Source organism: Amphiura filiformis, chromosome 11, assembly GCF_039555335.1.
Source record: "Amphiura filiformis chromosome 11, Afil_fr2py, whole genome shotgun sequence".
NCBI lineage: Eukaryota > Metazoa > Echinodermata > Ophiuroidea > Amphilepidida > Amphiuridae > Amphiura > Amphiura filiformis.
The window spans coordinates 22,447,596-22,516,602 of NC_092638.1; the positions used below are offsets into that span (position 1 = coordinate 22,447,596).

The 69,007-nt window shown below is 36.0% G+C and overlaps 3 protein-coding genes across 5 annotated transcripts; all 3 read left to right on the forward strand.

The window, feature by feature from the left end:
- Positions 1-2,036: 2,036 nt before the first annotated feature.
- On the forward strand, positions 2,037-10,479 carry LOC140163556 (retinoschisin-like). Its single transcript, XM_072186870.1, has 4 exons — positions 2,037-2,152; positions 7,051-7,382; positions 7,804-8,065; positions 10,349-10,479. Exons 1-4 carry the CDS (start codon positions 2,098-2,100, stop codon positions 10,477-10,479), a joined length of 780 nt encoding a protein of 259 aa, XP_072042971.1. The 5' UTR covers positions 2,037-2,097.
- A 7,378-nt stretch (positions 10,480-17,857) lies between these two features.
- Positions 17,858-34,568, forward strand: LOC140164566 (uncharacterized). Its single transcript, XM_072187873.1, has 5 exons — positions 17,858-17,886; positions 18,040-18,153; positions 18,417-18,527; positions 31,060-31,138; positions 31,366-34,568. The coding sequence occupies exons 2-5, from the start codon at positions 18,069-18,071 to the stop codon at positions 31,817-31,819; spliced, it is 729 nt and encodes a 242-aa protein (XP_072043974.1). The 5' UTR covers positions 17,858-17,886; positions 18,040-18,068; the 3' UTR covers positions 31,820-34,568.
- A 15,744-nt stretch (positions 34,569-50,312) lies between these two features.
- LOC140164564 (NXPE family member 3-like) lies at positions 50,313-57,769 on the forward strand. Of its 3 annotated transcripts, none has more exons than XM_072187869.1 (3): positions 50,313-51,405; positions 51,634-51,696; positions 55,191-57,769. In XM_072187869.1, exons 2-3 carry the CDS (start codon positions 51,692-51,694, stop codon positions 56,932-56,934), a joined length of 1,749 nt encoding a protein of 582 aa, XP_072043970.1. In that variant the 5' UTR covers positions 50,313-51,405; positions 51,634-51,691; the 3' UTR covers positions 56,935-57,769. The 3 variants fall into 3 exon arrangements, with proteins under 3 accessions (XP_072043970.1, XP_072043971.1, XP_072043972.1); XM_072187870.1 differs by having other exon boundaries at positions 50,313-51,268; XM_072187871.1 differs by having other exon boundaries at positions 50,313-51,031.
- The last annotated feature ends 11,238 nt before the right edge of the window (positions 57,770-69,007 follow it).

Sequence of the window (69,007 nt, forward strand, 5' to 3'; positions counted from 1 at the left end):
CTAGTAAATCAAATATGCTTTTGACAGTAAATTAATGTCAATTAAATTACTAATCATCCATCAGCTAATGTGTCAGTCAATTAACTGATATAACCTTTATGTTAAGATATTTGTTGTAAATAAATTATAATATTTGATATAAAAATTATAGGCTGTGTCAGTGATGTGATATCACATTTAGGTACTATAATACATGTATATGCTGATATCATATTAATTTGGTTATAAAGGTGTGTTACAAAAACCAAATCAGAAGGATATTTTTGTACAATATTAAACTACAATTACAATTGTACACTTTCAAGTTTCTTATAGCAAGATAGCACTAGCTCAACTGCCATGACTGCAGAGTTGTATTTCTCCAAAAATTACAATTCAAATAATAAGCTAAATTGCCTAATAAATTTGTGCATACTCATGAATTTGTATTTTTGCATTCCCCAAAAGGTCAACAGGAAGTCTTCAAAGAGGTCACCAGGTATATCGTCACCAAAAGTTATCCGCTAGGTCCCCGAAAAGTTATCGGGTAGTTATCCGCTAGTTCCCCAAAAAAGTCATCGGGTAGTTACCCGCTAGTTTCCCAAAAAAGTCATCGGGTAGTCATCCGGTACCTATTACCTGAAAGGTATCCACTATGGTTTCCCGAAATTTTATCGGGTAGTCACCCGCTACCTATCTAATTTGCATGTGAAATTTGCCGGTGTCTATTCGGTGACTATCGGGATCGGGAAGTTATCCGGAAAGGTCTCATTTTTTGATATGGGCAATGACAACACGATCACGATTTGTTTGCAGTAAAACGTGACCCCAGGAAGGAAAAAAAAAAGGGAGGGGGGTCACAAAATAGGTGAAAGGAAAAGGAGGAAAGCGAATAATATTGAACGAATACATATCAGACCCGAATTGTTTTCCTTTCAGTTATTTACTCCCTGTCGTACATACATTGCTTATTCCCCATGACCAGGGACAAGCCATTTGCGCGGAACTTTTTTTCCGCTCAATTCCGCGCAATTGGCTATTTTTTGCCTATGGGCAGGGATACATGATTTGCACTGAAAAAGAAGTTCCGCGCAATTCAGCGCAATTTGTTATTTTTTTCCGCGCAAATCGCCTGTCCCTGCCCATGACGCATCATTTGTTGCCTTATGTTGCACATTTTACCTGGTTTTTATTTGTAATGTTTGGACGTTAGGTCTTCCCAAAACAAATTACACGTACACATTTTTTGATTGGGGAATTCCAGAATGAAGTCACCTCAATGAATTCTTTGCAAGTTTATGAAAATAATGTCCTTTTGAATTGTGATTGTCTATATTTTTCCTGAGATTGTTTTTATTTGTTTGTTAGAACTTCCGTTTACCTTGTTGTTGTTTACTGCACAAAAAGTGCTGTTACGTGAATAGACAAAGTATTACTGCAAATTAGCGATTCAATTGAGCCCAAGGTGATACAAGCAACATAATTGCTATTAACTCGCTTATTATTTCACATAATTTGTCCTTTTTTACCTGAAATCTGATTTTTGCCAGGTTTTGATTTTCCTGGGAAAACAATTTTTTTTATAAAAGTTCGGGATTTCAAAAATGAAATAAGTTTTTTGCAAGTTGATAGCTTAGAGTATAAGTAACGATAGATTAAAACACGGTGCCTTATTATTTCAAATAATTTATCCTATTTTACCCAATGATTTGTTGCCAAGTTTTTATTTAAAGTGTATGTCTAATAGTTCCTGGTACAAAACAAAATTTTATATAAAGGTTCGGGATTCCCAGACTGAAGTAACTCCTTTGATTTCTTTTGGAAGGTTATGATAGATTAGAATATCTTTTTATATTTTCTTTTTATACTTCCTGAATACCTGCACCCCAAATGCCGATTTGTAAATAGCCAGCTACCAATGCATAAAATACAACGACGTTAAAGTTATTGTTGCGTGGTATTGAACTTGAACTCTTGCACAAGGAAGTAGATAGTAACCATAGCTAGTATCGTGTTAATTGTTGTTCATGATATAGCATAATCGTTGTCAATGCACAGTAACATTGGTTAAAATTCAATAACGAAATTTCGAATGGCAGATATTGAAAGTAAATCATCATGCTTGTCATCATTTTATTCTCTGTATGCTGCTCACTTGCTGTGTCAGTAGAAGGTTAGTAATTACCAAGTTGTATTTTGAAATAAAATTTGGGATTATCTATCAGAAATAAAAATGTAAACACTAAGCTACATGTAGTTAAAACCCCTGGTTAAAGCCGTACTCATTATCATAACGTTGAACCTTGTCGACGTAATTTTTATTCTTTGCACTCGGATCTCGGATTTATTTGACAGCCACTTTGTGGAAACGAAATAAATTATAAGAAGCTTCTCTTATTAACTGACTGACGCAAAGATTTGAACCGAACCACCTTATATTTTAGGCAAATATATATTGAAAATGAACTCTGTAATGAAAATCACATAGAAATCATATGTCACATTTAATTATCATTCTTTAGTGGCCCCCATCTGGCTAGTCTGGATCCGCCACAGGGGGCAATCAGGTCCCCCTCTGGTTACGCCCAGTGGCTTAGCTAGGGGATGGCAATGTAGGGGGAGCCGAATTGACCCCTAAGCATTTTCTCGTGTTTCGCACTCATTGAAGACGATAGTCATTTTAAAGACCGTTTGAAGATTCATTATTACAACGGTATTTGTGCAAATTATCGCGCGTTCCGCTCGTAGTTGTTTCAGAAATTGGGGGAGGGGAATGGGGGTGGTTGTGGTGGATGGGGGGGGTATTAGTTATTCTGTATCCTTGCCCCTGGGTGGCACAACACCTAGCTACTCCACTGATTACGCCACCGGTGAATTCCTTTAGCCAAGCAAATAGTTAGAAATTGATCGAATAGATTTGTTTTAATACTAAGGGACTGTACAACAATTATAAGCCCTGGGGAGGACAAAAATGGGGGGGGCAAGAATTTTGTGGCCAGCCAAAAGCGGGGAGGGGGAAACAATTTTGGCAAGCCGAGAGGAGGCAAGCGAATTTTGGCAAAATGAGGGGGGGGCAAAACTTTTGAGGCCAGCCAAAAGCGGGGAGAGGGTGGGGCAATTTTTGGCAAGCTGAGAGGGAGGCAAGCGATTTTTGGCACACATTCATGGAGCGCCTTTTAAATAAAACGCACTAAAATCTTGGGACAATCTTTTGTAGGCCGATGGTGGGGGCACCATTTTTTTGGCACACCGTGCGGAAATTTTACCCCAGGCTCATAGATATTGCACAGCCCCTAACCGTTGTTTAATCAATGAATTCATAATATTCTTATTTTTACACATCATTAGTTCTCTCTATTTCTAATGCAGATTCATTTAGTATTTAGGTGGTGGGATCATTTCTGCGTAATTATAGAGTACCGGGAGATTCACTCCATCATTATAAAAAATTATTTCAAAAATCAAAAAGCCCTTGGAGTAAAAATTGTAGCGTAATGATTAACAGACACAATTTCGATAATGGCAAACATTTTGTAATCCGTCTATCTCGAAAATCGCAATTGAAAATCTACGTATTAAGGTTACGTAGGGTAAAAATTCCACTCAACTTGTCTTTTGTTTTTTATTTTTTATTTATGAAGTATATGTATATATTAAACATCTCAGAGATGTAGATTGAAAAAATTGTATGAACAAAGTATTTTTAAAAATTATTTTTGTATATCAATATTTGCTCTAGATATCCCACAGCACTAATTCTTTTTTAAAGACAGTTCTTGTTTTAAGGGGACACTACACTAAATCCTTCTGCATTTGGTGTAACTCATGGACGAAAGAGAAGGTGTGAGGGGCTATCATTTTCTTTGGAAGGGGGAAACCCAAATATACATGGGGGCATGTGTTAGATTTTAAAAGGTATGCCAACATTTCCCGTCTCCCTCCTCTGCTCTCTGCCAGCCTAAATTTGCCAATATGCAAACTTTAAATGGCCTAGATATTTATATGATGCAAGCAGTAAATTGCAGATTTGAATGTTTCTGTAGTGTTTCCTAAGCCTTGTAAAGATGCACTGTAAATGTTTGCCAAAAACTGCTTCCCCCCTCCCCCATTCTACCCTCCCCAGGACTCTTGTACTTTCTTGTATTTTCACATGTATTTCAATGGGACATTTATTTAGTGATGTGCCCCCTTATAGTGATTATGTGTTGCCAGTGCATGAACTGGCAACCCTATCATTTTCATTTGATTTCTAAAATCACTTCAACCAGCACTATACCAGACAAAATCTTTAAAATAAGTACTATCACCTTGGCCCTGGTAACACTAACTAGCATTGTAAACAACTTTGCACATGGTTTGAACATGATATCGATAGTGTGGAAGTTTTGGCAGAAATTTGTCAATTTCTGCAAGTTTTGTGAAAATCAATTGATACTTCCCATGCAATAAGGATTATCAGTTGTAATACAGGAGCACTGCACCTAGAATATTTTGGGATTGTATATTGATACTGTGAAATAGCAGAAAATGTGAGTACTTGAAACTAAATTTGTGCATATCTCAAAACTCCATTTTGGACCATTTGGCCTGATATGCTGAGATAAAATAAATTATTTTTAATGTTTCCCTTAGCTGATTCATAAAATTTTGATATGCATGTGTTAGCTGATACTTCAAAAAAATAATGTAGGGAATAATTGTGTCGATACCACGTTTATTTTTGGAAAAACAAAATATTTTAGGTGGCTACGTGCAGCCAGTTTGCCCACACAAAATTTCAAAATCCTGTATAACCTTAAGTTTGCCTTTCTATAATTTAAATAGACTACGGATTTTCATGAAAGTGGTTTAAAATTAAGTGGAATCTTGAATTATATTTACGTATGCAATATTGTTTAAAACTACACTAAAGTTGTAGTTCTGTATGTGAAATAGTTAATTTCCCGATATCGTATTTAAAGTGAAAACCCAATAGACAACATGTTTGATATGATTTTTAATCAAGTTAGGCAAATTGATTAACGATTGTTGATGTGATAATATAAATTGATGTCTTTAGAAACGCTGAAACCCCAGAATGGAGGGCAAAGCCGTAGATTTACATCAGGAACACTGTAATAATTCGCAAACGCATCTCTCTCTAATTGATAACATTTTAAATGATTTCATTCATCAAGTGCATTTCAAAAATGTATCTTTTTTACATCCTTAAAGGGCATATATATTGCTCGGACAACATCATATCATTGGCAAGCTATTATTATGAGGATAATGAAAATGACTCCTTTTTTGAGTAAATAAGTCGTTTAAAATTGTTATTCCGCAAAAACAAACTGTAAGCGGTGAGTTCATTCGAACGAGACAGATTTGACCTATAAACTACAGTGACGTAAAAATATGAACATGGCCAGCTTTGCGAGAACGGACTGCCAACACTGTCAATGCACATAACGTATACTCGTTTTTCTATCAGAAAAAAACCCTCTGAATCAAGTATTAAAAATTTAATGGTTTTACACATAAGGATAAAATCAGGCCGCTTTTTTTAAAATTATATATTAGTAAAATGTGATATTAAAATTCATATGTATTTCAACTTGATGAGCATGAGAAATACTTGGACTAAAAAAAAAAGATCAATTTCACCGTACGATCAGAATTTGCCACGAGCATATTATATGACAAACAATTTACACACAAACGTGCTATAGAAAAGGTTTTAATATTGTATTTATTATGCAAATAACCAATTTCCATGGCACACAGGACTGTGTTCATCAATTGGGAACTAATCTTCCCAATTTTTCGTGGTGAAGGCTGTGCTTTACATACATAAATGAACATCAAAAGAGTTTTCTAGTGCTCATGATGTGCATATATATGTAATGCTGGTGTGTGTTGTCAAGTGAGCGGTGTTTAATATTATGATTTTTTTATTTGCCGTAATTTACCCTAAAAATGCCGTTATTGTAAGGTTAAAAGACCCAAATTGCACTACTTTTATCAAATTCGAAGTAAACCTTGAGAGAGAGCGTGGCACAATGGTTAGGGTACTTGCCTTTAGTGCATGAGGTCCCGTGTTCAATTCCCGGCGGTGGCGATTTGCTGGGATATTGAATTGGAAAAAAAAAGTCTGAAATTAATTGGCAATTTCTGTAGATTAAATTCAGACTTCCGCTCTCCCCATGGTTCATTTAGAATTGGGTAAATGAATCCTGAAAGTACTCCGTCCTTCGGAGGAGACGTTAAGCTGTCGGTCCCGTGTGCAGAGAGCCATACATGTTAGTGTACATGTATTTCGCAGCCAGTTTCGAAAAGAGTAGGGTGTTAACCCCTGACTGTTCCCAACTCGTCCCGGTGTTCAAATGGACCCCAATGGAAATAAGCTTCAATAGAGGCTTTCTTGGGTTATCCAGGGTTGTCAGAACCCGAACAAATCAAATCAAAAACCTGATACACACAAGTCTAGTTGTTGATATTATTTGGGAAATTTGAAAAAATATTAATGTTGGAAATTTAACAACAAAAACTAGCAGTACTGCGATGGTTTGGAAACGTAAACTCCGTCGCAGCCAGTTTGGTTACGCGTAACCAAAGTGGCTGCGCAGGAGACTTCTTTTCATAAATATACGTCATCGGTCTGTTGCATTGGAACTCAATATTTCGATTGAACGCTGAAAAGGGCCCTACGAGGCAGCACTTTACCAAAACCATTTGTCTTTTTTTTCAGGAGAAATACGAATAAAAAAATTGAGACAAGTGTCAACTGTTGATTTGATTTGATTTATTGATATTCCAGGATCGATCGTGCATTATCTCAAATGGAGACTGTGCTAAAAAGTGGCACCAAAAAACTACCTACGTTTTACAACTTATTCTTTTTAATTCTACACGTGTTAAAAACTGAACATCCTATATATGATCATATATATGACAGACACATACTGGTATTGAATGTCATATGCAAAATATGGTTCTTAAGTTTAAACGAGCAAAAGGGATTTATAATGACTCTCTTATGAAGTAAAGATCGAAAGAGGAAATAATAAAATAACATAATTTTCCATATAGAATCGTGTCAACCTAGAGCTCTTGGTATGGAAGACGGTACAATACAGGATGACCAGCTCACAGCCTCCTCAAGACATATATCCGGATATCGCGATTATAACCCTTGGGAAGCCCGTCTAAAAAATGGTGATGGATACTGGCGGCCACATGAAGATACGTTGGATATGTTACAAGACTCATGGATTCAAGTCGACCTTTTGGAAACCGTAATTATCACAGGGTTAGAATTACAAGGAAGTGGTCGGAGAGACAGGTGGATAACAGAGCTGCAAGTTCAAACTAAAAACACTGAAACCACGTGGACGTCTATCATGGACTCTACAGGCAACCGGGTGAGAATTAAAATCACATAAGTAGTTTAAGTAGTTTTAAATCAGTTTACAGAATATGACGCAATCATGTTTCCCCGCTATATAGCTACATTTTCATATCCTCACTGTAGATGCAAAATAAAGACAAGGGAGTTTCAGATATTTTAATATTTTTAAAACAGACTTTCTATTAATAAGCTTTCAACAGTTTTGCCGACTGAACATATTTCTAAAGGAGGCAAAAGCGAAAGTGATCGAACCCATGACCTAAGATAGTCTCTCTTTCGATACATTATTTCATGAATGGCAGGGTGAATGAGGAGTTTTTGGGAGACTCTAGAGATCAGTGTTAGTGTGAACATGAACATTAGGTTTGTGATAAGGTGAATAACGCAAGTTGCTTATTTCGTAATCACCGTTCTTTTTCTATAATTTCCTGTAGATATTTGAAGCAAATACAGAAGACCACGGGATTGTTGCGATAGTATTTCCCCAACCAATTAGCGCACGATATCTACGTATCATTCCAACAGAATGTGAAAACATGTGTGGACTTCGTTTTGAAGTGATGGGCTGTCTATTAGTTGATGAATGTGTGGAGGGCACGGATACATGTGATATCAATGCTGAGTGTCATGATCAAGATGATGGATACGAATGTGCATGTAAACCTGGATTCATGGGGAACGGTTTACAGTGTGAAGGTATGAATGAAGTGCAATGGATTATGAATGTTTTGAAAATAAAGATTCATTGACTAATTACCACTTCTCAATCGATAAATGAATATTGCTTCCTATAACCCATGGGACTTTAACCTCTGGGGTCGGGAACAGTGTAAGTTTGTAGAACTAGCCCTGAAGCTATTGCAGTTTCTAAGCTAGGACTGTTTCAAGCTGTTACTCCCTGAATCACATGAACTTTGACGAGACTACCCCAAGGCAACGCTAGGTACCAAAGGGTCTCGGTCTAAAAAGTTTGGAACATGAACATGATGAGGTTGCTTTAGTTCCTATGAAATGACTGAATAACTGACGTATAATTGACGTACATTTATTATACGTCAATTTTTCACTTAAAAGTACTGTAACGGTAATGTATGATTCCGATCAAATTTTAATTTTGTTATGCTTTGCCAAAATTATTACATGATGTTAGTAGTAACTGCGAAAGAGTTTTAAGCCAAAATAATGGGTAAAATAAAAATAAAAAACCCACACACTTAGCCACTTGACTGTGGAGCTCTATGGGGGAATTGAGGAATAAAACCGGGGATCCACAGCTTTAATCAAACGCTCCTAATTTGATTAATCTTTCACATGTAACCATGTAACATATTTCGGCATAATTATTATGGGGGCCCACTTATTTGACAATTCTGATTTTCAGAATTACACGTTTAGTGACCGCGAAATCTTGCGAAAAGCAGGAACTTTGCTAGGTTACTTTGTCCAATGTTGCTACATTTATCGTCTGATCTGTTATTCATACACAGCATCTGTTTGTGTTCATTCTAATCTAAACTCAACGGAAACTACAATAACCAAATTACCAAGTTTATATAGATAAATATTAAGTTTGACATATCTAGAATGTACTGTGCTTGAGTTAGTAACAACAAAGTCAAAAGTCAAATTTTGTTCAAAAATATTTTTAACCAACAATGTTACCTCTGACTTTCTCACTTTTAATAACTTAATAACGCTACATCCTATATAAGGCAAATTACAAGGTGTCCCAGAAACAATTACTGAGTGAATAAAATTGAACGTAAGTCGAGAACTAGACATCAAAATCAAATAATTTTAAATGTAGCGCATAGCCTATTTTATTGTGCATCACATATTGATACCACGCAACATTAATGTTGAAGTTTTAAAAGATTCAAACTTTGCATTACAGTTTCTTGGAAATATTCCAAAAACATTAATGTGTGTGAGAATTTTTTTATAACCCAGATGGAATTCTTTATGCAACATTTATATCAACATTAACGAAAAAAGATATTTACAAGTACCGAGCATCATCTTCATCTTCTTTATACAAGCTTTCATTTTCAATGCCGTGGAGGTTTTCAAATTTGAGCAAAACCTAACCAAATGTTTGGCAAGAAACAGATGATTTAAAAAGAACGAAAAGGATTTCACGGTACAAAATATGAAACCCATTGACAGTAAACTACTATTGCGCATTGTGTTGAATGATCTTTCTTTCAAACTTGGAATGAAGTGAATTGATGTATGCGTTATGTAATCGCTCATTTCTTCGCAATCAGTCGCCCGATTCCAGTAACATTAGCGTATAAGATGCAGAATAAGATGGGCTACACGCTGATATTTATATTTTTAGATTCTGATGTCTATTTCTCGACTTACGTCCAAATTTCCGGTAATTTTTTCTGGGACACCCTGTGTACATTTTCTGAATCCTTATGACAGAGGAATAAATTCATTGGTATCAATTTGAGCAAGTTTGAAATTTGAGCCTTTTGGTTCAATTGCTTTTCACTCATTTTTTTTTTGTGTAGTTCGCGATGTTAATTACATGTAGCAGTGCAACATTGCCCTCCTAAGTGTTACCTCTTAATTCCCGAGTGCACTTACTATGTATAAATAAGCATTGTTTAGATAAAATCGCTCGTTATTCATTAGTCAACTCCTTCAAAAAATTTGTTCATGTTTTTATGTTGTCGGCGAATGTACTCCATTCTTTGTATGATCGGTGTCACTTGTGAAGATGGAATCGTTTCTTACATTTTGTGGACGTGCTTCTGGATATTCTAATGACATGTGCCAATTATTCACTAACGATTTTACATTGTTATCATTGTTGTTAGTGATCTTAGCGCTTCACATGCGCGATGCGCTGTATAAACCTTCAGATACAATCGCCTTTAGACACAATCACATGCGCAAACTTAATAAGTTAATTGCCATGACACATATTTGCATATGTAAAAGGTTTTATGTTTTGTTTTGTGTTAACAGATATCGACGAATGTACTTCTTCCCCTTGCATGAACGATGGGACTTGTGAAGATGGACAGTTTTCTTACAGTTGTCGATGTGCTCCTGGATATACCGGTGACACGTGCCAAACAGGTAGTATAGATGAGTAAATGGGGAGCGATCACTCAAACGGGAAGAATCACTGAACAGAAAAAATAATATGGAGATTTATACCATACTGAATTACTGTTTTATTGTTCCTCTCACCCCACACACACCAAATAAGCATCTTCTACATGGGCCTATTTTGTCCCCACCCTTGCTGTTTAGTTTAGCGGTCCCTGCTAGATGAGTAGATGGGAGCGTTCACTATAACAGGAAGAATTATTGAACAAGTAGAATCAATTCAAAAGGTACATTTCTATTTATCTAAATCTGTCTCTTCTTACATTTCTCTTTTTTCTTTCTTTTCAGTTTCTTCTACATGGGGCTATTTTGTTCCCATTTTTCAAAAATATTTGCTGCTTAGCTTGTGATTTTCCGTTTCCATGTTATTTATTTAACCCCATTCCCGTTCCATTTTTTATCTCCCCTTTCTTACATTTCGCTTTTAGAATTTTTTTATCTGCTGCTTAGCTTGTGAATTTCCGTTTTCATGTTATTTATTTATTTATTTATTTATTTATTTATTTATTTATTTATTTATTTATTTATTTATTTATTTATTTATTTATTTATTTAACCCCGTTCCCATTATTTAATTCTTTCTTCCTTAATTATTTTTGCTTCCTTCCTCCCTCCCGTACCCTTACGATATTTATAGTCTTCGTAGGCCTAATCCCGTTATCCCATGTCCCGTACCATAAACCATAACCCCGTACACGCCACTTGACTATGCGCACCCGTGCGTGCGCGTCAAGTGGCGTGTACGCCAACTCGCTACCGCCAGACACGAGGACGCGTTTGTTGGCATAGACCGTAAACAATTTTACCCGAAAAACACACTTTTTTTACTGATTTTGAGGCCAATTTTTGACCGTTTTCAACCAAATAAAGTTTAAACACGTTCCCGTATATTCCTTGATCTCCCGTGTAAATTTGGTGATATTTGGATCGAAACTGACAGAGATTTTGCGTAGACCCATCCACCCCCACACCCACCCACGAACATACAACATTCCCCTATGTATAGTAAGATTAACGACGCGCAAACTTGTTCCTCATTTATGGGATAACGCCTTCAAAAAGTTGTTCATATATAATATTGGTTATGATGTCATCTGAATGACAATTCTTGTTAAATTCTCTGAGAGTTCCAAGTCGATCCGCGAAAAGTATTTTTCTCCGACCCTATTTATTATCCTACCCTATTGTACATGTATATTACACTAAAAGGAGTGAATATTATGATTTACATTTTTACAATCGCAAATTTCCAATTTGCGAGTGTTCTGTTTTTGGTCAGTTCTTCTTTCTTTCTTCTGTCAAACTTTTAACGAGCCATCGTAGCCATATGCTTTAAGCCAATGTGACCATATTTGGTCACAAGGACCATTGGGTGAGGGCACAAATGTTACATGACCAACTCGGGGTCAAAGGTCATCCAAAGGTCATTATGACCAAAATGTGATTTTCACTAAAAATGCTTCTTCTTCCACAAATTACATAACACAATGTCGTCACTTGCATTCCTGCATCGCCTTTAGCCAGTGTCTAAAAGTTGTACAAAGAATTGGGGTCAAAGGTCATTAAGGGGGTAAAATCTTACAATTGCATTATCTCAACATCCGTAAGGGGTATGGGGCTCAAACTCAGTAACAACAAATCTCATGACCAGGGGAACATTTTACAGGGGTCAGGTCAAAGGTCATGTAGAGGTCAAATTTAGGAAATGCATTTTCTGTACATCTGTAATGGATACGGGACTCAAACTCTGTGACAACAAACTTAATGACCAGGGGAATATTTTGGAACACTTTGCAGGGGTCAGGTCAAAGGTTATCTTGGGTCAAATCTTACAATTTCCTTTTCTGGACATCTGTAAGGGATATGGGGCTCAAACTCAGTGACAACAAATCTCATGACCAGGGGAACATTTTGTAGGGGTCAGGTCAAAGGTCAAATGCATTTTTTGGACATCTGTAAGGGGTACGAGGCTCAAACTCGGTGACAACAAACTTAATGACCAGGGGGAATATGTTGGAACACTTTGCAGGGTCAGGTCAAAGGTTATCTGGGGTCAAATCTTATACCGTAATTTCATTGTCTGTAAGGGGTATGGGGGCTTAATTTCGGTGACAACAAACCTCGTGACCCGGGAAACATTAAGGTCAAAGATCAGGGTTCCAATTTAAACTGTATCAAATTAGATTTGAAATTGTTATCCTTTCATTTCATACACATTTCATACATAATTATATCAAAAGTGTATGAAATATGTAACTGTATCAAATCAGGGTTCCAATTTAAACTGTATCAAATTAGCGTTGAAATTGTTATCCTTTTATTTGATACACATTTCATACATAATTTATATCAAAAGTGTATGAAATATGTAACTGTATCAAATCAGGGTTCCAATTTAAACTGTATCAAATTAGATTTGAAATTTTTATCCTTTAATTTCATACATAATTATATCAAAAGTGTATCAAATATGTAACTGTATCAAATCAGGGTTCCAATTTAAACTGTATCAAATTAGATTTGAAATTTTAATCCTTTCATTTCATTCACATTTCATACATAATTGTATCAAAAGTGTATCAAATATGTAACTGTATCAAATCAGGGTTCCAATTTAAACTGTATCAAATTAGATTTGAAATTTTTATCCTTTCATTTCACACACATTTCATACATAATTATATCAAAAGTGTATCAAATATGTAACTGTATCAAATCAGGGTTCCAATTTAAACTGTATCAAATTAGCATTGAAATTTTTATCCTTTCATTTGATACACATTTCATACATAATTTATATCAAAAGTGTATGAAATATGTAACTGTATCAAATCAGGGTTCCAATTTAAACTGTATCAAATTAGATTTGAAATTTTTATCCTTTCATTTCATACACATTTCATACATAATTATATCAAAAGTGTATCAAATATGTAACTGTATCAAATCAGGGTTCCAATTTAAACTGTATCAAATTAGATTTGAAATTTTTATCCTTTCATTTCATACACATTTCATACATAATTATATCAAAAGTGTATGAAATATGTAACTGTATCAAATCAGGGTTCCAATTTAAACTGTATCAAATTAGCGTTGACATTTTTATCCTTTTATTTGATACACATTTCATACATAATTTATATCAAAAGTGTATGAAATATGTAACTGTATCAAATCAGGGTTCCAATTTAAACTGTATCAAATTAGATTTGAAATTTTTATCCTTTAATTTCATACACATTTCATACATAATTATATCAAAAGTGTATCAAATATGTAACTGTATCAAATCAGGGTTCCAATTTAAACTGTATCAAATTAGATTTGAAATTTTTATCCTTTCATTTCATTCACATTTCACACATAATTATATCAAAAGTGTATCAATTATGTAACTGTATCAAATCAGGGTTCCAATTTAAACTGTATCAAATTAGATTTGAAATTTTTATCCTTTCATTTCATTCACATTTCATACATAATTGTATCAAAAGTGTATGAAATATGTAACTGTATCAAATCAGGGTTCCAATTTAAACTGTATCAAATTAGATTTGAAATTTTTATCCTTTCATTTGATACACATTTCATACATAATTATATCAAAAGTGTATCAAATATGTAACTGTATCAAATCAGGGTTCCAATTTAAACTGTATCAAATTAGATTTGAAATTTTTATCCTTTCATTTCATACACATTTCATACATAATTATATCAAAAGTGTATCAAATATGTAACTGTATCAAATCAGGGTTCCAATTTAAACTGTATCAAATCAGATTTGAAATTGTTATCCTTTCATTTCATACACATTTCATACATAATTATATCAAAAGTGTATGAAATATGTAACTGTATCAAATCAGGGTTCCAATTTAAACTGTATCAAATTAGCGTTGAAATTGTTATCCTTTTATTTGATACACATTTCATACATAATTTATATCAAAAGTGTATGAAATATGTAACTGTATCAAATCAGGGTTCCAATTTAAACTGTATCAAATTAGATTTGAAATTTTTATCCTTTAATTTCATACATAATTATATCAAAAGTGTATCAAATATGTAACTGTATCAAATCAGGGTTCCAATTTAAACTGTATCAAATTAGATTTGAAATTTTAATCCTTTCATTTCATTCACATTTCATACATAATTGTATCAAAAGTGTATCAAAGTATGTAACTGTATCAAATCAGGGTTCCAATTTAAACTGTATCAAATTAGATTTGAAATTTTTATCCTTTCATTTCATACACATTTCATACATAATTATATCAAAAGTGTATCAAATATGTAACTGTATCAAATCAGGGTTCCAATTTAAACTGTATCAAATTAGATTTGAAATTTTTATCCTTTCATTTCATTCACATTTCATACATAATTGTATCAAAAGTGTATGAAATATGTAACTGTATCAAATCAGGGTTCCAATTTAAACTGTATCAAATTAGATTTGAAATTTTTATCCTTTAATTTCATACACATTTCATACATAATTATATCAAAAGTGTATCAAATATGTAACTGTATCAAATCAGGGTTCCAATTTAAACTGTATCAAATTAGATTTGAAATTTTTATCCTTTCATTTCATTCACATTTCATACATAATTGTATCAAAAGTGTATCAAATATGTAACTGTATCAAATCAGGGTTCCAATTTAAACTGTATCAAATTAGATTTGAAATTTTTATCCTTTCATTTCATACACATTTCATACATAATTATATCAAAAGTGTATCAAATATGTAACTGTATCAAATCAGGGTTCCAATTTAAACTGTATCAAATTAGATTTGAAATTTTTATCCTTTCATTTCATACACATTTCATACATAATTTATAATCAAAAGTGTATCAAATATGTAACTGTATCAAATCAGGGTTCCAATTTAAACTGTATCAAATTAGATTTGAAATTTTTATCCTTTCATTTGATACACATTTCATACATAATTTATATCAAAAGTGTATGAAATATGTAACTGTATCAAATCAGGGTTCCAATTTAAACTGTATCAAATTAGATTTGAAATTTTTATCCTTTCATTTCATACACATTTCATACATAATTATATCAAAAGTGTATCAAATATGTAACTGTATCAAATCAGGGTTCCAATTTAAACTGTATCAAATTAGATTTGAAATTTTTATCCTTTCATTTTATACACATTTCATACATCATTTATATCAAAAGTGTATGAAATATGTAACTGTATCAAATCAGGGTTCCAATTTAAACTGTATCAAATTAGATTTGAAATTTTTATCCTTTCATTTCATACACATTTCATACATAATTATATCAAAAGTGTTTCAAATATGTAACTGTATCAAATCAGGGTTCCAATTTAAACTGTATCAAATTAGCGTTGAAATTTTTATCCTTTCATTTTATACCATTTCATACATAATTTATATCAAAAGTGTATGAAATATGTAACTGTATCAAATCAGGGTTCCAATTTAAACTGTATGAAATTAGATTTGAAATTTTATCCTTTCATTTCATACACATTTCATACATAATTATATCAAAAGTGTATCAAATATGTAACTGTATCAAATCAGGGTTCCTATTTAAACTGTATCAAATTAGCGTTGAAATTCTTATCCTTTCATTTCATACATATTTGATACATAAATATATAAAAAGTGTATCAAATATGCCACTGTATCAAATCAGCGTTCCAATTTAAACTGTATCAAATTAGCGTTGAAATTCTTATCCTTTCATTTCATACACATTTTATACATAATTATATCAAAAGTGTATCAAATATGTCACTGTATCAAATCAGCATTCCAATTCTAATGCTGGCCAGTGGGACCGCCCTATTTTTGATACATGCCGTTTGATACACTTTTGATATAGTTTTCTGATACACTTTTGATACAGTTTTTTTGATACACTTTTGATAGTTTTTTTGATACACTTTTGATACATTTTTTGATACACTTTTGATACAGTTTTTTATATACTTTTGATACAGTTTTGATACAGTTTTTGATACACTTTTGATACAGTTTTTATACACTTTTGATACATTTTTATACACTTTATATATACACTATATACATATGACCCTAAAGCTTAAAGTGAAGGGGTCAAAGGTCAAATTTTGAAATTAGTCTAATCAAGCTCAAATTCAACACTGCCCTCTACTGCCAATGCTGACCTCTAGCACTTTCCCCCATCACGGAACAGCTCAATGCACTTCCCCCCTATCAACGTTCAAAATTACAACGCAATAGGACAAATGTGTGAGAAAGTATTGCAAAAAAGAAGCAAAACCCAACCAAAATGGAACATACATACATCAGAAGGCCTGCTTGGAAAGCAGTGCTTGTCACTGAAGTTGTTACCCTCAAAAAAGAGACAAAAAGGCTACCAATAACAAAAAAGATTCAGCAGGTTTTTTTTTACTATACAGGCATGTGCTATTATTCATGCTTAATAATATATACATAGAGGCCCTATATAATATATAGTAAGCTTACCTTATCAGAAAGTCAATAAAATATCCTCTTTAATCACAGTCCCTGATTACAACTACATTGTAACCTAATGTGCAGTCTACAAGCATGTTTGTATCTTCATCATGATAAATAAAACACCATAATTTGCTCTAAAATACAGTACATTTCCAAATGTAAATCCTGGTGTTAACTGCATGCATGCCACATGGGCAAATTTGAAAATGATGAGTCATTATCTAGACATGTGATCAGTTATTGATACAGTTTTGATACACTACAAAAGGTCAGTTTATGAAAGCCCAATTTGATACACTTTTGATATACCTCTAGCCACCCAAAATAAACTAAGTCCAATTTAATACGCTTTTGATACACTGTAGGCAGCCAGAATTGGACTAAGTCCAATTTGATATACTTTTGATATACCTCTAGCCACCAAAAATTAACTAAGTTCAATTTGATACACTTTACATACACTAAAAAACAGGCAAAGTCCAATTTAATACACTACTTTTGATATACATCTAGCACCAAAAATGAACTAAGTTCATTTTGATACACTTTACATACACTAAAAAACTGCAAAATCCAATTTGATACACTTTTGATACACCACAAGCATGGCCAAAATTAACTAACTTCAAATTCGATACACTTTTGATACATTTTTGATACAGTTAGGTGGTATTTGATACAGTTTTGATACCCTATATTTTCAGTTGATACATTTTCAATACACCCTTTGTATATCAAAACTGTATCAAATTGCCGTTTGATACAGTTTTAATACACTTTGATACACTTTTGATACACTTCTTGCTGTATAGAATTTCTGCTAGGGTTTCAGTTGTCGATGTGATACGGGATATACCGGTGACATATGCCAAATACGTATGTATAATTATGCTGATGTTATTAGAGATATGAAAATGTTGACTTTAACGTACAATCATGATGCATAAACTTGGCAGGTTATTATCGCTCGTCGTGTATAGATTAACTTCTTCAAACAATTTTTTCAAGTTTTTATGGTTTTGTTAACAGATAATGACGTATGTACTCCATCCCCTTGTATGAACGATGGGACTTGTGAAGATAGAATAGGTTCTTACATTTGTCGCTGTGCTTCAGGATATACCGGTGACCTGTGCCAAACAGGTACTAATATGCATCTCTATCTACACGTTGTCTTTACCATCTTCATTTTCTCATTCGTGCTATTTCTCCGTTTTTACTATAAATTTATGCCACAAATTTTTAAAGTTCGCCCTAATAATCAATGCTGATTAAACTAAATAAACTGAATCAAAATAAATTAACTATATTCAATATATATATATGTATACCGGTTGTGTAATTGAAATATATTCACGGCAATTCTGTCACTTATAAACGCAAATCAACTTATTGTATATTTATAGCTGTAATTAGAGTTCCAAATGGAACTGCAACGCCAGCAAAATCAACACCAACTTCTTTATCAACAAGCAATCAAGAAAATGCAGGTCAACAATTGAAGAAGAATAATGCAGGTAAATAAAGTATAATATTGTATTATTTTACTAAAATTCAACCATCTGCTTGCAAACATCCACTCTTATCAAAGCCATGTCAAAATGAGTGACGTGGTTGCTTGATTTATTAGAAAAAAGACAATATTATAGGAGAAGCACATGAAACATGTCTAGGCGCACAGTATTAGATGGAGCTTGGATTTTTTTTCCGGGCGGAATTTTAGGTTTACCTTTATACAGTGATGGCGTGGGCGAAATTTTGTGTGTGTGTTTTTGGGTATCTAGTGGGACGAAATTTGTTTTCGTCTCAATAGTGGGTGTACGAAGTTTTTCAAAACAACTTTCATGTTATGCCCCCTAGAATTCATATGATGCGCCCCTTATAACAGCTCAATAGTAGGGTGATCTAGAGCGAAGGTGGAGAGCGAAGGTTCGTTTCTCAGTGGATTTGTCTCCTATGAAGGTTAATAAAAAAAAAATTAGCGGGGGTGCCCCTCGCGAAAAGTGTGGGCGGAATCCGTGAGAGCTCGAAATCCAAAAATTAAAAAAAATATTTTTTCAATGGTTTGGCCTACAATGCTGTTCAGCTAGTATATGTTTTCTGAGGTTTTTTGGGTCGAGGAATTCATATATCATGTCGATTTTATGATATGACTAACTTTTGACCTTCAAATCCAAGATGGCCGCCAATTTACAGCCCAGAAAGGTTAAATTGTTACATTTGTCGTATAGCCTTCATAGGCTCTAATTAAAGTTCTCATCATGCCAAGTTGAGTGATTGACTCTTAAAACTACCAGTAATAATGATTTGACCTATTTTTGACCTTCAAGTCCAAGATGGCCGCCGATTTTCAGCTCAGAAAGGTCAAATTTTCACATTTGTCGTAGAGCCTTCGTAATAGGCTCTAATTCAAGCTGTCAACATGCCGAGTTGAGTGATGGACACTAAAAACTACAAGTAATAATGATTTGACCTGTTTTTGACCTTCAAATCCAAGATGGCTGCCGTGTAGTCGTAGAGTCTTCATAATAGCCTCTAATGAATACCCCATTCTGGCAAACACACACACCCCGCACATATACATATGAAGAGCTTATTTCCAAACCGTGTTAAGTCCACCCACCTTCAAAATTGAGATTTTGATGAAAATGGGTAGTGATTAACTAGGGCTATGTGTGTGTTTTTTTCCAAATTTGGTCAAGTCCCGAAATATTGACACACAAAGTATCGATTTTTTTCCAAAACGTGTTAAGTCCAATCCAGTTTGGTAGCAAACTGTGTTAAGTCCACGTAAAATGCCCTCGTGGGCAGCTTGTAGGCAAGAAGCACGGCATAGGGCTTCCAATAGTTAATCGCCCAAGTTCTGCATGATTGATAACAAATTAACATTGTTTGGTCCCGAGACTAGTATACCTGAATTTGTTCTGCATAAAAAGTTGTTGTTGTTGTTTTTGTTTTTTAAATAATTAGTAGGCCTAGTTTGTATGGGATTTCTTGAATATTTGACAGATACCTCCAGAAAGGGTGGGAAGGGGGAGAGGTTGTGATGGTAGAATTAATGTTAGAGGATGGTGGTAGAGTTAGTTTTTGATAGTATTATTTTGTATGATTATCAAAATGTGCTACTAAATTCAATGTATTATTTTAAAATTAAAGGTATAAAAAAAACTTAGGACTTAAAGACTTAAAAACCTACGGCTGTCAATATGAGATTATGGTGGCAGCATAGGGGGAGGGGGGAATTACGTGTATGATAAATGATAATGTGATAAAACAAGTGGGTATTTCGGGTCATCACTTATTGTCAGTGAAATGATGTTTTGTGGCATTAATTGTGTTTTATAGTAGAGAGAATCACATTTTGTATGTTTTTAATAAATTTGTTATCTTTTAAGACTAGTTTGAGAAAAATATGGTTAGTTCTGTGTTACAGATGCTATGTTTTGTGTCAAAATGTGTTAAGTCCATGCCAGAAATTGCGTTTTGTGTCAAAACGTGTTAAGTCCGTGCTATTTTTAAAACAAATTAATTCATTAAAAAAAAATCAAAAGTCTCTAGATTTTAACTTAACATGTTTTTATGGTCCTATATATGTCACCTTCACTTCATTGTAATTTTATATAAATCGAACTTTATTTCATTGCCATAAAGAAAATTCCTGATTTTCTTCAAAGTGAATCTTGTGGACTTAACACGGTTTGGAAATAAGCTCTTCATATATATTCACATTATTTGAATGAATTTAGTCTATATTGGTTTCCGGTATACGTGTGTTTTGCTCTACAAACCTATCAACAATGAATGAATGCAGCATTAAAGACATTCTATGCGACATGTGCATAGATCACCTATAACACTGCTTGCTTGTTGCCTACAGCGAAATCATCTCCTAACAGTACTGAAATGTGGCATGTCGTGTAAGGCCTAAGTCGTCTGATACTATCGTCCAAGGTAAACATGCTAAATGGGAGAGTTTACAAACAAAAACGAAAAACTGGTCTGAACTTGACAAATATGGTGATTATTCTATTGAAAATAGTATCAGGCAAGGGCGGCGTGGTGGAAGGGTCTCCTTATTCATCAATTCCGATCTCAGCTACTCCAATAGACCTGACCTTTGTATCGACTGTGCTGATTGTGATTCTTTGTTTATAGAAGTTACCCATAACTGTAACACCTTTATCATCGGCATAATTTACAAGCCCGAGTATGTCATTTTCAAAGACTTTTTTTCCCAGCTAAGTAACACGCTTGACACTATATCTGGTGAGAAAAAACATGCTACATGATGGGTGATTTCAATCTAGATCTTCTCGTTCACGAAAGCAACTCTCGAGTTTCTGAATTTCTTAACTTGTTTTATTCACATGATTTCATTCCCTGTATCGATCGCCCCACGCGTATCAAGACTAACATCCATGGTATTACCACGGCCACGCTGATTGATCACATTTTCACCAATGACCTCGATATCATTATAAACTCCGGTATCATCATCACCGATTTGTCTGATCACTTCCCAGTTTTCACCACACAACAGACCCATAGAACTGAATCAATTAAAAAACACACACATAGAACTGAATCAATTAAAAAACAATACACTTATAAGAGACGCCAGTTCCATCCTAATAACATCAATGGATTGAAGAATGCCCTCTCAATTGTCGACTGGAACTTTGTTGAATGCTCACCCAACCCTGATGTCGCGTATAATAAATTCATTAATAAGTTTACTGAACTTCTCAACTAACACTGCCCTGTTAAAACTAAAACTATCTCTAAACGTAATACGCCTAAAAAACCTTGGGTAACCAAAGGACTTATTAAATCAATTAAAACAAAAGATAAACTATATAAAATGTATACTCAAAAACCAACTCCTGATAATAAAAATAAATACACTAAATATAGGAACTATCTAAATTTACTTCTAAGAACAAGTAAAAAGAAATTCATTACAAATAAAATTGAAAATAATAAAAGTGATACTAAAAAATTGTGGCAAACATTAAATAATCTACTTGGACGTAATAAAAAATCTAAATCACCTGACTTTTTCATGACTGATGATGGCTCTAAAATTACTGATAATAAACAAATCGCTGAAAGTTTCAATTCATTTTTTGCTAACATTGGTAGTACTCTTGCTGGAAAATCCCAGATCCCCCTCCGCATTTCAAACACTCCTTTTCATCTAACGACTTTCCTCACAGTTTTTCCTTGGACCAACTTCACCAGAAGAAATCACCAAATTAGCTTCCGATCTGAAAAATAGCCATAGTAGTGGTAATGATGACATCACTAACATTCTCCTGAAACAAATTATTCCCTCAATCAACCATATTCTTTCATTCATATTCAACTTCTCCTTCTCAACGGGCACTATTCCTGTCTCTTTGAAATGTGCTAATGTTACTCCCATCTTCAAAGCTGGTGATAAACATGATTTCACAAACTATAGGCCTATTTCCATCCTTCCCGCCATTTCCAAACTCTTGGAAAGAACAGTGTATACCCGGATCCAGGATTTTCTAACTAAAAATAATATCCTTTCGAAGCATCAATTTGGATTTAGACCAAACAGATCAACTAATATGGCAGTTAATGACCTCTACTGTAAAATTATTCAAAATCTTGACAACAAGCTGCACACCATTGGTATCTTCTTAGATCTGAGTAAGGCCTTTGATACCATAAACCACAACATTCTTCTTCAAAAACTTCACCACTATGGTATCCGAGGCCTTGCTAACGATTGGATCAAAGCATATCTTTCTGGTAGAAATCAACGTGTCATCTTCAATAACTGCCTTTCTAAATCCATTAATGTAACCTGTGGTGTGCCCCAGGGATCTATCTTGGGTCCTCTACTCTTCTTACTTTATATCAACGACCTCCCTTGCACTACTTCCACTCCTCACTTCATTTTATTTGCAGATGACACAAACATTTTATTTTCTCACTCTGACCCTCAGATACTCCAACAAAACATAAATAGGGATCTAAAAATAATATCAAACTGGACTAAACTGAATAAATTATCGCTAAACATAAAGAAAACTAATTATATTATATTTAAAAATAAACATAGTAATAAGCCTGATATTAAATATGATATTAAAATAGATGATACCCCAATTGAAAATGTTAATACAACTAAATTCCTAGGCCTATTAATAGATCATAATCTCTCATGGCAACGGTGCAATACAACGGTGTGATTCGAAAGGTCCGCCATTTTCTTCCTTCTAGTTCACTTACCACTCTATACAACTCTCTGGTTCTTCCCTATCTATCCTATGGGGCCCTCGTGTGGGCTGATCCTAACAATGCCAACTTAGACTCTGCATTTCTTCTTCAAAAGAGAGTGATCAGAAGCTGTACCAATTCCCTCTGGCTTGCCCATACAGACCCGCTCTTCTCTTCACTACGCACTTTGAAAGTTCGTGATCTCTATAGACTCCAACTGGCTTCATTCATGTATCAATTTCATAATGACCTTCTTCCTCCGGATCTAGTCCCTGACAACTTTTCAACACTCTCACTCTGTCTCACTCTTACAATACCAGGAATGTTCACGAACATGTTATCTTTCCTTCTAACACTGCCCTTGCAAACAATTCTTCCAAAACGCAAGGTCCCATACTACGGAAAGAACTCCCTTCTTCTCCCAAATCGACTCGGACTCTTGCTACCTTCAAATCCAACTTTAAGAAATATATCATTTGTGGTTACACAGAGGGCATCTAATACCTTAACGATACATTTCGTTCTTCTTTTGTACTTTAGTTCAATCCATTTTTTTAGTAAGTACTTGCTCACACCCTCTCATCCTTAGTCTTCAGGAGCCATAGTTTTACTTCAACTTCATTCCTTCTATCTTAACTATCATCCTCGTGTTAAATCGGATCATCTGTTTTGTGTTTGTCTGTCTGTCTGTATGTCTGTCTGTTTGGTAACTATTTAAGAGGGCCCTGCACCCCCACGCTCCGCGTTTAGCAGGGTCCTCGTCAATCACCTGATTTAACCCTATATTTTCAGGTTGATTCAATGTTACTATTGTTATTATATTAGTTATTTATTACCATGATTTTATTATCATTATCACTATTATTGCTTCTGCTTATCATTATTGAATTACATTTGTACATTGTATTATTGATTGGTGATTGGCAAAATAAAATATGAATGAATGAATGAATATGGTGATTTTTACAACATCTCTTCAAGGTAATATGGGTCTAGAAGTCAATACATGTATCACATGTTACATTATATCTCAATATCATCTTCAGACAAGCTTGTAAAGGCTCAGTGTTCAAGTAAACCACCACGTAATGAAAGTGATGATGAGACAGGGACCATTGGCACCCAAGAGCCCGCGTTCATCTGTGCGTGGACCTCTCCACGAAAAAACTAAATGTGTATGGTGCGTGCAGGGTGTGGATCTGAAGCACCCGAATAGACCACGGGGTAAGCTGTTCATAATCAACACACACTCAGCATGGCGCTCCTTTAAGAGCCACACAGTCCTCGTAAAAAATAGGGAGCCGAGGGATCGTTTCGCAGAGGTGAAGAATTTGTTCTTTCGACACGTGGATTCGATCATCTTCATCACTGAGCACATGATCCGTTCACTGCAGCCCCTCTCTATAGGAGACTATGCGATGCATAGTGACTATGGCTATGCAGTGGGTGCTGTAAAATCGTCCAATCTCAAGGACCTGCTCAATGCTCATTAATGAGTATCAAGAGACAAGAGAAGAACACGAGTGAGTGGGTCTATGATATTGGGGGAAGAGGTGATAAAGAAAGCTGAAGAAGTGATCTCAGAATCTCAAGCGGGATTCCGCCCAGGAAGGTCGACTGTGGATCAACTGTTCACACTGCGACAAATTACAGAAAAATATCTTGAACAGGGAAAGGAGTTATTCTGTTGTTATATAGACTTTGAGAAGGCTTTCGACTCGGTATGGCAAGAGGGCGTATGGAAAGCACTCAGCTTTTTTGGGTTTCCGCTTAAGATAATAAATATAAATATGCAAATCCAACAATGCAGTGAGAGTAAATAGTGACCTTACGGAATGGTTCCATACAACAGTGGGTGTACGCCAAGGATGCGTAATTTCGCCCCAACTCTTCAATATCCTCCTCGAACTGGTTATGCTTTATGCAACTGATAACATCACCATAGGAGCACATATCCAAGGCCAGCTTATTTCAAACCTCCGCTTCGCCGACGAAATTGTTCTTATAGCAGAAACACCCAGGGACCTCCAAACTTTTGTGTACAAAGTATTCAAAAATAGCTCCAACCTAGGGCTTAAGATCAACATCTCCAAAACAGAAGTTCAAGTCATCAGTCGACAAGAAATCCAGCTCAACATCAATATTAATGGACAAAATCTAAATCAAGTAAACGAATTCATCTACCTCGGGGGCAAAATATCTAGCAGTTCAAAGATTACAACCAATCTGGAGTGCAAAGGATATTCGCCGCTCAACCAAAGTTGAACTGTACAGAATACTTGTTCTTTCCATCCTGCTATATGGTGCAGAAACCTGGGCCTTGAAAAAGGAAGATGAGAACCGTCTGCTTGTCTTCGAGATGATGTGTCTGAGAGAAATCCTGGGAGTATCTCGTTTAGACAAAATTAAAAACTCAACCATCCGCCAATCGCTAGAAATGAACCACACCATCTTAAACAGAGTAACTCAGAAACGCCTGCGGTTCTTTGGACACATCCAAAGAATGCCAAACACAAGATACCCCAAAATCCTCCTGGAAGCAAGTGTACTCCCACAGAGACCAAAAGGAAGACCAGCAAAGAGATGGATGGATTGCATAAAGACAGATTCCTCAACCATTAACTTGACATCCCTGGTAGAAGCTGGAAGGCTAGCAAAACAGAGAACAACTTGGCAAAGCATCATGACACAGATGGCAAGGCAGAATGATCCACCCGTGCCGACGCCTTAGGTCAAGGTAGGTCAAGGTGATGACATTGAGGCTGCCATTTCATCACTTGGTATCAGTAATAAGCAGCTCTTCCAGAAGAACCTGGCACGGCGGCTGTCTCAGAAGATCAAAGACACATCTACTGTCGCCTGGCCACCTCATATCGATAATCTTGAAGAAGACGAAGACCGCTGTGAGTTAATTAGTTAAAAGTTAAAGCTGTCGACTTGGCTAAAACAGCCTAAATTAACCATTCCATACTCAGTCGGGCCTCCATGATCACAGCACTGAATAGATCACCACCACTGTTATCAACCTGGGCATCATTGACCCTTGTATGACAAGGAGTAAAGATCTAGTGGAACTCTACACAAGAGTCGTGTCTGCATCAACAATGCTGACTTTAACATCACTGGACTCTAATGGCCTTTGAAGCATCAGCAACATGCCCGCAGGAGATTGCAGACAGCAAGCCAGCCATTGTTATCGTCTGCACTGACGACTTCAAGATCGGTACTACGACAGGCAATGCAACAGAAGTAACAGAGGGAATAAGAGGGCCTCGGGAACGGATCTCGTGCTCGGTGAAGGATCGAATCCATCCACATGTCTAAAGAACAAATTTCTTGACTCTGCGAGACATACATTCTGAAGATGCATTACATCATCTAATTTTAATTGTGTGTGATTGACGTGCTTCAAGCAACATACTTGTTGGTACATGATATCATTTGCAAAAGGATCCGACAGTGCCGACTCGAGAGGCTGTGTAAGACGATCCCTTAGCTCCCCATCTTTTATGAGGACTGTGTGGCGCTTAAAGGAGCGCCATACTGAGTAGTGTGTGTTGATTCTGAACAGCTTATACCCCGCGCTTTATTCGGGTGCTTCGTGTCCACACCCTGAATGCACCAAACACATTTTGTTTTGTCGCGGAATGCCCTGGCGCACCCTGTGTGCATTTATATCTTAGTTTTATACAACGAGGCATCACACCCTTATGGTTCCCAGTGCGGAGGGTAATCAGTATATATAATTGTACGGAGTTACAGATTGGGCATCAGAATTCTGCAGACTTTTCATCAGTAACTGTGCGAGACTGATTGATCATTGGTGTAGTTGTACTCATCCTGTTGACCTTCAGTTGCTGCATGTCTGCTTTAAAGGATTATTGATCTGTTCTATTCATCTTGGCTTGGATGATGCAGTGCTTCAAGGTTGTATTTTTGTTAATCTTGCTGGGCCTTATCCCATGCTTGACCAAATACACCACTACTACTATAGTGCACTCCCACAAGTACCAGCATGGTACTACTCATCTAAAACACTCCCGGTTCCTCAACACTAGAATTGCATATTATGCAAATGCAAGTGCTACTTTTCAAGATGACATTCTTAAAGCTGGTGATGTTAACCCAAATCCAGGGCCGCTTACTGAAAACACTGACCACAATTCTCACAACTCTTCATCTGTTTTTTACAATCAGACTGAGCTCAATAACATTGCAAAATCTTGCATAAACCGTCGTCTACCTCAACATTTATGGAATCATATTGTTGCCCTTGGTATAAACAAGAAAACTTGTAAACCGACACACAGAGGGGTACGGGCTGGAAGACGTAAACATGCCAACAGACCTACTCCTGAACTTTACTCCATCTCTCCAGTTGATAACAGTCGTTCCGACAACATAATTCCTGTTCTTGGTTCAAACAGACCACAATGCAACTCTACTCCCAGTAGTAAACCAGTTAATTTTCGCACATTTTCTCATGTTGATCGTTTTTTGACAGTGTATTCATGGAATGTTCAATCCATCAGGAAAAAGACGTTTGTTATTTGTGACTTTATATTGGATAACTGTATTGACATTTTTCTGTTACAAGAAACATGGTTAACCAATACTGAAGATGTTGTAATTAATGAATTCACTCCTCCTGGTTATTTATATCTTAATTTCCCTCGTGGTGGTGGAAAACAAGGCTATGGTGGAATTGGCGTATTGTACCGATCTGTTTTGAATCTGTCCATTGTCCCAATGGATTTAAGTTTCAAAACATTTGAGATGTCATGCGTCAAAGACTCGCGTACTGGTTTAATACTCATTTCCATCTATAGACCTTACCCATCCAGTGTCAACAAACTTCGCACAAATGATTTTCTTAAAGATTTTGATTCCCTCTTAGATGAAGTGTCATCTTTGGCCAATAAGGTTCTTATATTTGGCGATTTAAATATCCATGTAAATCGTCCTGCTAAACCAGAGGTTGGTAAATTTATGACTTCTCTCTGTACTAATGGTTTTAATCAACATGTAACCAAACCTACCCACAAGCTGGGTAACACATTAGATCTTATAATATCTAGAGTCAATGACGTCAATATTATTGATTGGGATGTTAAAATTCCTCCAATGTCTGACCACTTTATTGTTACGTGTAAGCTTGATTATATCAAACCTGATCTTCCCAAAACTTACCGTACCTTGCGTAATTTCCGTGATTTTGACAATCAAGTGTTTGCTGGTGATCTTGCCAGTAGTCTTTCAAAATTACCTCACTCTGATAATGTTAATAATATTGTATCTAGTTTTTCTGAAATATATACCAACCTGCTTGATAATTATGCTCCTCTTTCAACAAAACTTGTTGCTGCTCGCTGTAGGCTTCCCTGGTACAATGAAGAAATAAGGAAAGCTAAGCGGGTGCGCAGGAGATCAGAGCGCAAATGGCGCGAGTCCGGTTGTGAGCATGATCGTTCTGCATATCTGGATCAGGTGCACCATGTCAGTGATCTTATTTTTCAGGCTAAAACAAAGTTCTTCAAGTCCAAACTGGCTAATGCGAATAGTAAAGATCTTTTCAGTACAGTTAACGGCCTTCTAAACAGATCTGGTAAATGTCTTCCAATCCATGAATCTGCTGCCGAACTTGCTGATAAATTTGCTTGCTTTTTAAAATCCAAAATTGATAAAATCAGTGCCGAATTTGATATTGATATATGTATTGGTAATGACTGTATGGTTCAATTCAGTGGTCAAACAACAGACTCATTGACTTGTTTTGTCCCTGCGTTAGTTGATGAGGTTGAAACGGTTATCGGCAAACTTGCAAATACGTCTTGCAATCTTGATCCACTTCCAACTTGGATTTTAAAGCAAAATGTGTCTGTTGTTTCTCCAATTGTTACTAAGATAGTTAATGCTTCTCTGCGAGATGGCATTTTCCCTGATGCATTCAAGGAGGCCATTGTTACACCTGTGTTGAAAAAACATAATTTGGATTCAAATATCCTGAAAAGCTACCGACCCATTTCCAACATTCAGTTTCTCGCTAAAGTCATCGAAAGTATTGTTTCCTCAAGATTCAAAGACTATCTAAATGAACATCATATGTATGAAGACCATCAGTCGGCATACCGAACTGGCCACAGTACAGAAACTGCTTTACTTAAAGTTAGAAGTGACATTCTATGTGAGCTGGATAAAAATCATGTCGTCGTCATGGCCATGCTCGATCTGACGGCGGCGTTCGATACGATAAGCCATACCACCCTCATCAGTCGTCTTCAAACCACGTTTAATGTTTCTGGTCCGCCTTTAGACTGGTTTAAATTATATATAACTGATCGTCATAGCCGTGTGTGCATTGGAAACTGTTTTTCGGATAATACCGATCTGGACTGTGGTACCCCTCAAGGATCCATCATGGGACCTCTTCAATTCACTGTTTACATCTACCCGATTGGCAGCATTATCCGTAAGTATGGCCTGATGTACCACATATACGCTGATGACACGCAAGTGTATACATCTTTTAATCCAAAAATTCCATCCCATTCTCAGCTGGCTGTTAAGCAACTGGATGAAATCTAATAACTTGAAACTAAACATGGACAAGACTGAGTTCATTGTATTTGGCTCACCACACAATATCAATCTAGTCTCCTCTTCACTTCATCTTATGGTTGGCGATACTGTTATTAAACCTGCCACTTCAGTTCGTAACCTTGGCGTTAAACTTGACTCACCTCTATCCATGAATGACCATGTATTTGGACTCTGCCAAACTCTTAACTTCCAACTTCGCAATATTGCTCGAGTCAGGCGCTTCCTAGATACAGACTCATGCCATCACATCATCCGTGCACTCATATTATCTCGCCTTGACTACGGCAACTCTCTCCTTGCTGGCACCACCAACATCAATTTATCCAAACTACAGCGTATTCAAAATAGGGCGGCGCGTCTCATCTACGGCCTCAAACATGATATCAATTTGCGAAAGGATCCTACATACAGTGCTGACGTGGACTCAACAAGCTGTATGAGACGATCAGCTCCCCATCTTTTATGAGGACTGCGTGACTCTTAAAGGAGCGCTATGCTGAGTGTGTGTTGATTATGAACACCTTACTCCGTGGTCTATTCGAGTACTTCAGATCCACACCCTGCATGCACCATACACATTTAGTTTTTTTGTGGAGAGGTCGGTTGGGTGCCAATGGACCCTCTGTCTCATCATCACTTTCAGAACTTGGTGGTTTACTTAAACACGGAGCATTTCAAGCTTGTCTGAAGATGAGATTGAGATATAATGTAACATGTGATGCATGTACCAATATAGACTAAACTCATTCAAATGTGAATATACAGCCTGTCTCCAAAAAAAATTGTGCAAGTGAAAGGCGCCCTCTTTGGCAATTAGAAAATACCGTTGTGATATGATGCTTACATCAACGTCACGGGCACAGTCTTAGCTCTCAAATAATTGGCGGCCATCTTGGATTTGAAGGTCAAAAGTTGGTCATATCATAAAATCGACATCAGATATGAATTCCTCGACCCCAAAAACCTCAGAAAACATATACTGAACAGCATTGTAGGTCAAACCATTGAAAAAATAATTACCTACGGCGGCCATTTTGGATTTCGGGCTCTCACGGATTCCGCCCACACTTTCGCGTGGGGCACCCGCGCTAAATTTTTTATTAACCTTCGAAGAAGACAAATCCACTGAGAAACGAACCTTCGCTCTCCACGGTCACGGAATTGCTCTAGATCACCCTACTACAACGTCTTTTGCAGGTATCGCAGCGGGAGCTGTCATTGGTGGCATATTTCTGATTATCATAGCAGTGCTAGTTATTGTATGTCTTGTTAAAAGGTGAGTAAATTATACAGTATTACGACGATGGCTACTACGACGAAGATGATGATGAATACTGTAATTAATCAATTCAATATGAGTATATTTTTTAATTATTTAGTTACTTGCTTGCGTGTTCGTTATTTTATTTATGAAGAGATCAGTAAACTTTTCTTTACATTATAATATAAGAGCTGCGTAAGATATAAAATTTGATTACATTTATTACATATCCTTGTTAACAGGCACAATAAGGAAGCTACGTCTTCCACAAACCCCAGGCTTGATTTTGACGGTCCGTATGACATCACTGTACAAGGTACGAACGTGGAACCTACAAAACCGGCATCGAAGACTGAAGATATTTACCATGATATACAAGAACAGGACAAGGAATACCTGTATGCACAGGTTGATAAAAATAAGAAGATTCAAGGAAACTCATCGTCAGCAGCTCAAGAAGGCTGGATGGATAACACAATTTACGCTACTTCTGACGATAACGGAGAAGTGAACCAGGAACCTGCCTTATATGCAAGCGTCGATAAAAGCAAGAAAAACGCTGGTAAAGATAACAACGCAGAAAGCGGCTGGATGGACAATTCAATTTATGCAACTTCTGATGATAATAAAAGAACATCGACAAATAATGATGGAGCTACCGAAGGTTGGGCAGAGAATACTATATATAGTGATTAGAAAATAAAGACATTGGTAATATGTGATGCGATCAAGCAAAATCAGTCTGAAATAGGCCCAAGTCAAAATCTACCGTGGCCCTCCCTGAGTAGCGAAGAAAGCAACAAAGATTAACAACAATGTATAAAATTCAAAATGATGAAATTGCAATTACCCATTCTTGATTTATGTTCAAACACAGACAGCTAAAACTTATCATCCCCAAAGATTGAGAGTACACCTGAAATAATTCTGGTATACCCAGTGCACAAGTATAACCATAACCATAACCCTAACCCTAACACTAACCCTAAAAAATAGGGTGCGCAGGGTAAACCAGAATTATATTGAAAATACAGGGTGCGCAGGGTAAAGCAGAATTGTACCTGACACCTCACATAAACATCTAAAATAGCTTTTCACCCGGACAATCATAGAATGGAACACCCTACTTCATGTCGTGTATAATGCCAAATCAGCTGCATGTTTAAAGAGTTGTATTAAGGTGGTACTACACCCCTTGATAAATGTGTTACTATTTTTGCATTTTTCTCAAAAAAATAATAACACTCTGGTATCAAAAGTTATGTATATTATTATAGGGGCAAGAAATCAAGTTACTCCACTGGAATTTCAGTGACTCAAGACAAGCGATACGCTAAAATGTACTTCATTTCTTAGCATAATATAATGAACAACTTTGAATCTAATTAATTGGATTCCTTGCCCCTATATTATACAACACTTTTGTTACCAGTGTGTAGTTATTTTTTGAGAAAAATGCAAAATTAGTCACAAACTTTATCAGGGGGTGTAGTACCACCTTAATAATATGTAATATATATCTTTTTCTCACCCACCCTTTAATCACCTTAGCTTGGTATTGCTTTCACGTAACTTGGTTGAGTATTATGTAGATGTAGATGTATACATTTTAAATTTGAAACGCTTCCTGAACGCGTCTGATGTGTTCAAATGTAATTAGACGTGTTCTGATTTTTTATCGTCTTCGTTTGAAATATTTATCCAGATATCTGTAGTATGTTCTTGTTCAAACAGTTCCTTTAACCCACACAGATTTGGATAAAGTCAAATAACTTGATATTATTGCTGGACTTAATCATGAAATCACCATCAGAAGATCTCCATCTTAAACACTTTAGATGCACATAGAACGCGTCCGAAATGTACTGAAAATTTCGCAGTTTCCACCATTGCTCAGAGACCACCAAACCGACTCGAGCTAACCCAGTTCCTACTGAGGAAGGTATTATCAATGATCAAAGAAGTGTGTTGAATAACAAGTTAAAGAATTTCTTGTTGAAGGTAGATTACTCTAGATCGTCCATCCCACAAAAGTCTACCACTTTAAACTGTCAAATTCATAGATTGAATATAATTATGTTACTTTTGGGTGAAAGAAGTAAAATAAGCCCTTATTTCCTCCTTAAATAAAAAAAAGGAAGGTTTTATTTCAAACTCTAATGGTGACCCACAGGTCAAATTGCTAGAAAATGTACATTAAACACACCTAAACAGACACAATGCAATTAGCAGGCAGCAGCTTAATCAGCGCCAATATTGCAACATTGAAACAAACAACTATACAAACATCCAATCCAACCCAACCCCATCCCCCAGTAGGCAATGAGGATAAAGTGCCTTGCCCAAGGACACAACACGTTGGCACGAGCGGGGCTCGAACTCGCAACCTATGGATTATGAGTCGGGCGCCTTATCCACTCGGCCACACGTGCTCCCAAAGGTGGCGGCATAGAAATATTTAAAGTAACAATACAAAAGCAGTATATATCCAGATATATTGCCACTATAATAAGAACTTAACTTGTTAGTGACCCTATGAAATAAGAAGATCATAGCTGATTTTGTTCCTCAGATACTGTCCTTTAAAAATACACTCTGAATACGTCTCTAACAAATATTATGTATAAATTTGTATGACTTTTACTCTTTCTATGTTTAATAAATAATCAGAAGGTATCACAAAATTTTGTTCATCATTTGGCACCGCAATTATTGTATTCTAAATACTTGCCGAAAAGATAACATCCTTTCCGAAGAACCACCCCTTTTCCGATTCATGCGGTGATGTTTATCAAATATATACACGCGGATGAAAGAAATAACTCCTTTCTGAAGTGTCTCCACTTTACCCGATTGACGCGGTGATGTTTATCAAATGCTTACGACGATGTACTGTACTAAAACATTATACATACGACATGAGTTGTATTGACGCATTTGAATGAGATCGTATGGTTAGTACGTCACGAGATATGCATATTCAAGATCCAAGACATGGTGAATTATTCATAATTAATTGACATTGATGTGACTCATGCACATGTGAGTTGGAATAAAAATGTGAAGAAATTGGTGATCACTCGTCATGGTCAAAATAGTTCGATATTCATATGTAGGCGTACAGGACATTCACGATGGGCCGGTGTAGCCAACGTGCACTTCAGGAAGTTCTGTCTCTGTGTTTGTTGGGAATGCCTTTAGTATTCATAGGATTGTTTCATAATGATTTCAATTTATCCGTAAGGAATGATTGCTAATGATTGCGGAAAGTTTGTGCTAGATAGTCATATTAATCACAACGTCTTTAAGGCGGAACGGAAGGCTGAGTATTAATTCACCACATTTGCCCGTTCTTTGATATTTGATAGAGGGAGGTGCATTCAGTTGCTGCAGTGAAGTGAATACTTTATTCGCGTTTAAGGTCACGCATTAGAGAATAAATAATTTTTCTGCATCCGCAGAATTAAGACCCATACAATGTACGGGGTTCATTTGAACTGCAATGTATGGTATGATAGTTGATACGCCTAGCCGCGCCTATGGCCGGCTTCATTGCTGTTCAAATAGATGTACTAAAGTATTGCAATTTTCTTGCGTTGATATAATTCGGAATAATTCGTTTTAAAGTATTTGCTGCCCTGATTCCCATGCGTGGTTGGTCATGTTGGTGGTATGTATGTCAGTTTTTTACATTCTACTGAGTACTGTTGCAATATTTTTGCATGCATACCCATGACCGTTTCAAGACATTTGCTTTTTGTTTGTTAAGATAAAAATAAAAATAAAATGCAAGAATCATCTTTCCCCACACAATACTTCTTACAAACAAGGTGTTGATATTGGCCCTTTCGATGCAAAACAAAGCACAAATGTGACCCGTTACAGCAAAAGGTACCTTAAGTCGGGAGCTACATATGCCTTATTTTGCTAGTAACAAATGCATTCTAAACCAATCATTAATCCTATTGTTGTAGAAGATAATAAGCTTGTACCTGTCTATAGAACTGTTTGTTATACAGCTCTAGTCTTTATTTGATATGGCTAATCCCTGTTCAAGTGGCGTGAGTGGTGGGTTACAAAAGCATTGTATTGTATTTGTATAGGTATGTAGCCACCCACTAACAATGAGAGGACATTCCTGAACCTCGTTGACTTGTAGATGATTTGAAATGACCGCCACTTCAGATTGTCATTATTGTTTGATATTTTCTGCCAACATTGGGGAAAAAGAGACACTTGTAGCAGCCGACATAAGGTACCTTTCGCTGTAACGGGTCACAAATGAAGGAAAGAAAACAAAACAATAATGTTTTTGATTTTTTATTCAATTACACATACAAAAAAAGTAATGGCCTATAAAAAGACCCCCCTAAATATAATAATATTAATATTATTTTAGTCCTGAATACAAAATATAATAAACAAGCATAAAAGAATCTGATACGAAAATTTGTTACTCTGAAACGTTACAATCGTAATTTTCAGTCAAAAAATCCACAAGAAATGACTCTTGATACAACTTAGGCCTATATTTAAAAAACAGAAACGGCTGCCTGCATCTGGAACTCTTCATATCTGAAAGTTTGAAGGTCTTATTTCATACATCAGAATTATCTGCAAGATTGCAAGATGGCTTTAGGTGACCGTGGCCCTATTGGCTAATGCACAAATTTAGATTTTCTTTCTATTTAAATAATACTATAGTATGTTAAAGCTTATGCCCTGTAGATTACATTCGGTTCTTGAGATATGGCCTTTCAAAATGGCGCGAAACAAAAACAAAAACTTGGCAACAACTTTCTTTTTATTTTCTATATTTTTGACAAGTCCAGTTGCCAGATGATTTTCTAATTACATGCATGAATTATGCAAAGTAAAGATTTCAGATAATCAGATACAATTAACAGAGCTATGGCACTGAGGCATGGTACATGGGTAGAACACACACTATACTACAAAATTACGGTTGCGTTTTGGCAAATTTCAATTTGCATAATTAATTAGGGCCACTTATTAGAAAAGTTGATTAGGGCCCTAATTATTTATGCAAATGGAAATTTGCCAAAGGCATCCATGGGTTTTATATCTTATTTTGTAGCCGATCTGAACATTAGAAAATAAGGCCTACCTGACAACATTGCATAACAAAAATAAAAGAAAGTTGTTGCCAACTTCTTGGTTACGTGCCATTTTGACAGGCCATATTTTGGTAACCGAATATCCGATTAAAATAAAATTTTCAGTCTTGTAATCAGGAGAGAATGGGCTCACATATTTCAATCAGACAAAAATCTATATCCAATAGCGTTACCTTAAAGCTAGCATTATAAGTGTCTCCTTAACTAATAACAAAAGGTGCCCACTGGTATCTTGGAGGCATTGTCTTTTTTAAAGACATTTCTTGTTTCTATTGTTACCGATAAGAGGTACATGTGTTGAGCTTTTGTGACATCACGATAGTGATTGGTCACCTGTTTGAGGTTAAGTCTAGTGTTTATTCACTTGACGTTTTCGCTTGCAACGACATATCGTTTAAAATTAAATAAGTAAATTGAGTGTTTTTCGACATCGATCATGCAAGATCAGAAATGGGCTAGCCGGTTGTAAGATTAGTTGTCACTCAATTTTTCAATGACATGTTCAATAAGTGGTATCTGATTCTCATCATGAAGAAATGGTTTGGGTCTTATTTTGAAGATAAATTATTAATTTAATGAAATAATAACAAATAAGGTTGAACAAATGTATTAATTAATTACAACAGCTTAATTGGGTAAATTAGTCAGGGGTGGAGCCGGTAGAGGAGGAGCCGGTAGAGGAGGAGCTCTGTGTAATTCCAATGGGAAGTTGGTGTTCTAATAAAATGTATGCACTTTGTTGCCTAATAGGAGTAAAAATGCATTTGCATAATGTTAATCTTATTTTTTAACTTTCTATATAACTATTGCCTAGTTAATCGTAATAAACATAGTAATCAAGGATTCAATGAGCTTTTAATTAATGCAGTGGAATGTGTGCAGAATGCAATACAATGGGCTGTAAATTTTGCAATTCATGAAAAAAGGAATGAAAATAAAGTTCATCTGTCATAAATAGATCTTTTAAATTGTTTTATCTTTGAAATATCTATAATGAAATAAATCTTCTCAAAGGAGATTATTACAAAGGATTTAATCTGATGACATATTGATCTCTGGTTATTGTTAAATAGTTTATTGATGTAGGCTAATTGTGCATGTATGTACATGGACCATTGTTACAAATTATTCACCGTATATTGATTTTTGGAACACCCTATATGGGAATTGGATATTTGTGATATCATAGCAATTCTTTAAACTATTTGGAATATATTTTCCAAATTTAAAGTGCATTTGCTTACAATAAATGGCCCTTAGGGAATTTTTCATTAAATTAAACAATTTAAAATACAACTTTTTTCACACCCTGTATAACACAATGGGCTTAACAAATATAATGCAAACTATATTTATTGAAAGGACTAATTGTGTACATTCCAAATATCAAGTTCATTTTCCAATTTAATATACTATGTAGAAATATTGGAGTGGTAAAGAAATGTAATTTTGGCAGACCCTGTATATCCACTCAAACTTTACAGATTTGCAATCCTGACAATATATGTATACTTGTACATAGTTTGGGTGAAAACTTTTTGAAATATAATCAGAAATACAAAAATGGAGTTGATTTTTGACAAATTGCAAGATGTAACACAATTGGGTCCCACCTCAAAAAACATGACCTTATGGTACTTGAGGAAAACATCTGCATAATACTCGCTTTTGGTCCGTTTTACACCGATGAAAAATAGGCCTATTTCCTTTGAGTGTACATGTAGGCAGGTGATAAACAACTTGAACCCCCCCCCCCCGAGCTAGCGGCTAGGAGATGCATAAGTTTATACTTTTCAGTGCTCAATTATTCAACTATATATTACTTAAGGGTCACTCCATATCAAATCAAGGAGGCGCCCCACCTGACCCCCTCAGATTAGCTTTATATTTTAGTCATATGTTGTACCTGTAAAAATATTAAAACCTGCAAATTTGAGGTCTGTAGCTCTTACGGATTTTCTGTGGCAGCCATTTAAAGTTGGAGTAGGTGGGTCTACCCATGAAGTCAACCTATACAATTACTGGGACTTAGCAAAGTTGTAATTAAAGACTTGTAGTTATATAAAAATGATGTTTTATAAATTTTGAAGGTGGACCACATCGACTTTGGGCCCCTGAAAATGTTGAATTTGCAATAAATTTCATCTTCGTGAGGGCGCTGTTCGAAATATAAATGAGTTGTGACCCCAATTTTTTGGGTATGCATTGTATTTATCCTATATATAGCATCGGTGACAACAAAAATAATTAATCTGACAAAAATGTGAATTTAGGGGCTAAACTTGCCAGTTTACAAAACATTACATTTTTTCTTGCATATTTAATGACCCCGTGACACAACGCGCAATTACAGAATTTTTTTATTTTTAATTTTTTGACAAATTGGGCATGCAGTTAGTGTGTATGCAAAGTTTCAGACCTCTCTTTCTTTTTATAAAGAAGGCACAGACTCCCAAAGATGAAATTTATTTAAGGGGTAACTTTTGGGTCCAAATTTAGACCACCCTACTCCAACTTTAAATGCCTGCCACAGAAAATCCGTAAGAGCTACAGACCTCAAATTTGCAGGTTTTTAATATTTTTACAGGTACAACATATGACTAAAATATAAAGCAAATCTGAGGGGGTCAGGTGGGGCGCCTCCTTGATTTGATATGGAGTGACCCTTAAGGTTAGTGTTTCATCTGTCAACGGTGTTGCCAGATGAAACACCTAATTAAGAACCTAAATCAAGATGCATTATACATGTTTATTATAGAGACGCTACACTCGGATACGCCCAGATTTCTGCTCGTTGGGCTCTATGTGAAATCCTCTAGCATCAAGGTTTCTGTGTCCTTGCCTGGTATAAGAACCAGACAGGGTATGTATTGAAGCGAACTAGCCTTCAACAGTTTTGAAGGTCTGTGATTGAATCCTTTGAATGCGTTTGTTTGTTATTAGAGTATATAAAGTGCCTTTCTTCGTTCTCAATTATATCCCCTATACGTGTAAAATATGGTAATTTCATTAATGTTTGTGATATCACTAGGATCCACAACAATTAGCTCATACATCAGTGTGCAGTTCTTTAACCCCAATACATTTGGACATTTATTGAATGACCTTTGAAAATATGGGTACAAAAACTCATACTCTGCAACTTGAGGTCAAATTTTGCACTATGATTGTTTAATTGAGGTTATTGAATAATGCCACTGGGATGAGGCCATGGTGGTCCATAGTGTATAAAAGGAAACTTATTCTATACCATGAATATGCACTCACAACGCTACTCACTATCTTCTATTGTTATACATAGTCGTGCTAAAAGTCGACCGACGCATGAAGTTGAAATCAACACAATTCAGAGATATACACTTTTTTGCTTTGAAATTAATTTTATCGTTCAAAGAAAAAACTATTTTTTTTTCAGTAATGTCATATAAAACATAGTACTTGGATATACATTTTTTTAAATCCTGGAGTTAAAATTAGGCATGAAATTGTGTCTTTTTACGCTATATCTGTGTTTTCATTTAGTCGATAAAATAGATTTTAACTTGAAAAGGTGTAGCTCACAATTTTGCTCATTTCAACACCGAATTCAAATGGTTCCAGTGCCTAATTAAATGAGTGCGTGAGCCTTGTATAATAATAGCCATTGAGTGACTAGCGTGTTGAATGTTTCGCCCACACCACTCCACGCCATACATAAATTCTCCCAGTCACATTTCCCCAATGTGAAATTTAAAAAAATGAAACTCTATGAGCTTAGCGCCTTAGACCACTCGAATCGTTATACATGATGTGCAGTTAATATTCATATTTTCTTTTATACAGAGGATGCTTCAGTTTTGACAGGAAAAATATTTTCTTGAAAACCCTCTCACTCGGTTATTTCAAAAGGTAACCACGCTTCCCTAGAATGTGCAATAAATTAGCATTAAAAATTTTCTTATTTGAACAGCATTCTAGAAACTCTTGCAGTATGGCGAATTGTGGTGTATGTTTCGCCATAATGTTTAGCTTGTCCAGTGCAACCCCCCCCCCGTGGCGTTGCCACTGGCTGCATTTTTTCTGTGAACAACAACAGTATACACTCTCTGCATTGAGAATGTTTATAGTCCCTTCTCGCAAAGCAGGCAGTCATTTCATGACGTCAACTTTTTCTAGGTCAAATCTGTCTTGTTTGAAGGAACTCATCGCTTAAGTTGGTTTTTGCGGAATATCAATTTTAAACGTCTTATTTTCTCAAAAAAAGATTAATTTTCACTGCCCTCATAATATTAGCTTGCCAATGATATTGTCCGAGAAATATATATGACCTTTAAGATATTTAAAACATTCAAAATTGATAACCTGCCCAAAAGTGTCTCTTTTTGATATACCACGTCACATTTATATTATATCATCAGTTTAATATATGAAAGGCATAGTAGAACAATAAATCTAGTCTGGTTGAAATAGTGGCTTCCCGTGCACCTGAATGATGTATTTTTCTAACCTATTTCTACGTAATCCTTAAGGGGGTACTACACCCCTGGCCAATTTTGTGCCTATTTTTGCATTTTTCTCAAAAATTATAGCACATTGGTGACAAGTATGTATATTATTGGGGCAATGACTACAACTACTGTACCGAAAATTCAGCAACTCAAAGCAAGTAGTTATTGATTTATTGATCAAATATTGATTTTCCCTTATTTTTGACTGTTACCCCACAACTGTTGTCTGTGCTAAAACAAAATTTCCAGTGCAGTGGTTGTAGTCCTTGCCCCTATAATGTACATATCTTACTTGTCCCCAATGCGCTATAATTTTTGAGAGAAATGCAAAAATAGGCACAAAATTGGGCAGGGGTGTAGAACCCCCTTAAAGTCTCTAGTACACAAATTTTGTTGTTCCCAACCCAAAATATTGTCCCATGGGTGGGGAAATGCCATTAAACGTTACATGGGGTCCAATTTCAAACTTCATCAAATTGTGTCGAAAATATTACTATTATATTTCTCTGGGATTCAGAAAAAGGTATAGTTATACCTATCTATGATGTAGCCTACTGTACCGTTCTTGAGTTATTACCAAAAAAAGAAGAAAAAAATATTGCTTTTTATTTGACCAAGAAAATGAATTTCATATAGCAAAAAGGTGTATCTCTGAATTGTGTTGATTTCAACATGTATCGATCGATTTTTAGCGCGACTATATGCATAAACAATAGAAGCTGGTCAGTACCGTACTGAGTGTACTCTAGGTTTAGTTAGACCACATAGAATAAAATAGGTTGAGTCCATTTCATTCATGGTCAGTAAATGGGAAAAAATTGACCAGTCGATCTAGATGACAAGTTTCACTTTGACCTTTGTCTGAATCAGTTAAACCGTGGCCAGTCTTTTGTACTGTACTTTACGGCTGTGTGGTATTCTTTGTGCTATTTATGTTCGTGTTCGTATAGCGTGTACATGTATATCACTGAGAGCCAAACGAGAATTGCTGCAAGTTTTTCGTAAAGCAGGTAAAATTTTCATTTAATAATAATCTTTGATCTCATCTCTAAGATGCGCGATATTTTAATCATTATAGAGTGATGTTTTAAATAAGCTTTTTTTTTACTACAAAGAACAAGATATTTCAATATTGCTCACGTGGTTCAGCCATATTCAAATTATGTTGCTGACAATTTTCATCATAACGGGTTCAAATGTATGGAATCAGGTTTGCCAAATCATAGTTAAACCATGGACCCAGGACTGAGAGTAAGGTTCTTTTTCCAGAGTCCATGATTAAACTTTCTTAGTCACTGGGTCAATTTATTAGGGGCTGTGCAATAATTATGAGCTCCCCAGGCAGTGGCGGATCTAGAGCAGTTGGAGGGGGGGGGGCAAGGGTGGAAATTTGAGAAAAAAAACATGTGCAATAAATTCATTCCGGCCCCTGAGCAAAACGTGCTTTGGAGGTGAGGTGACTGACCACCAATTGAGACAACGACTGCACACAAATTGGTTTAACATGGCCATGTGTTTTGAACTGGTACACTGATAGCCTGGAGCCGTGACATTGGCGCAAGATTTTTATACGTTCTTGCCAATTTTAGTTCACATCATGATACCCTATATAGGTAAAATACATATCAAATTAAAGCTAATGATGAGCTCTTTAAAATGGTACCATAGGTTTGCACATACCATGTAAACTTCTAAAGTTAGGACTGTTAAAGTAAAAAAATGACAGGGTGGAGCCGTGGCTCCACACGGTGGCTCCCACACGTCAAAATTTAGAATGGGATTCTGCTAATTTACCAATAGCTTGTTACCTACCTGAAATGATTGAACTCAGCTAATTTAACTTTCATTTCATCATTGGCATGTGCAATATTAAAGATAACTGTATAATTTAGGCCTATAATCAGTTTATTAAAGTTTAGAGGTTGGAAGTTGATGGAGCCCTGGAGCAGAATTACGACTGTTGCCTTGCAGAAAGGCAAAATGTTCATACCGCAAAATTGGTAAAATCATGTTGTATGTATTCTAGTTGGTGAAATTATTAATTAATACTTTTTATTATTATAAGTGCAATTGAAAAAGACTTTTGCTTGTCCCTATAGTAAGTGAAAAGCAATTAAGTTTTAGAATTGTTTGGGCTGGAGCCTTAAATGCGAAGAAAAAGAAGGACAAAAGTGCTGAGCAAAATTTGCAAAAAATCAAATCTGAACTGAACACTCTGGTAATTATTTTGGCAAAAATCACAACGGAGTGAATGTGACACTGACCTAGACCTAGTTTACCATGTGTAAGATCAATAATGCCACCATCACAGGCTATGTGGAACCCTTTTGTTCCATCATATATTTGGAACAGATACTGAAGAATTTGATGATGACAATATGGGCATTTCTGAGGAATTGATAAAGAGACAATGATTCGCTTACAAACTTAATTTGGAAAGACTCTGATGTAGCACTAAAGCCATCATCAGATAGTAACAGAGAATATTTTCTCTTTCATGTTACATCTGATGGTGTCATCACTCATCAAACTAACTGAAACTATCCATGTTTCAGAATATGGACACACCTAATTTCCCAGTGCAAAAGTTATTGAAGGCTATTGGCTCTATACTAAAACCACCAGAGAAGATTGCTTTTATAAGAAACTTATGAAGGAAACCATAGTGCCCAAGGAAAGTGTTCTTTATGTAGGTGTGGATTTACAAGACAGAGGAAATTCACCAGAGTTGTACCTTCTGAAGTCCGTAGATGAATGCGAGATCATGTGTTCCATTTCCGTGTAACATACCGGTACTAGATTCTCTCTTTAAACTGCCCCATTATTACAAAAGATTGTTAAATTTTCCTTTATCAATCAGTTAGAAAACATTGTACATGTGTTTTTGTGCAAAATTGTGTCTTGTAACATAAATTGTAATTATTTGTACATGCATTATCAATATCATTAAGAGTTTGAAAAAATTTGTACATTTTATGCGTTCCGACAAAATGTTCGCGCCATGGAAAATCTATAGCAGGTAGCATAGTAAAAGTACACATTTTCTGAAAGCTCTAACTCTATAGAGCTCAAATATAATGTTCTTTTTGATGTGGGGTATAAGATCAACAACAAAAAATCACACAAAATTCAGAAAAATTTTCATGAAAAATCTCACTTTCTTCTTGCAATATCTCCCTAACCATTAGCCCCCCATAAAAAACAATGTCATTTTTGGATTCCTTGTGAAATTTCCTTGCAGAATATGTATACTTTTCCTGTAGTAGCATACACAACCACTGAAATGAAAATTGGCGATTTCTCGGAACAGAAAAAGTGAACTTTTCATGTCACGCGAAAATCTACCAGTTCAAAACGCGTGGCCACATCTCTATTAGGGATGGTGCAATAATTATGTGTACCCCAGGTGGTGAATTCTCAAAATGGTCTGCCAAAATCGCTTGCCCCCCCTTTGACCGTGCCAAAACATCTTTGCCCCCCCTTTTGACGTACCAAAAACCTTTGCCCCCCCCTTTGGATGTGCCAAAAATCTTTGCCCCCCCACCTTACACATGCAAGATTTTGAGGAACCCAAATTTAAAACCTTAAATTGTCTTATCATATAATGCGAGCGCAGCGAGCAGGAAATTTTGCATATTTGAACGTGTTCCTAACGTTTTCATACACCTTTTTAAGGCGTAATATAGAAACGGTGCCCAAAATATCTGTGCCAAAAATCGCTTGCCCCCCCTTTCGACCTGCCAAAATCGCTTGACCCCCCTTTCGACCTGCCAAAAATGCTTGCCCCCCCTTTGGCCTGCCAAAAATCTTTGCCCCCCTATAATTCACCACCCCGGGGGTACACATAATTATTGCACCACCCCTTAATATAAAAAGCTAACAAATCAACTGCTCAGTGCCAGAAGTGGGTAAGTGCAATAGCTGTCATGTGTAGCTACCATGTGCAGATGAGTACAATATACTGTGTGTGTAAATTGCCAAATGTTCACAAGGCAGCTATTGCACTTACACACTTCTGGCACTGAGCAGTTGATTTGTTAGTTTTTACATTAATAGGGATGTTAAACCAATTTGTGTGCAGTCATTGCCTCATTTCAAATATATAGTTTTAGTTTTGGTTTTGGTTTTGGTCACGTGGTTTCCAATTGAATACATGATTCTAAAAGCCACCTAAGTCCATATTTTGGCTAAATTGAGTTAAGCACGGGAAATAGTTACTTATACATAGGCCTATCATATGTATAAAAGAACAACTCAAATTGACCCTCTAAGTCCGTCTATTGAGCATGTGAAATCAAGCATGTACAGAACAACCACCTAAGTCCATTGGACTTAGGTGGTTATTCAAAACATATTATAGTACCCTTGCAAACCAAGTCAAGATGACTGACACCATGGACACGCTAAATGGAGGTGATAACAGTGGTGATGAAATACATGGTAAAAAACGCAGAAATGAAGCTGAATGGACACAGAACAAGAGAAAGGGCTTGAAAGCAACTGGTAAAGAATACACTACTGCGAGGGGCAAGAAAGTTGCAGCAAGACAAACTGGAGATAAATGCAAGTACATGTAAGTGTGTGTTGTGCTATAAAGCTTTCAACCTAAAAGTTACTGTAAACTTGCTGGCTAGTAAAGGCGTGCAACCGTAAGTGACGCGCACATTTATGTGTGATTTGTGTCGAAATATGTGTCGAAGTTACTGTTTCCCTGAAATAAAATGAATATAGCTCAACTTGCATAGGCCTACTGTTTTGATTCTGGTTTGTATCTTTGTTTCCAGATGTTCGCGTCAATGCCTGCAGTATTTCAGTGATGAAACCAAAAAGCTTCTTATCGATAAGGTCAACTCGCTTGGTGATCAGAAAGCACAAGATTCCTTTTTGTCTGGTGGAATATCAGCTAGCTCAGTTGCTCGTAGACGTCCTAGACAGGGTGGTGCTCAACCAGATCAACGGCGGGATCAACGGACTTGTAGCATACACTATAAGGTGAGTCTTGCCTTAGGCCTATTGCAGATCTTATTATTTCAGTCGGTGAGGGAAAAATATTGTAATAAGAAATTAATTTCTGACAGTCTAAAGCACATTTACCATATTATCATTTCAGATCAAACATGGAGAAGAAGAAAAGGTCGTCTGCCGGGCTGGTTATGCGAGTCTGTATGGAGTTGGTGAATGGAGAATACGACGCATTGCTAATGATGTGTTTACTGGTGATATCTCCATAGATCAACGTGGGAAACATGACAACCGGCCCCGTGCTGTTCCTAAAGATTACTTGCGCCTTGTAGATGAACATATCCGTTCGTTTCCTTACCAGGTATCGCACTATGGACGAGAACGCACCAAAAGGCGTTATTTGTCTTCTGAACTCAGCGTCAGACGCATGTATGTCCTCTTCCTGCAAAGGCACTTCCCAGAGGCGTACTTAAAGGTTAAAGATAACACTGATCCTGAGAAAGTTGAATGTGCTGTACGCCATCGCACATACTTCAACTATTTTAAAGACAACTTTAACTACGGTTTTGGAAGACCTCGAACTGACGTCTGTGGTACATGTGCTGAGCTTAAGTTGAAGATAGGCACAGAGAAGAATGCAGCGACACGTAGAAGACTTCAGACTGAACTTCAGCTCCACAAGCGGAAAGCAAAGGCCTTCTATGACCAGCTGCAAGTAGAATCAGCTGTAGCCAAGGATGATGAAGAAGCTGACGTTCTTGCTATAGACTTTCAGCAGAACATACCATACCCTCACCTGCCTGTTGGAGACATTTTTTACATGAGGCAGCTATGGCTGTATAATTTCTGTATCTATAGCGCGAAGACCCAAAAGTCCACCATGTACATGTGGCCGGAAACTGTGGCGAAGAGAGGATCGAATGAGGTGGTGTCATGTCTTAAGCATTACATCGACAACAAGCTTTCTGTTGGGGTGAAGAAGGTCAAAGTTTTTTCGGATGGCTGCCGTGGTCAAAACCACAACCACACCGTTGTGCAGTTTTTTTTTTACATTGGTGAAAACTGGTCAACTTGATGCTATTGAGCACCGTTTTCCCATTAGGGGACATAGTTTCCTGCCCTGTGATCGCCACTTTGCTACGATAGAAAAGAAAAAGAGGAAGGTGGAGAGCGTGGATTGGTTTCCAGAATGGATTGACATGGTGGAGGAAAGTTTTGAAGTGGTGCGAGTTCAGCAGGATCTCATTAGTGATTACCGTGGGCATCTTCAGCAGTTTTTTAAGAAGTCAATAAAGCGCGGTGAAGAGACATACAAGTTGTCTGAATACAAAGTATTTGTGTTCAGCAAGACGCATCCGAACCAGGTTGAAGTGTCACCCAACATGATGGCACTGAATAGAATGCGGTTTTCTCTGCTAAAACCAAATGTAACTCCAAGTCTTCCATCCAGGCCCTGTTATTCCGCTCCTCTGCCTGTGAAGCCAGGCAAAAGAATGACATTGTAAAACTCAAAAAGTATCTGCAAGAGGCAACCAGAGATTTCGTTGATCAACTAAAAACCTGTAATGATGAAGAATCTGACAATGACAACTCGGACTATGAGGATTAGGACTTTAGAAGACATTCATTGCTGAAGAGTGACTTTTGAAACAAAGGGTTTAATCAAGAAAAGTGTGGTTTATATTACATGTCAGTGTGCTAATCAACATACATTCCTGTGTGCTTTATTTTGTATTATGTTAATAGTGGTACTCCCATAATGACAACTCGGACTCGGAGGATTATGACTTTAGAAGACTTGTAACACATTCATTGCTGGAGAGTGACTTTTGAAACAAAGGGGTTTAATCAAGAAAAGTGTGGTTTATATTACATGCCAGTGTGCTAATCAACATACATTCCTGTGTGCTTTATTTTGTATTATGTTACTAGTTATACTCCGATAATGATAACTCGGACTCGGAGGATTAGGTATTTAGAAGACTTGTAACACATTCATTGCTGGAGAGTGACTTTTGAAATAAAAATGGGTTTGATCAAGGAAATTGTGTGGTTTATAAAACATAGCAGTGTGCTTCATCAACATTCATACATGTGTGCTTTATTTTTTATTAGCTTACTAGTGGTATTCCTATTCCAACAATGTTGTCTTTGTATATGATTCAAACAACCACCTAAGTCCAGCATATAAAATTACCCCTCACGAAGTCCCCGAAATGCCAATCGCCATACCTAATACAGTTTGACCAACTCATTAGCATGTAAAACATGCCCTATTGACCAGGTAAATCTAACTGAAGGAATTAAAATGATATACAGTTTTTTTTAGTTTTCGCAAAATCACTCCCTATGGACTTAGGTGGTTTTTGTATTCATATATTCAATTGTCCTGCCTAACCACTTGAATCATAAGATATCGAACTCATTGTTTCTACCTTTTGTTTAAAACCGAACATTTGTGTCAGTCAGTTTCGGTTTTGGTTTCAGTTTCTTATAAGTGGTGTGGATCGTAAAATTATTTGATTTGAAGTTACCTACTCTAAGTATACAAAAGAAATGTTTAAATTTTGCAGTGCAATATTCACGAGCAGAGAAGTCGAACAAAGCAGTCTACATTTGAAAGCATTGATTTAGTTTGAAAGCATTGACTTGAGACTACGAATTAGCCTAAGTTGATTTCACTGTGAAAATATATAGACCATCGAAATATTTCCACAGACATTACAATAGCCACTTGACAGATTATGACTTCATTGATATAAACACTATTATGCACAACTATATTTATGTGCATGTCGCATGACGGAAGATCAATATCATAGAAAGCTGGTTTAAACTAACTTTTATTCAATTTATTTATTGGAGAATAGAGAGAGAGAGATAGAAGAGATCGCCAGGGAAAGAGGGTAGGGGTGTGTGTGTGAGGGGGGAGGGGGTAAGGGTAAGGGAGAAAGAGAAACAGAGGGGAGAGAGCATTGGAAACGGGAAGGGAAGGAGGGGAGAGGGGGCTCAAGAGTGGAGTGGAATAATAGGGAAGAGTCGATATCGAGTGTGGGGAGGGGGGGAGGAGGAGGTTATATATAGGTGGCGGAGGAACATAGGTAAGAGGTATGGGTTGTGCTTTCCGGGGAATAATCTAATTCATAATCAAATCATCTACATCATCATGCATCGTTTATATTTCAGACAAATAAACAAAACACACCCCCCCACCCCTCAATAATTATATGCACATGATTTCTACATGTAGGCCTTGGTCTCGTATATACTTTATGTCTCAACGATGTCTATGCATAACTTATCAAACGAATCTCAGAACTCGGGTGTAATTTTATGGTGTCATGGAAGGGTGCCACCTACGGCAAAAGTCGCCCGCGTTGATAGATATCGATAATAAAAATGTTAGCACAATAGGCTATTATATACGTATGGTTATAGGCCATTATACTTTTGATTATATAAACCCTCTTGTGTCCTCCCAGCACAATAGTGTTATGATTGTATACCAGTTAATCTCCACATTTTAATCCCTTGATTTTTGGTTTCTGAACAATAGAGAAACCAAAACTATATACATGTATTTGAAATGAGGGATTGCCTCATTTCAAATATTTAGTTTTAGTTTTGGTTTTGGTTTTGGTCACGTGGTTTCCTATTGTCCTGCCTAACCACTTGAATCATAAGATATCGAACTCATTGTTTCCACCTATTGTTTAAAACCGAACATTTGTGTCAGTCAGTTTCGGTTTTGGTTTCAGTTAGCAATGACAACGGATACGTTGGGACCATAATCCCACCACAAAGTCCCCTAAAGGGAGCTAGGGGTGAAAATCAAAACATAATAGGGATGGATATGTTCCCTCCATTCAGAGACGCTACAGAGATACATTTGACAAAGAATATTTAGAGCGGCAGAAATATGCAATCCTTCAAGTTTAAAAGCATGAAAATATGAAGTTGATGTAGTGTACGGTTCGAAGATTTGAAAATCATGATGCACTGATAAGTAAAGTTTTGAGACTCCGTTATAGTTTGAAGAATACCAAAAATTAGTTCGGTGGTATATGGAGCTCCAAGATGAATTAGGACTGATTTCTTGAATAGCGTTGTAGAGTATTTGTTAAAGGATTGTAGGGAACAATAGTAGTTCCATGCATTTTGATATAAAATGCCCGACACGTGTTTCGATTCTCTCGTGGGTAGGCGGGATCTCATCAGGAGCGGCCTTAAGATGTATGATACTCACAAATGTATCTTTTTGGCACGTCGAAAGGGGGGGCAAAGGTTTTTGGCATGGCCAAAGGGGTTGGGCAAGCGATTTTTGGCAGATCATTTTGAGAATTCACCCCCCCGGGGGTACACATAATTATTGCACCACCCCTTATTCTTCTTGAAACGATTAATTATAATCACCATAATGTGCATTTCGTCAACCAACGCATGAACTGACTATATATTGTCTTTTCATCTCACGGAAGATACATTTGTGAGTATCATACATCTTAAGGCCGCTCCTGATGAGATCCCGCCTACCCACGAGAGGATCGAAACACGTGTCGGGCATTTTATATCAAAATGCATGGAACTACTATTGTTCCTACAATCCTTTAACAAATACTCTACAACGCTATTCAAGAAATCAGTCCTAATTCATCTTGGAGCTCCATATACCACCGTACTAATTTTTGGTATTCTTCAAACTATAACGGAGTCTCAAAACTTTACTTATCAGTGCATCATGATTTTCAAATCTTCGAACCGTACACTACATCAACTTCATATTTTCATGCTTTTAAACTTGAAGGATTGCATATTTCTGCCGCTCTAAATATTCTTAGTCAAATGTATCTCTGTAGCGTCTCTGAATGGAGGGAACATATCCATCCCTATTATGTTTTGATTTTCACCCCTAGCTCCCTTTAGGGGACTTTGTGGTGGGATTATGGTCCCAACGTATCCGTTGTCATTAGGACTCTAGGATCTTTAGAGTGCTACATCAGCATTTGACTACCTAATCCATTTACTTGATAAACATATTCAAAAATGATCCTTCGCTACCTACACAACTTTAAATTTTCCCGGGACAATTTTGAAGTTAACCGATTACGGTGTCTATGGCAACCAACGACTTAACCTCTACACCTACGTTTGATTTCTTGACCTCCACCCTCCTTGTACAATGTACAGTCGGAGCACAACCATGACAGACTACGCATTGGAATGTTTCAATTTCATCATCTTTACATTGAAATTTCTGTCATCTTAAGAATGTTTTACTTCATGCTGTACCAGGAGGATATTTATTGAAACTCAATAATATGGTCAGTTTTGCAGGCAATACATATGCATGGACTGTATAATATCAATGTTGTTACCACGATACGTGTATTTTGCCTGTACATGTACATTGCACAACTTTTTCTGCACAGTAGTAGCAGTTAGTACAAGTCAACAACCTTTACGCTCTCCGCCATTGATGCCTACCTCCTACCGTACCAATGTTTATAACTTTATATGGAATATCTCGGCATCTCAACTTCTTACAACCATACATCAAGGTACAAAACATAGTGTTTTAATGGTGACTTCCTTATTCTTCTTGAAACGATTAATTATAATCACCATAATGTGCATTTCGTCAACCAACGCATGAACTGACTATATATTGTCTTTTCATCTCACGGAAGATACATTTGTGAGTATCATACATCTTAAGGCCGCTCCAAAACTTTTTATATTAATTATATATTTAGCTTACATACATCAAAAAACAGTTTTAAAACTCTTCGGTGCTCTTTTTTTAGTCAAGACCGTTTTTTTTTATGATCCATAGCCCCCCCCCCCTATGAATCCTCCGGCCCTCTATAACTGCACAAAAGATAGTAACCTTAATACGAATGTTCTTATTCTAATCTCGTTTCAGTAAGATAGCGGGAATTCAATGTTGAGTCCGAACTTATTGAGGGTTCAACCGAGAAGTAATGGAGTGAGTATAGAACAGTTTATATTCCTCAAAGTACTAGTATATTAGTCTTCTCCAGCGCCAGTTTAATTAAAGCCATAATGTGTGATTGGAATAAAGAAACTAACATTCGAATAGGGATTAATTATTAAGCCCTATTAGTTTATACTGATCACATTGTCCTCATTTAAGGGCTGGGGTATGAACGTTTGGACAGTATTTATTTTGGGACATTAGAGCACATCAGACATATCGAATTGCATTCTGAATATGAAGAATGTCATTCTGATATCAAATAATTTTGATTTTTTGAAATTCGCAATTTAATGCACATTTTATGGCAAATCAAAAAATTGATATTTTTGATATTTAACAGTACTTGAAGTAAACTTTATAAATCTGATGATTTATACTTAAAGTGTATGTAGGTTTGATGAAAAGCCGACGAATAATTCAAAATTTTGACCTTTCGTATTGAAGATTTTTTTTCCCAAAACACCAAAAAAAATTAGGTCTTTTTAGGAAAAAAATCCATATCTTCAATATGAAAGGTCAACATTTTCAATTGACCGTCGGCTTTTCCTCCTGCTACATACACTTTAAGAATATATCATTAGATTTATATAATTTACTTCGAGGACTGTTATATATCAACAATTTGAAAAATATCAAATTTTTATAATTTGTCATAAAATTTGTATTATATTGTGATTGTCAAAAATGAAAATTATTTGATATCAGAAAGACATGCTTCGTATTCAGAATGCAATTCGATAGGTCTGAGGTGCTCTCATGTCCCACAAAAAATACTGTCGAAACGCAATAAACGCTCATTTTAGATCCCTTAATTTCGAGCTAAACAAATAAGGTAAAACGAAGAAAATTTGCTGTTTCATTCCAGCGCCTTCAATGCGTATTATTAACTCGCATATCGTATTATTATTATCATGAATATTGGTAGCTTCACGCAGCTAACAAGGCGTAAGACATTTTATACGTCAAGACGTAACACGAATAGCGATATGCACACATTTTATACGTCACTGTTTCAATAATACACATGCACGCGATGTATTTAGTCACCACTCGATCGGTGAAGCCGGAATAAAATCGGAGGTCTCCGATTTAATATAAAAACTTTCCCTGTAATTAGAACACTCCAGGCTTAGTCCTTCACGTGCTAATTTAGTACACTATTGCGTATTACAATCATGCAAATAGTAGAAATTTGAGAAAAATTGAGCGCATCTATTGTTCTCATGTACCCAGATGATGTATTTTTCTAACCTATTTCTTCGTAATCCTTAAAGTCCCTAGTACATAAATGTTGTTGTTTCCAAAACAAAATATTGTCCCATGGGTGGGGGAAAGGTCGTTAAACTTTACATGGGGTCAAATTTCAAACTTCATCAGATTATGCCGAAAACATTACTAATGTATTCCTTTGGTCATAAGGATTCAGAAAATGTATAGTTTTACCTATCTAGGCCGTACTGTTCTAGGTTATTACCAAAAAGGTCAAAGGTCAAGCGTTGACCTCTAAAGGGTCAAAATTTTAAACTTGCTCCGATCTTGATGAAAATGGTGTCAAAATCTTCGTTTTGATAAAAGATAAACAATGCTAGTAAGCAACATGTAGGATGTTTTGTAACCTACATTTCGCATCAAGGTCAATGACCATAGACAATGATAGATACCCATTGAACTTGACATGTTTTGATGTGTACAAAGGTAAAGAAACATCCTAACATGTTGCTAACTAAACATTGAAATGAAAATAATCCTTCTTACGAGATTAGCTATTATGCAAGTGTTATGATTATACTAGCAGATTATCACTGAAACAAATGAATCGATTTGCTTACTCGCCAACTTACTCCTCAAAAGATGAAGAGCAAATTGCCGAGTTAATAACAATAGTTACGGAGTAACCTTATACTATAGTCTGTATATACCTTCCTCCGAGTCAGTAATTTAGATATTGTTTTTATTGTCTTTCTAAAAAGAAAGGAAATGATGCCAGGAAGCCAACTAGCATAACCGTTTCCTGCATAACAATTTTTGCGAAAAGTCTTAAAATTTTATATTGCTTTACTGACTCAAGGAAGTTGTAACTTACGCCGATTTGGAAGTCAGAAAATTATGAGATGCTCGGCAACTTACTCCTCAAAAGATAAAGAGTAAGTTGCCGAGTAAATAACAATGGTTCGTACTAGTCTAGTGATTTACGCCGATTCGGAAGTCACAAAATGCGAGACACTCGCCAACTTTGATCTTTCAGAGCACGAGAATCTGCTGGATCCGTCTGAGAGCTGAAAGTTAAAAATTAAGATAATCAACCACTTCTGGTCACTTGCTATTTTCAAAATAGTTTCCTAGGTGTTCCATTACCAAGTGTCATTTGTCATTTCCATATGTTTCCAGTTAAATGTTTTAATACAGACAATTTCTCCGTTCAATTTCTGTATAAATATCTTTTCTTTGCTAAAATGCAGATTAATAGTGCAGCGTTTTTGTCATTTTACATAACTGTCAATATTTTTCTCATGTCAGCTTCAACTTAATTTGATCTACTTATGTGTTCTTTGTAGATATGTACAGATTTTCTCAATTTCCGGGGTCCTGAATCCATGGTTCCATTTTTACTTCGCTTACAAACAGACAAAAAAGATACTGAAACAAAATGTTTTCACTAGCTAGATACAACCATAGGTTGTAATCATAGCATACTAAATGAGATGCTACTTACATAGGCTTAGATGTAAGGGTGGAGGCAGCACTTTTTGAATAACCCTCGTAAACGAGTCGTGACACTCATATACGCCCATATGTTTTTTGAATTAGTCAAAATGAAGAATGAAAAGATGGTTACAAATTGCATAGAACCCCGCTATAAAGATTACTGTTATGTTTTTATGGTAATCTAATCTTTTATTTTCTTTTATTTAAATTAACTTTGGGGCTCTATGTGTAATTTTTGTAAGATATTTTGCAATCTGTTTAGTCTTTATCTTCACAAATTAAAAAGGGTGGATACAGAGAAATATGAAATATTCTGTCATCAAAACCAAGTTAAGATTAACATGACTAGTGGTAATGAGTCATTAACAAAGTTCCTTGTCCAGGGGAGTTTTTGACACTAGAGCGTACTTACCACCACAAGAGTGTGAACCCGCAACCGCTCGCACCATAGCCGGACGCCTTTATTGATTGAGTTAACTTGACTGCTGTACACTAATGCTACTTTAACTGGTCGCATTAGTGTGTTCAATGAAATCAGTTCATAATAATATTAAAATAATAATAATAATAATAAACAAGTTTGAGGAACATGCGACCCCTTGTCTCCGAGAAAATAGGCGGACAGGCACACAGATAGACACACAGACACCCCGACGATTCGTATTATTATAATAGATAATAATAATGCTACGTAGTGCCAATTGTTGTTGTTGTTGTTGTTGTTGTTGTTGTTGTTGTTGTTATTAACTGAATCTTCATATCCCTTTCTCTTCCAGGTCTCAGTTGAAGGTAAAAGAAAAACCATCAGTCCGGATAATTTCTCGTCGGAAATTGTTATTGATTTGTGGTATTGTCATCTTCATATCAATGTATACGTATCTGTATTTCAGAGATGATAAAATTCGTACATCTTATCCACATACCAGGTGTAATGTCCATCAACTGCCAATGATTGACGGACTTACAAGTTTTAAAAAATCCCGTGCAAGTTGGTTATTGAAAGGTCGTGTCGTTGAACTCGAAGAGTCCAAATATCCCCCTTCTCAATATATTGAAATTAGCAACTCAGTACCAGCATGTCCAAAGTATTTCGATGCATTTATCAAAGATCCTAAACCAGTTTATCTGCTCTGTGATACAATAGAGTTGATAATTACGGCAAGAGATTGCAAGAAAAAGAGATTGAACTCTGGAGGTGATTACTTGTGGACGTGGATAAAAACAGATTCTTTGAAAGCAAGTCAAACACAAGAAGGTAACGTTACTGATGTGGGTAATGGGACCTACATTGCGCGGTTTACCCTCAGATGGATTGGGGAGGTGACCCCTGTTGTAGCTGTTATTAGAACTCGACAAGAGGTCAATTATATGAGGCAATGGAGAGACAAAGTTCCTGCTAGATTTTGCTATAATGGAATATTCAAACTCAAAAATATCACTGCAACAGTACCATGTCACATAACTCCTTGGATGAATCTTACTCATACTCACATCAAACTTGATAAAACGCGTTATTTGTGCAACTTCACAGACCCTTTCACCGGTGCGCCATGGTATTGCATTAAACCACCAAATATGCCGTGTTCTGCGTATGACTACGGTCGAGGAGACACAGAAAGAGAAGTATTGTATGATGATTCAAAGTTGTATTTCAAATCATCAAAAGGATTTGACTATGTAAAAAACATCCAACCTCGTGTTATAAATGTTGTTAACATGGACCAAACCGGGGGCCAACCCCGCTATCTTTCCGGATTATTTTCAACTTGTGAGTTCACCAAGAAACTGTTAATGTGTAACACTACTGAGCGTGGAGGTATGTTCTCACCAAGCAGCGCATCGGGAGTATATTACAAAAATGTATGGGTATCTTTACAGTGTAAAAAGTCAAAATTTGATAAGAACAAAATTATCAGAATTTTAGAAAACAAAACCATGCTTTTCTTTGGTGACTCAACAGTTCGACAATGGCTTGAGTTAATAACGGATACTTTGTGGAATGAGACCTGTTTTAAACAACTCGGTGCTACTAAGCTTGGATACTCCACACAATACAACATGTCATTTGCGTTCACATTCCACGGGTTTCCTGTTCGAGGTAAGCACTCTACGGCTTCAACTTCCGACTACATAGCAAACAGACTTGACGCTTTGAAAACGGGAGGACCTGATGTGATCATTGTTCTTACTATCTGGGCTCATTTTACAACAACCACACTGGAATTTTATCAAGATCGTTTGTTAAGCATTAAAAATGCAATCATTCGTTTGCAAAAAAGATATCCGGGGACCAGAACATTCATTAAATCTGCTAATACTAGAGAAAAGGCAATAATCTCAATGAGCAATTGGTATGCTTGGGAATGCGACCAGCTAATGAGAATGACGCTAGGAAATATTCCAGGGATTACCATAATAGATGTTTGGGGTATGACTACTGGTCACTACACGGGTTTTCACGTTCATCCTGACAAAAGTGTTGTAAGAAATGAAGTTGATATGCTACTGTCTTTTATCTAGTTCAAAACCACGAATAGTATACAAATATTTACTACTCATGAGGGATCTGCTGGTGGAATCTATTGGTCCAGAGGTGAACTGGACTCTGGAGACCGTGGGCCTACTATTTTCCCGAGACCGCCAGGTCGGGGGAAACGGTCTCCAGTTCACCGAGGGGACCAATGGATTCCATCAGATCCCGAATTTGGAGCAGTATGTAAGTAAACATATAAGGCACTTAAAGGGATATTTCGTGATCCACAGCCTCATCCCCCACTTTTCTCAAAAAAAGTTGAGATTTTTATACCACTGGAAACATCTGGCTATGTTTATGTACCAACAATACAGATTAATTCTTCAATACGAAACGTCAAAACTTTCAAATGATGGACGGCTTTTCATCCCAGCTACATACACTTTAAGTACATATCATTACTTCGAGGACTGTTCGATTTCAAAAATATCAATTTTGGATAATTTGTCATAAAATTCGTATTAGATCGTGAATTTCAACAAATCAAAATCAGAAAGATATTCCTCGTATTACAGAATGCAATTTAGTGTGTCTGATGTGCTCTCATGTCCCACAAAAATATTGTGCAAACGTCGCTATCCGAGCACTTACACTCAACGATTTACAAAATGATAAAATCTCTACTGATATAAAATAACAATATGAAATTTAAGTTGACCAAATTTCACTCTTTGTCGAGTGGTCCCCCAGATGACTTTTTCATTATTTTCAGTGCAGCAAACAACTGAAGATGTAATTAAAAAATGTATTATGAATATACTTGCTATGTTGCTAAGCTTTGCTACTTGCTTTGTTGAATGTAGAATGTGCTATTCCATTTAAAATCCACACTACCCCTGTGGAAGATTTTCGAAATATCTTCCACAAAGGTGTCAATTGTCTTTTGGAAAAGGACTTCCCAGCAAACACAAAAACGTTTTAAAAACGTTTTAAATAAGTTATATTTTGGCTTTTGGTTTAGGTAAAAACGTTTTAATAGCATTAAAATGTCGGGTCATATAAAGGTCATGATAACGTTTTAAAACGTTTTGTATGAAAACACACTACAACAATATTTTTAAATGTTTTCAAAAAATGTTATTTAAAACTATTTTTGCAAACATTTTTGCCAAATATTTTGTCAATACTTAAATAACATTATGTTAAAATATTTGAATCCAGCAAACACAGAAATGTTCTTAAAATGTTTTTTTCAAAACCTTTTAATAACATTTAAATGTCGGGTTATATAAAGGTCATTAAAACGTTTTTAAAACGTTATTACAAATATTTTGGGCAAACATTTTTCGCAAAATATTTTTTCAACCCCATAATAACATTCTGTTTAGAATGTTTTGTAAAAAGTTTTCAAGAATGTTTTTGGAATGTTATTAAAACGTTTTTATACCCTTAATATAACCCGACATTTAAACGTTTTCTGTAAAACATTTTTGTTTGCTGAGCAGTAGATTATCAAAAATGTTTTTTAAGGTTATGAAAACGTTTTATACTCTTAATATACCCTTTATATAACCCGACATTTAAACGTTTTCTGATAACCTTTTATAACCTTTTACGAATGATGTCGAAAACGTTTTGTGTTTGCTGGGTTGTAATTGGTCAAAGTAATTTCTTAGCTATTTATATTGTACTAACTTATAATTGTCCTGAAAATACAAACGCATATTTTCGAGACAACTATGTGTGAGTGCACTAACATACCTTGTCCCGAAAATACATGGTGTAATTTTGTATACAGAGCAAAAAAATATCTTCTAACAATTACGAGCCTTTTACCAAAAGACTATTTTTGACACATATGGCCATTATATCATATAAGCACGGCATGTACACAGGTTTATTTAAAGTACGTAGCATCAAGAGAGTGCAACAAACGGTTCAACCATTTGTTTACAACTATGCAAAATTTGGAGTGTGAGTACTTCAAATAGAAGTTACCCAATTGTCCATTCTATTCGAAACTTATACTCCCTCTGTCGAAGACTTTATCTAAATCTTCCACAGGGGTAGTGTGGATATTAAAGGGAATAGATGAACGGACTATCAAACTCACCAACTGACGTTTCATTCGTCATGGGATTTCTTCAGAGTGTTTATTCAGTCGCATTTCTGAGTGCAACTCTGTAGAAATCCGACTGGTCTATTAGGGAACAACCCAAAAGTTCGATGAAGTCCTATAACGAAAGTCCTTTAGTTAAGGTGGGAGGGGGTTAAAAAGTCCGATAACGTTTGTAAAAAAAAAGTAGTTAAAACATCGGTCAAAGTTGATCCTTTTTAAAGAATATAATATGTAATTAAAAATTTGCAGTATTTTCTAAAGTACGATATTGACATTTGTTGCTTCAATATGATTTCAAATCAATATAATATAGTGCAATACTCGCAATCTACAACTTGTAAGTCCATCTTTTAAAGCATCTGTACTTTGATTCTTTTTTATTTGAAAATCAAGCAAGATTTTATTTATTTTAAATAAAACAGAATATTTGTTTCTTCCATAAACGTGATCAATATCCTAACAGACTAGCACTGTCGCACCCTCCACAACCCCATCTATCATACCGACAGCCATGTACATCGTATGAATACGGGTTGGAGTTTTCGAATGACACTTACGTTAGAGGGGAGGGGGAGGGGTTAGCCTTCTAACCAAAGGACTTTCGTTTATAGGACTTCATCGAACTTTTGTTGAAATAGTGCCACACACGCCTAAATTGGAGGGGGGGGGGGGGGTCATGCATAAAATAATAGAAATACATTAGAGAAAAACAACTATTAATATATAACTATGTACCATGTTCAACATGTATATTTATGTACATCCCACACAGATACGAGCGTATATCAAATTACTCATCTAATCACAAAGATTAAGAAAGTGTATATAATTTTCAGGTAAAATGTCACTTGTTATTACTACTGAATTAACAGTCTATTAACTTACGGACATGGAGGGGGTCAAAGGTCAAAGTCAAAGGTCATTGACTGGCCATATACCACTGTGGGTTTTTTTACTTTACCCATATCAAATACAATTAAGAAGTCCAAGCCATGTTATAACATTTGCTGAGGAGGACGCCCTCAATGCAGGGCTGTCAACTCTCACGCATTGGCCGTGAGTCTCACGCATTGGGTCACTTAATTTGCTGTCCCTACTCCCCCCCCCCCAACACCCGCTTTTCAGATTCTCGAGAGCCATTGCTCAAATAATCATGGGTCAAAATGAACATTGTAGTCGACAAATCCAGGTACGGCTCTGTCTCACGCCAAGCAATTCCAAAAAGTTGACAGCCCTGTAATTTATTTCCGTATATAAGCACTCATTACGCATTCTCGAAACAATCTCGAAATGTGAATATCAATATTGAGTAGGTAATTCGTAAGGCAGTCCGATCGTAGTAATGCGGCTCAGAACATAGTACAGAAACACGCCTTTCCATAGATGGGACAATGTCCAAGTGCTCAGCAGAAAAGACCGAGATTACCCACGCCTAGTGAGCTAAGCCATTCAGATCAGAAATCTCGCACAACAACGTAACCGCGACGAGAGCCTGGAGATTCCAACACTTTACACTTCGTTGATTAGAACTAAGGTCATCCCAGGTCAATCGTGAAGTCACTCCTTTACAGCATCTCTGACGTTCTCCTGATGAGGACGTGTGTCTTCACGTCGAACTATTGAGGTTTGTCGCGTTTATTTTTTGTTGTTGAATGACTATTTAAACTTTAATTGCTGTTTACCTACCAACACGTTTGGTTATTCACTCGAATATACGTTCGGTATGATTAGTAACCGTTTTTGTATTTTTTTCTATTGCGTCATTTTTCAAAGTGAAATATATTTTGTACAAAACAATTTTCAATTCTACTATAAAAATGTTTAGAATGTTTGCATTATAAAGGGTAAACATTATCACGTGTCTCTACAATTGGAAAATATTATGTGCAAAGCACGAATTGCTGATTTTGCCTCTCCCCCAGAAACCAACGCAAGATACAAATAATTTTATCCAATGTATGTGTTACTGCTTAGAGGTTAATAACTGCGCATCGGTTATTTGGAGGGCATTGTGAAAAATCTAAAATTTTGCCTTTGGAACCGAGGAATATCCCGAGGGGCGTAGCCCCGAGGGATATTCTGAGGTCAAAAGCAAAATGTTTAGATTTTTCACAATGCCCGACATATTACCGATGCAAAGTTATTAACCTCATTCATAACCGTCACTTTAATCTCTTCACCTTACAAAATAACACAAAATTTTGCTCAAATGTTTATAAAAATAGATGATTTTTACATCTTCCCTTGCCAAATATCGATCAGGCTAAAACAGAACGACCAATAACAAAAGTGCGTATCACAATCTGTGCAAATATGGTAGCGCGCAATCCAAATACGGCAGCCAGCGCGCGCGCAGTTTGTTGGACGCACAATACCGCGCACGCAGAAGTCAATTGTGTGCGACATTGGAACAATTACGCATTTTGCGGTCAATTGTGAGATATTAATGACCTGATTTGCGTTCGCGTTTTCGCAAATAATAAAATATGATTGGATCGCACGCATCGCGTTTATTAATGAGGTTATGAATCATTTATAAAGACCTAGGTGGTTAGTAGATCTATACAATAAAAAAAAGCAGTGGTGTCAAGTCAATCTGTCTTAAGTGGAGGCATTTTACGTGAATTATCAAATTTGGCTGAAAACAACAAAAATGGGTTATTTTGTCAAAAAGTGGGAATTGACGCAAATGTTGTAATACATGGTGATATCTGATATTTGTCCTTCAAATAAGTTAATGCAAAGTAGCCCTCTAAAATGGATCATATACGAGTGGATATTAAAATGGACCAGTTGTTTGTTGACATGTACTAAACCGAAGCTCTCCCAACGTCTTTTTTGTGCCGTCTCATCATTTGTTAAATGTTTGTAAATGGTTGATCATGGAAGGTACATTTGGCGTGACGACATTATTTAAAAGCGCCAACATTTTATGTTTATTGTGGTAACAATAACGGAAGTCCTACTGTTTACCAGTGGTGGCGGAAGCATTAGGATTTAGGGTTTTTTGGGGCCGGTTTTACCAGGATATTTGCACCTCGAAACGCGCGAAATATTTTCAATATGGCTATTAATTTGAGCCCATTATTAAAAGTGAATCTTGGTACTTGATGGGCCAGTGCGGGCAATATACATGTATTGATCCAAAACGCGCGTTTTTCGCGCTAGCTAAAAAGGAGATCCACAGGATTTGTTCTTCTCTTAGGATTTTGCAGCCCCCATGAAAAAGCTCCGCTTTCGTCGGCTATTCTGTTTACCACAATCCTTCCTGAAGTTCTCCCTATTTTCCAACGGGCATGTTGATTATTGGCCCAAACTTAGAAAGATTAGTTTGATCAAGCTTTACCAAATTATATTTCAAGAGGCTTACCAATATGCCAGCTTGCCAAAGACCTGTATGTATGAGATTTTTTTGTTGAAAATATGTTCACTTTGAAATTAATTACTCATCTTTTTGCTCATTTCTCACTTTAAGGTTATTAATCATTTTAAACTGTTGTGATTTGGTAGTTCACAGCATTTTACGAATGGTAGTGAGCTTTGGCAAAAACTGCAATTCATAGCGAGCGTGTAGAAGAATTAAAATATCACAGATATACTTTTATAGGTGCTGCGGTTCTTGAGTTACGTTGTGAAGAGGGCTGAAACAACAACACTTTTGTAAAACGTACATAACTAATTAACAACAATAAATTAAGCAAGTTTGCAGAGCATACGATGTTAATTTTCAATAATATATTGATCTAGATAATGAAAATCGATTTTTAGGTTGCTTCGACCAACAATACCTTGTCTACCCTTAAATCCGTCAGAAATGAAACTAGACTTAGCTGTGGTCTAAGACCACGAACACAGCCGTGTTGTTACCCCTTAATGACCTTTGACCCCAAAACATATGAAAACCTCAATAGACATTGGCTAATGTCAATGTATGTGTGTACGTGGCATCACTTTGCCATGTTATTTGTGGCAGAAGGGGCATTTTGAAGGTTTTTGTCTCAAACCGGAAGTTACCCCTTAATGACCTTTGACCCCAAATCTGTGTACACCCCATAGACACTGGGTAATAACAATGCATGTGTGTAAGTGGCATCACTGTCTTACGTAATTTGTGGGAGAAGATGTATTTTAAAGGTATTTCGTTTTATACCGGAAATTACCCCTTAATGACCTTTGACCCCAAATACAAAAAATACCATATTTACATTAGGTAGACATAATTCATGTGTGAACATACCATCACTCTCCTATGTTTTTATTAGCTAATAGAAATTTTTTCAGGTATTCGTTTTATACCGGAAGTGACCTCTTAATGACCTTTGACCCCAAATCTGTGTACACCCCAATGACACTGGGTAATAACAATGCATGTGTGCAAGTGGCGTCTCTGTCCTACATAATTTGTGGAAGAAGATGCATTTTAAAGGTATTTCTTTCTATACCGGAAGTGACCCCTTAATGAACTTTGACCCCAAATAAAAAAAAATACCACATATACATTGGGTGACTGCAGATCATATGTGAACATACCGTTACTGTCCCATGTTTTACTGAGCTAATAAAAAAAATTGAAGGTTTTTCGTTTTATACCGGAAGTGACCCCTTAATGACCTTTGACCCCAAATCTGTGTACACTTTATAGACACTGGGTAATTACAATGCATGTGTGCAAGTGGCGTCTCTGTCCTACGTAATTTGTAGGAGAAGATGCATTTTGAGCTGAAATCACGTTTTTGACCCCTGTGACCCATGCGTGACCTTTGACCCAACAAGTTTCATGTGACATGTAGGGGCACGGTCAATGATCATTGTGACCAAGTTTAAAATGTAACGGCTGTGCAAATAGTGTCATGCACTTCCTTCAGTATTTAGACAAATAAAGCTGATACAAAAGAGGAAAACATACCAATGATTAGAGTTACTATTGATTTAATGAGACAGGTGCCTTGTTCAATTATCAGCAAACGATGCTCTATATCTATGAGGAACAGATAGCCGCACTTGTAAAAGATCACTGTGAATTTACAAATCTTGTGATTGCCTGCTTTGCAGCCGAATGATGGTGATGGTGATATAACAGTAGGAATGTTGTTAAAGGGTTTTTTTCTGTTGTTTGTGGTATCCATCTTTATTCTTCATTAAACAGCACAACATATTTTTTTAATGGCATAGAAGAACAAATATAAAATTGAGGCCGACCAGTATAAGTAGTGGCAAATACTCTTGAAGTCCCGTGACCCGATCGACATCCGGGGATCAACAGCCTCACTTCTCTGATTTATGTCATTGTTGATGAGAATTTGGTATATCATATAAAAGATCACATTTTTCTTATTACCATTCAGAAATGTGACGTTCCAAATGTAGCAGCCGTAGAAATCGTGAAAAAGGGTCGATTTTCATTATTTAAATCAATATATTATTGAAAAATAAAACTTTGATGTTTTGCCAAATTCCTTCTACGAATCATATACTTTGAAAATGTGCTTGATTTATTGTTGTTCATGAGTTATGTACGTTTTACAAAAGTGTTGTTGTTTCAGCCCTCTTTACAACATAACTCAAGAACCACAATACCTACAAAAATATCTGTGATATTTGAATTCTTCTACACACTCGCTATGAAATGATCAATGCACTTTTTGCCAAAGCTAACTACCATTCGCAAGATGCTGTGAACTACCAAATCGCAACAGTTTAAAATAGTTGCTAACCTTAACTCCATTGAGTTCTATATCACGCTAGCGAATAATGACCATTCACGATATATTTTTGTTGGTAGATCCAGGAATTTCTTTAAAATTCCGTAGCGTAATTGTACAAGATGCTTATTTTATTTTGAACGTTGATGGGGGGAATCAACTATTTTTGCACAAAATTGCCAGAAAAAGTGAATATATTTGTAATTTTAGATTTTAGGGATTTGCCTTAAAAGAGTGTGGGGGACTAGAAGAATATGGGGGGGGGGGAAATGCCACATTTTTCTTCCTTGTTCACACTAGATTGCATTCTGAATACGAGGATTTTTAAAAAAATTCGCGATACAATACGAATTTTATGGCAAACTATTCAAAATTGATATTTTTGATATTTTAGATATTTTACTTTCGAAGTAAACTTTACTAATATAATGATATGTACTTAAAGTGTATGTATATACATGGAAGGAAAAGCCTTCCTTTCAATTAAAAATTTTGAACTTTCGAAAGACATTCCACGCACTCAGAATGTAATTTGGTGTGTCTGATATGCTCTCATGTCACACAAAAGTACTGTGTGAACGTCGCTATCCGAGCCCTTAAACGGTATTTGTTGGTGACCATAAAGATAGTATGAAAACTGTGATCTATTCTCAAATAATTTCCTGATAGCTATTGACAATAGAGATATATGTAGTACTTTGGGGGATATTTACAAAACCCTGTGGCATATTGGTTGCACGTTCCATTCAAGTTGCCTAATGAATACATGACTGTATATGGTCGAATCCAACCAAAAGTGTCCACGGGCCAAAAATAAAAGTCCGAAATAAAAATGTCTCCACAATTTTTTCCTTTTGCCCATTGATTGATGACATATTGGCCTTATAGGAACCAAAAGTGCCATTACTAATCTTGAAAAATAAATCCAGAACGTGTGATAGTAAATGTGATATGAAAACCCAATGTTACCTACGAATACCACTAGGATGCTTTCACTATCGCAATACTAATCAACCTAAAACAAATGGAATATTCCCATTAACGATTTTTTCGTGTAATGTAGACCACAGGGTGTCAGGAAAATGCTAGCTCAACCAGAAAATATTTGTTTTGATTTTTATAACGCGATCAGTATGATCTTAGTCAATTTATGCTAGTTTATTTTTAAAAATGAAGTTTAGGTCAGTTTCTGTATTTTATTTATCAAATGAGTATGAATCAATTTACACATTGTATAAGAACGAGTAGGATATATGTTTTCAAGAATATTAGGAATTATACGCATACACCTAACGCTTTATACAATGAAAAGGTGAAGAAACCCGGGTATTCGTAGGTAACATGAGCGATTTAACAATATCTATATTGAGTTTAGAGGTTTAAATTTTGCTATTATGGTAATGAATTAATAAAATGGTAGTTTTAGATCTCTTTCAGATGGTACGTCCAAATGAATAAATGCTATTACCTTAGATCAAAAAATTTTGATGCTTTTAGCAAGATTTTGACCACTTCATTTTGATATACAAGTAGTTAATCAGCAATTTTACATAATAAATAATTGTTGAATGAATCCGTATATGGGTAATAATAGTGTCCTGGGGTACCGCTTAAAGTTTTTGACAATTAATTTCCATTGTTAGGGACACTTCATTACACATGTCATGTATTATGCTGTATTCGTAAGTAACATTTCAGAATTTGTAGTTAAGATTTAGACTTTTGGTGGATATCGCAATCAAAACTTCATTTTATAAAGCACTTTGAATGTATTATTTTCTTTATGTGCGTTTATTGATACTTTAGACCCTATCATGTATTAATAATGTCGGTTCACAGCGGTTGAAAGAGGATTGAAGTAAGAAACAAAGGCACTAAAGTGACTTTAATTTGCTTAATTGCACACAAATCGCTTAAAACCGTTATTGCAGACTTGTGAAGTCCATCTTGGAGTCAGTTACGCCTTGTGGCCTTTCGTTTGAGGGCAACTACAATTAGCTTTATACCAGGGTCCATCACTGTGTTGTATAGATCATGAGACAATGAGAACAGTCGTTTTTACCATGGTATTCGTAGGTAACCTTAGCGAAAACGTCAAAAGTTACCTTCGAATAAATCAATTTGGACACAAATTACTCAGAAACCAGAAGGTCGGTAAACATTTAAAATGAAGCACACATGACAGTTGACAAATCCAAGTATTTATCCCCTTCTAATCTTCTTTGAATCTGATTTTTCTTTCAAATGAGCAGACAACAACATTTATTTTCATTTTAGACTTTTTTATAGTCTATATTTTCTTCATTTCAGCTTAATTTAGCAGTTGTCATGGTTGTGTGCAAATTCCTATTACTATGAGATACGTTGTAATAAAACATGATTTTAAACATTTGTATATTACTTTTCTCTGAGGGCTTGCAGCAAAATTGATATTTTATTTTCCTTGGTATGGGTTTGTGGCTAGTAGTCAGGTAATGATGATGATATGATGATGATGACGACGACGACGACGACGACGATGATAATGATGACTATGATGATGATGATGATGATGATGATGGATAATACAACTGATGTCAGATGATTATTAGAGTCGTGATGGTGACGATGATGGCAGGGATGAGGGATTTAATGTAGTATGAAATTCTCACCCCCCCTCCCGCACCCACCAGTCAATGTTGTTTTGATAATGAGACAGGAACGGACAATTGGTCTAGTATTGGCTCCAACATTGCTTTTTTTTTGGGGGGGTTGCAAGCAATATGAAACATTAATGTTTGCCTCTCATGTTACTTGCAATGTTTAAACAAAGAGCACGTTTCTATGGTATCAGTCACAGCAGAGAAGATGTAACCTGTTTACTTCTCATGTATATGTTTTTGCTTAACACGTGTGCTATGACCAAAAAAATACATCATCTCCAAATACACAGTTCAGTGACCTCGAGGCCTCCATTCAACAAGAAAGTTAAACTGTTGTTATAGAAGATCATGCATTTATACCAAATACACTCAGAGGTCAATTTATGAGTGCACAAACATTATAGGGTCAACAAACTGTGTCTTTATAATCCGAACAACATGTGACTTTTTTTTTAAAAGGCCAAATCGACTTTTACAATGTTTATTGAAGAGATAACATATGCATAATCTCAGTTTGCGAGTAGATAAGAGGTCAAATTTTTCCATGTTAAAAATAGAATTAAATGCTAGGCATGTTTGTTCCTCTTTTTCGTTTGTGTATTAATCATCATCATCATCATCATCATCATCATCATCATCATCATCATCGTCATCGTCATCATTATCATCTTTGATTTGATTTGATTTGTTCATCATCATCATTATCATCATCATCATCATCATCATCATCATCATCGTCATCATCATCGTCATCATTATCATCATCATCGTCGTCGTCGTCATCATCATCATCATATCATCATCATTACCGGACTACTAACCACAAACCCATACCAAGGAAAATAAAATATCAATTTTGCTGCAAGCCCTCAGAGAAAAGTAATATACAAATGTTTAAAATCATGTTTTATTACAACGTATCTAATAGTAATCGGAATTTGCACACAACCATGACAACTGCTAAATTAAGCTGAAATGAAGAAAATATAGACTATAAAAAAGTCTAAAATGAAAATAAATGTTGTTACTGTTACAGTTTGCATATCTGAAGTCAGCTGATTACAAACTAAGCTAGCTGAATATTAAGCATGTTTTCATACTAATATCAAAAGGCTGATCACCAAGCCCTAGTATTTCATACTTATAGCAGAAGACAACATTGACCAAACACATGGTAAAATATTATTTCGATCAACAAAAATCTGAAATCTATTCTGTAGAAGTAAATACTAAGGAAAAATAAAATATCGGGATAAAAAAAAAAAGGAGCATGTAGGATTCGAACTGGTGCGGTCAACTTTTCCCGTTTAATTGGTACGCGCTCTACCAATTGAGCTATTTAATGTTACTTGATTTGTTTGGGATAATTTAGACCATATCAATGTACGAGTTTTACGGTATGCAGACACAATAAAGATTTTAATACTATGTCTCTATAATGTTTACTGGCTTGCATACCGTGCATTTTTCTATTTATGTCAAGTTTTGGAATCTAATTTGTGAAGAACATGTCTGAATACCGTGGTTCTCTATTCAATAAGCCAATTATTATTGCATAAAACAAGTGGATTAGTTTTAAACACTTTTTATTCGTTTATAATGAATCTATAGTACAAAGGTGCACGTAAAATTACAACACCTCAATAGCTCAGTGGAT

Excerpts from the sequence above, each read along its gene's own strand:
- LOC140163556 (XM_072186870.1), top strand. The coding sequence starts at position 2,098 with ATGCTTGTCATCATTTTATTCTCTGTATGCTGCTCACTTGCTGTGTCA. Across the intron at positions 2,153-7,050 it reads ACTTGCTGTGTCAGTAGAAG|AATCGTGTCAACCTAGAGCT; the intron begins GTTAGTAATTAC and ends TTTTCCATATAG. Across the intron at positions 8,066-10,348 it reads GAACGGTTTACAGTGTGAAG|ATATCGACGAATGTACTTCT; the intron begins GTATGAATGAAG and ends TTGTGTTAACAG.
- LOC140164566 (XM_072187873.1), top strand. The coding sequence starts at position 18,069 with ATGAACGATGGGACTTGTGAAGATAGAATAGGTTCTTACATTTGTCGC. Across the intron at positions 18,154-18,416 it reads CGGTGACCTGTGCCAAACAG|CTGTAATTAGAGTTCCAAAT; the intron begins GTACTAATATGC and ends GTATATTTATAG. Across the intron at positions 18,528-31,059 it reads ATTGAAGAAGAATAATGCAG|GTATCGCAGCGGGAGCTGTC; the intron begins GTAAATAAAGTA and ends CGTCTTTTGCAG.